This window comes from Emys orbicularis, chromosome 5, assembly GCF_028017835.1.
Source record: "Emys orbicularis isolate rEmyOrb1 chromosome 5, rEmyOrb1.hap1, whole genome shotgun sequence".
In the NCBI taxonomy this organism is placed as follows: Eukaryota; Metazoa; Chordata; order Testudines; family Emydidae; genus Emys; species Emys orbicularis.
In genome coordinates, this window is record NC_088687.1 from 39703189 (window position 1) to 39775277 (window position 72089).

Here is a 72089-nt window from a genome sequence, read left to right on the forward strand (position 1 = left end):
CTGCCGGAGCCCGGGGGTAGCGGTGGCAGGCTCCAGCAGTGATTTAAAGAGCTCCGGGCTCCAGCCACTGCGGGGAGCTTCAGGACCTTTGACGCGCCGCCCAAGCCCCACTGCCAGAGCCCCGGGGTAGCGGCAGCAGGGCTCCAGCGGTGATTTAAAGAGCCCCGGGCTCCGGCCACTGCGGGGAGCCCCAGGCCCTTTAAATCACCGGCCGAGCCCCGCTGCCGGAGCCCCAGGGTAGCAGCGGCAGGGCTCCGACGGTGATTTAAAGAGCCCTGAGCTCCGGCTGCTGAGGGGAGCCCCGGGCCCTTTAAATCTCTGCCCAAGCCCCGCTGCTGGATATAACGCGGTAAAGCAGCCCCACCTCCCAGAACGCTCCCGTGTTATAGCCGAATTCTTGTTATATCGGGTCGCGTTATATTGGGGTAGAGGTGTATTTAAAAAACCCTAACGCAAAACCCCAACTTCTATTAGTCCCCATTTAAACATAATAAAGAAGAATACAAGCTCAGTCTGTCCCCTTTAAAATTTTGTATTTTTACAAAAATTCCTACTATTTCTAACATAGTTTCAGCAATATGGGTGTTAGGTAGGTGGCTCTCTAACTCATGCAGCTAATTTCAGTATGTGTCAATTGGACTAGCTATGAGCAGGTTTTGAACTGGCTGCTGAACCCAAAAAGGCTTGATTGCTACTAGAGTTCCCATTGTCACTAGCCATAGCATAGCTGAAAAGTGGGAGACTTCTTGTCCCCACTGTTGTAATCAGTGTTATCTACAGTGGGGACTGGTAAAATAAAACCCTATTGTAGACAAGGCTCTAGTTAGACCTCTTAGACGAGAGACCATATGCCCCTAATAAGATCTGCACTTGCATTCCTTACAACATGTATGTTCTAACATGCCAATTTCTTTAGGCATTAAGTTGTGGTTATGACATAATTACAGTACTATATTGAGTAGATGGGTAAATAAAATAAATAAATAAATGCAAGATAGTAATTCTTGTTGTATTTCAATCTCACTTTCTCACACCAGAATCTGCATGGTGTGCAAGGTTGGAGGCTAGTCAGTATCCCAGTAGGGAGAACAGCCCCTGATTCTTCCTGTCATCCTTGGGAATGATAAGTGACTGAAAGTGGACTGGGTGCATGACTAAAATTACCACGTAGGATGTTCAAGGATGGTGCAGCAAGTGCACCGGCGTTTGTTGCCTGGGAGAACACCTGGCTATGATTTCACCTTTCAGCTCTAACTATGTGTGTAATGGCAGTTAAGTGTGTAATAGCTTTTGCCCTAAAAGCTAACTTTCAATATGAATCACTAGGCATTAGAACAACAGTTACAACCCTAATTTTCCTGAGTGGAAATTAAAATGACAAAAGCTGGAAAATTACATTCATGTCATATATCTCTCTATATCTACCCTTTCAACATAGAATACCTTGTAAATCTATTGTGTTTTTCTCCTCATTAGACATTTTTAGGGAGATGGAATAACTTTTATTATGGATCCAGTGATTTATATAATTTTGAAGTGAGCAGCCACTGCTGCTATTCCACAACATATCATAAAAGAAAACTAAACTGTCTGGAGACAGGAAAAAATAACTTTTTTCCATTCATATGCTTAACCATAAGTGTATAATCTCTTCTTAATGCCTGAAGATTAATACACAGATTTTCAGTTAATGTTCATGGAACTTGCAAATATAAATCTCTGAGTAGGAAGGTAAGAGCATATCCATTTATGGAAGTACGCTGTTTCCTCTTCAGGCCACTACAACAGAGATATTCAGGACCTCTAAGCTTCAAATAGAGAGGGGAAGCATAATCTGCAATTTGCACATCCATATGAGGCACCATTTCTGGACTTGGGCCTGTAGATATAAGAGGTATTTGAACATGAAAGTGGAATTGGGTACCATAACTTAGCCATCAAGTTTTAAAAAGTCAGCCTCCAGTCTACTTTTATCATCTACGCCTGTATTCCTCACCTGAAGGGGGCGAGAAAGTAAGTTAGCCATATTTCTGTATGTGTACTGTACCACCCAGGTTCAAGATCTCTCTTCTACAGAATCCTTAATTCTAGAGGGACTTGGGATCCATCTGTGATCATTTTATAGAAACTGAACTTCAGTGCAGCTGGCTCCTCAAGCACACACTGGTGCTGCAGGAAAATAATTTGAATTTTAAAGACTTAATGCAGTGGTTTACAAACATGATAGTATGGCATTGGCAGTGCTAAATATATTTCATTAATAAAATTGATTTGCTTCAGATTAGACATAGTAAGGAGTTAAATTAGTATATTTTACTGCAGTTACATTACACTTCTTCAATAGTTCATTAAAGAAAAAGCCACCATGTGAACAAGAGGATGCTCTGTTATACCTGATACCAGGAGTATGGCTGATCCAATGGGAATGGTGATGATCTTAGCCTTTGGGACCAGGAAAGCCAATCATTTGGGAGCATCCTCTGAATGAAAGTGTTGTCTTCTCAAACAAAAAGTGACTACTTGCATTGACAGGGATGCGAAAGAAATCCATGTACCTGGAAAAGAAAAAAGAAAAATATATATTAAAAATACACTCCAATGATTAATTTTACATATACATATTTTTACTTAGCTTTCAGGTCTGAAGATCTCAACACTTAGTCCATATTTATGAAGTCGGCCTCAAAACATGAGATAGACAAGTAGTATTATCCCCATTTTAAAGCTGGGCAAGGTCAGGGGGTGATAGCCTGGCTCCCCTATCCCTGGACTATAAACACCAGACTTTGCTTCCTCCCACCACATGACAAGTGCATCAACATACTGATCACAGTAGAAATTAATATTACACTGTGGTAAACAATACAAGATTTGAAATTTTACTTTTTTGTAAAACTGTTTCCTGTTTTTTGTCTCAGCATATGACAGTTTCCTGCAATATTTTATGTAGTTGTAGCCATGTTGGTCCCAGGCTATTAAAGAGAGAAGGTGGGTGAGGTAATATTTATTGGTGAGAGTGACATGCTCTTGAGCCACACAGAGCTTTTCAGACCTGAAGAAGAATCAATTACACCTTATTGACCTAAGTTTAAGTATCTTGGTTCATTGTATAAAAAATGCAAGCATTCGTGTGTTATTGTGAGATTGTACATACCTTCTTTTAGAGGGAGACAGGATGAACATAAACTCTGGGAAGTATTATGAGCTTTGAAGGACTCTTAGAACAATAGCCCAGCCAAGACTGAACTTTTAGTTGAGTGAGCTTCCTAGAACATACTTGGCAGGAGGGAAATGCAAATTACTCACCTCTGGACCCATTCATTTGAACCTGCACCTGAGGAGAAACCATTTGCTTTCTGATCACCTGTTACATTAGGACCAGACCAGAGGCCCAAACTGGATAAAAGAGTGACTCTCAGATTCATGGCTGTGCTTGTTCTGAGCTAAAAGCGGTTAAGAACTTGTGACCACAGGAAAAAAACCTTGAGGAGGTCACAGACCTAAACACCATGCCATACTTCCACTTCCCCTTTTTGTCATAGAAATCGATCTCAACTCAGGATTTACTTCTACCAATCCCCTGTTCAGGGGAGACATCATTTATCAACAGCCATTAAATCAACATAAAGAACCTTCCTACTCCCTTCCCTGGAAGCAAGGCTTGGCATACAATTCTTCCTGCTCTAGCGACAGACAGCAGCCCTCCCCCCCCCAAGCTTATTGACAGAAACGCCTCAATTATCCCCCTTCCCCCAGGCACTCTGGGAGTAGTGGCTCTAACCATCAACCCTAACTTGGGTGACCAGATGTCTCGATTTTATAGGGACAGTCCTGATATTTGGGGCTCTCTCTTTTATAGGCACCTATTACCCCCGACCCCCTGTCCCTATTTTTCACACTTGCTATCTGGTCACCCTAACCCTACTTCAGGGTTTGTTCCCCACCACAGAGATCTATTTCCCCACCTATGAGTGCCTACAGAAACCACAGACCTTGACCAGAGAGAGCTCTATTTATTTAGGATAACTTCCTCTTTATACTATTCTCCTCCTAACTCAGCTGCTCCAATTGTAATTAGCTAAAGCGGCACCACCTGGATCATCTGATCATTCCCAGAGGTAGCCTATGGAGTTGGCATGGGCCAATTAGGCCCTAATTCTCCTAAAGGGCCACTGGCCCCATGACAGTGGAATCGGAAGGGCTGTTACTGGCCAGAGCCTTTGCTGGAGTTGGACTGATCTCTAGTAAGTTTATTAGCATGTGCGTAAGTTCTTTTATTGTTTTAATGTGTTATTTGTAATGTTTTACTTCAAGAATATATATAGTTGCTTGGAAAGAGCTGTGTGGTAACTTCTAACTGTGGCAATTACACTGTTTATAGCCTCTGAGGAGAAAAGCAAAGCAGGCCTGCTACAGCAGTCTGATTTTACTGGGGAACTCACAGAATAGGCAGGGAACTATGCAGCCTGGAAATTCCCCAGTCAGGAGGAAGACAGACATGTGTCTCCGCCCAAAGGAGGTGCTGGCTGGGGAGCCAGAAACCTGAGAACAGGTGCGCTTGCTGGACCATGGAAAGGGAGTAAAGATGCAGTTGCCCTGAACTGTGACAGCACCAAAGGACACACCCTGGTTTGAGACAGTAGTGGTTTCATGTAGGACTGTATGTAACTTACTATCTTTGATTTGCACAAGTTTCAGCAAACCTTATCAGCATATCTAGAGTCAGATCTGTGCTCAGTAGTAGCGTACTGCTTATTACATACTGACATCAGTGAGACTACTTGTGAAGCACTGTAAGCAAGGGTGGGCAAATCTGGTCAGTTTGCATGCTACTGGAATTCCTGTGCTTCATTTTGTCAAACCTGAAAACTCAGCTGAAGGTTCAAATGACAGATGGGCCCCGGGCTCTGCTTGTTACTTTCAGTTGTCTTCTGGAGGACAGGTCATCAGGTAGTGGCTGGTTGGCCTGCTCCCTACCTTTCCTGTTCAATATCCTCAGGGTTGGATAGATTCAGCTGACTTCTCCACAGCTCCTGCTTCCTATCCTGCAGCACTGGAGCAAATGGCATCAAGTCTCCTTACTATGGACAATCAAACAACTTCTCTATGGATGCTGCTTTGAAACAATGTTTTTGGATTTCAAAAGATAACATCGGAGCGACTCTTCATTCTTCTTTGCCTGCAAAAATCATGTTTTGACAGTCAGGTCCAAGTGTTGTTGCTACTCTATTTAATGTGTGTGCAGAGGCAGGAGCCGTCTGTTCCTTCCTATTTAGTACCCATGGCTTCCATTCCACGTGAAACAGCTCATCGGGTTGATCTGTTTATTAGAATCTTCAAACTAATCCCAGCAGCTTCATTATGTCTTATGTTAGTCATGAAATAAACATTATTGGTAACTGAAGCTGAGCCATGAATAGCTGTGACAATCATACCAAGCCAGCACCTTTATTTAATCACCCGTTTTATCATTATTAACTAACTAGTAAATGGAGTATTTACACAAAACATTAAAAATGCAGTCTATGCACATATCAAAAGAATCAGATTGTTTAGAAATATTATTACTCATGGATTGCACAGCTTATCATGCAATAAAAGTAGCACCTAACCTTGTGTAAAGTGCCTGATAAGCATTCCCTCTCCAGCACTTTTTGCTTTCCTTTAATTTCCAGAATAATTATAGCTGCTATTGGGACATTTGTACCTGCAACTTCATTGGTGTACAATACAATATAGTACAGTGTATCTTTATATCTTAAGTAATCATGTTCTGATTTAAAAACATAGAAATTATTCTTCTTCTCCTCCCCTATTCCCCTTCATTACATTAAGTAATTCTGAGGTCCTGTTTCACTAATAAATGAAAGTCTTTACTATATTGCTTTATTCTATACAATTTCTTGGACTTCCAAAGAGAATTGAAAGCATTCCACACCTTTCAGGATACAGCTCCCAATTTTTTTACATGATAGTTTTGGTATAAGTAGTGAATCCGCATGTATGAATCATTAGTGATTTTTTGAATATATTTAACACATTTCATGATTGCTATGAAATGTGCTCAACTAACAGGAAATAGTCACTAGCATGGTTTCTGGTTCATGGGAAATCTGAGTCCTTGGGGTGGAAAAGAACACTCAGAATGTGTGACCTGGAAGTCAGGCAGGGACAAACAGAAGGGAGCCACATGGAACAGGATATAACTGGGAGCAAGAGGTGCAGAATTCACGAAAGGACTAGATATTTATATGGACAATAAGACTATCCAGAATTCCAAAAGTAAATATTTTTTTAAAAAGTAACAAGAGTATTGGAGGGGATACAAACCTCCATACTACAGAGCATATGCTGATGCCTAATTACTAGCAGATAGGAAGAAACTTTTCCTGAGGGCAGGTTATCTCATAACTGCATATTCCATGATTCTTTGCCGCTTCATCTGAAACACTGAGTACTGGCTGCTGCTGCTGCTGGTATACTTGCTAGATGGACTACTGGTCTCATCTATTATGGAAATTCTTATGTTCATATATATATGATCATGCAATCAGAAGATTAATTGCACACAAAAACAGGGGGTCTGGGGGTGTCCATGAAGGAGGAATTCAATAATGGGAGGGGAAAAATAACCCTCTTTCCAAAGCAGATTTCTGATTGGGTTGATATAGTTTGTTTAATGAAAATTTGAATTTTCATACACAAACTGTAATAACCACTTTGATAACAATTTCAGTGCTAAAATTGATAAACTCACAACAAATTGTTGGGGGGAAGAAAAATTGGTCCACTTTGACCCTACAAAATAGGAACAACTTCAAGAATTTATTGTTGTTGCATTTTCAAAAAATGTTTAGACCACCTCTAGCTAATATATTTGGGCAAGTGTAATCCCAAACACATGCAATGTTTAATGGGAAGGAGGAGGTTAGAAAGCAGTAACGATTTTTGTGAAAATTGCATTAAGACAGTTAAACATACACATTTTCTTCATGTTACAGGGTCGTTATGGGAGGGCAGGTCACCAACAAGACAGTCTTCATTACATTGTGGTTCATGGTGTGGAAGTTTGAGAACCCCTGTGATGACTAATTTAGATATGAATCTGAACTGAGATATGTTGACCAAAAAAATAATATACTGGACTTCATACGTAAGGGCTGAATACCAAGGACTTTCTGTAGCCTTGTTTGTTAGTAGAGGTTTTCCAAGCTCTCATTCCTCTGTTTAGAATTCTATATTTGTTTAAAAGTACAGTTGCAGCTAGAAAGAGCTAGTCCTGCAATACCTGCCAGGGAGGATCCTTCTGCGCCGTGAAGAGCTCAAAGTATTTGTGAGTCAGCTGAACTGAGGCAAAGTTTGCAGTTTCAGGTTGGTCCAGCTCTGAAGAACATTGACCAGATTCACAAAGATGTACAAACCCAGGTGTTCATTCCCATAGTTGGACAAATGGGTCATGAAGATTCTGATTTGCATAACAAATACAAATTTGAACTAGATTTTTTGTCTTAATTTCTGCATTTTTTAACATCAACTTTCTGGAAAAAATAATTAGATTCTTAACACAAATATAATTCAAGTACATTGTCGTAAAATAAATGTTACAATATTGCATTGATCGCATCAGTGAGACATCACTCAAAGTCTTATACTTATGATTTAGCTAACATTTCTGCCTTTCGCTGGCAGTGTTGTTCACGCCACTAATTACAATATGTGAAATCATCTCATTGAAACAGCTAATGAAATTACCTGAAAGAGCTTTTATTTTCTAACACATGAATCTGGAGGCAGCAGAGGTACTGTATGCATGGGTTTCGATACTGAGTTTCTTTTCATAAAGTTCTCTCTGCAAAACTATTTAACATTCCTTATCCATACACTGCAAGTTGTTATTACTCTGACCAGAAAAAAATACTTCCTAAACCCCCCTTTGCATTTTTGGGCGAGAAGCAGAACAATTTTGATTTTATCACCACCCAAACATAACCAACTAATATCCACTGTGGGCACATCACTGAGGCCAGCCTGAGGATGTTGGCAGCACTCAGTGTGATAATTATTTAAGATGCATCATAAACTGAGGTACTCAGATACCTCAATTATGAGAATGATATAAACACAGAGATAGATAGATAGATGGATAAATAAAATTTAACTGATGCACTTGATCTGAAGAGTGCGTGTAGATGTTCATTTCCCCTATTTCCTAGCCTCCGTAGAACTTAGGAAACAATGAAGAAAAGAGATTGTAAATAGTTTGACTTTATTACAAAAATATATATAAATAATTCATGAGTATTGTTACCCTCTTCTTCCAACAATAGCATCCCTCTTCTGACACCGCTATCACCTGTTGTAATAATTGGGCCTACAAATTTACCTTAATAGTGAGCTCAACTATGGACAGTGATTAAACATTCATAAAATGTTACAACAACTTATAACAAGAAATGTTGCTGGGGAAATGTGCAAAAAAGAGAGGGATTGGATTAGTCCAAACCAAATGGCCTATTAATAGCATTCAAGGACTGTACTAAGATCATGCCTGGTAAACCAGAAAGTTAACTACTCAAAATTGGTGTGTCCAAAATTAGGCCTAATTGATGGAAAAAATGAGGGGATGGGCTATTCCACCTATCACTCCTTTTGGGGGTTCTTAAGAAAAGTCTCGGGGCGGGAAAGCTGACTACCATGACACGGGCGGACTGAAAGACAAAAGAAAGGGAAGGAGTTAGCTTCACCATCATGGCTGCTGCCACACCACCATCTCCAGACCCCAAACCTTCTTCAGTCTAGTTCTGAGAGATGTCCTGACCAGACCAGGCCAGAGAGAGGGAGTCCGATGACACTACCACCTCCACTGGCTCTGATTAAATCCTGACCACCACCTGGGACATGAAACTTTATCTCCCTTTGCCCATGAGTCCTTTCCTTTCCCTGCCTTATTTCTTCTGTTTCCTATTCTTCTCTTTTTTCTCTCTGTCTAATAAGAGTCTGGCATAGCTGGTCATGGTTGCATATTTTGCGACACTCCTGTAAGCCTGTGACCAGAGCGCCAACTAAAAACAATGCCCTAAACAACCTGCTGGTGGTAAAGGTTTGTCAAGTCTTGGGGAGGGTGGTATGACCACATATTGTGACTGAGTTTTTTTTCCAGTAGCAAGGTTGCAAGTGAAAGTCAATGCCAGAGACAGAAGCTGCATTTTCTATCTTTGCTGTTCTTTTCTTTCCCCTTTTGTGGGTGTTTGTTTTGTCTTGTCTTTTAGGAAATGGGATTGAAATTTAAAAACAACTACTCCAGCCCATTGCAACTAACTTTTTCCTCTTTTTACCATCTAAGAAGAGTGTCAGGCAAGGTTTCTTTCTTTCTTTCTTTCTACAGCTAAAGAGAAAGGCGATAAGGGATGTTGTTAAAATGAAAGCTTCTCTTAATACCTTACACTTCAAAGGCGTTAACTGTTTTTCCTTTTCCCCCCAGTATCTTAAAAGGATTTTTAATTATATGTTTGCCATGATACTAAGCAGGCTGCGGGCTCTGTATACCAAGCCCTGAACCTTGTTTAAGCTTGGACAGTTGCAGGGTCATATTAACACTTTTGACTCTTTAGGTCCATATAGGACAAATTAATACAAACCACCCCTTTGTCACATGGTAGCAAATGTTGGGAGAAGTCTGCTTCCCAGTAAAAGAGAAATCAGTGATGCAGAGTCTGGGTATATTTTAAGTGAAACTTGCTGTATTTACACATAGACTCCTGGACAAATTCTGAATTTTTTCATCTGGCCACAATATTTCAGTTTTTAATTAAAAATCAGAACTTTCCATGGAAATATTCAATGAAACAACCAAAAAATTGTTTTTGTCAAAATGTTCTGTGGAAACAACCCCCAATTTTATGACCAACTCTACTTATTCATTTTCTATTCTGCTTTTCTTTATTTTTTCCAGTAAAGACATATCAAGGAACAATTTAGGAGCTTGTAGCTTTTAGGGATATTTGTTGATTTGAGGTAATGTTTTCAAAAATGCCCGAGTGACTTAGAAGTCCAAGTCATATTTGAAAGTGATTTACCCACTTAGGAGCCATTGAATTTCACTGAGATGCATGCTTCTGATTGCCGAAATTACTTCTGAAAATGGAATTCAGGCTGCTTAGTCACTTACGTGCTTTTAAAATACTTACACTTTTTCTCCCTCCTTATTTATTAATGAGACTACTTGCCCTGGTGTTTTCTCCTTCCTCTCTTCCACTATCCCCAATATATCTGTTAAAGTCCTTATTCTTCTGACTCTCATTAGGCCCTGATTCTGCAAAGATGTTTGCAGCACTGAGGCCTTAGCATTAATCACTGAGAACAGCTGCATTTAGTGAGTTAGAACAGAAGGAAATAAATAAAACTTGTATGTCAGTAGAGTACCTAATGTAACATTTTGTATGTCAAGTGGAAAAGTAAAAACAACCTTTCTCCATCTATCTCAAAGTAGACTTATTTTGTGTGTGTGTAATATTTTCCACTTTATTAAAGCTTACTAACACATACTAAGATACATAGCATTTATATATCCATTTACAGGCTTAACACATTTCATAAATAATGACTCATTCCTGTTGGATGATATAGGATCGGATAGTCCCACTTTTCCCTTTGATATGTGCTTTGCCCACTTTAATGGCATAACCATGACCCCAGTTCCAACCAGCAACTCTTCTATCACAAGATATTCCTTCCTGTGTTTCTGCCTGTACAAAACCAAGCTGAATCTCACCCAACATATTTTCAATGGGATTTCATAACTGTAACAGTATTCACAATTTTTTTTTCTAAGCCCTCTGACCCAGATAATTTTGCCTTCCACTGAAGACTTGAGAAGTATGCAAAATTACTTGCAAAATCAGGATTACAGTGGAAAACAGTTGCTGTCTCAGTTGACCTTTTATGATGAATACATTACAAACAAACATCTTACCAAACATCCAGTCTCCTGAGGCATTTTTTCAGTCATTACTCTAGGCCCTTGTAAAAAAAATTTTGTGCACAACGAAAATGAAGAGGCAACATTATTCAACCCCTTTTAAATAAAGCTAGTCTTCCTCATAGAGACCATTTAAAAAAAAATCTTGCAAAAGTGGAGGCATTGAGAATGTACAAAATGGGAAAAGGGAGGAGAAAGGAGAGATAGGAAAATGCCTTAACTCCAGACAGACTTCTTCTCAAAAAACTTTTGTAATCTTGGGACCGGGGATGGGATTGACTATATTGGGTTCCATCAGCATTTACCATTTGCAGGAGAGAATTCTACTTCTCATTGATTTTTTTTTTATGGTATTACCAGTCATAATTTCATAGAGATGAGCTGTTCCTGAAAAGTGTTCCCCAAAGCACCAGATCTCAAGAGGCTTTTCCTCAAGTTGAAGAATGATCATCTTTTTTTCTGTCTTTTTTCCTCCCAGCCATTGCAATAGAAATTCTCTCTGAATTCTCATGTTTGAATTCTCCTGTGGCTCTCTTTGGTTTCTTGATATAATGTCTATAATGGTAAGTAGGTACATGATTTGATCACATTTATAATGTCTAAGCAGAATACAGTCCAGACCAGTAATACATATACTTGGTGCTTTAAAAGGCTCCAACTTCACAATGCTGAAAACAATTATGAGCCAAATTGGGCTTATTAAACTGAAAAATGTTAATGATAATTGGGAATTGCTTAAGAGCACTTGTCTAGATGCCAAAAAAACAAAAAACTATCAAGAGATAGGGCCATATTAAAACTCAACCTGGTTTAGAGTGGAAGTGAAGACAGCTATAAAAATAATTTATAACAAATGAAAGAAAGAGGAAGTTGATAGTAATGAATATAATCAGAATCTAAGAACTGTAGTAAAGTGATAAGGGAGCTAAGGGACACAAGGATAAATCTGTTACCAGCAGAATTAAGGACAGTAAGAAGGAGATTTTTAAGTATGTTAGGAACAAAAAGAATCCTGATAATAATATTTGCCCATTACTTGATGGAAATGGTAGTATTATAAATCAGGATGCAGGAAAGGCAGAAGTGTTCAACATATATTTCTACATATGTTCTCTATTGGGGAGTGGGAGAATAGATGAGGTAGTCTCATCATATAACCTCTTTTGATTCAACTAATATCCCATGAGGATGTTAAATGGAAGTCACTAGACATTTTTAAATCAGTAAGTCCAGATAACTACCATCCAAGAATTTGAAAAGAGCTGGCTGATGAGATCTCCGGACCATTAATGTTGATTTTTCAGTAAGTCTTGGAACATGAGGGAGCTTCTAGAAGACTGTAAAAAAGCTAGTTTTGTGCCAATATTTAAAAAATGTAAAAGAAATGACTCAGGCCTGTCAGTCTGACAATGATCCCAAGCATGAGAATGGAGCAGTTGATATGGGAATAGATTAATTTTAATAAAGAATTAAAGGAGGATAATTAATACCAAGCAACACGGGTTTATGGAAAAAAAAGCTTGTCAAATTGACTTGATACCTTTTTTGATGTAAGGAAAACTTTGGTTGATAAACGTAATACTGTTGATATAATATACTTAGACTGTTGTAAAGAATTTAATTTGGTATCTTAATCTATCTCTGACTAGAACAGTATAAAATTAATATTGCACACATTAAATGGATTAAAAGCTGGCTAACTGATAGGTCTTAAAATATAACTGTAAACAGGGAATCATGGTTCTAGTGGGGTCCTGCAGGGCAAAGTTCTTGGCTCTACGCTACTTAACATGTTTTTCAATAACCTGGAAGAAAACAATAATCACTGATAAAGTATGCAGATGGCACAAAAATTGGGAAAGCGGTAAATAATGATGAGGACAGATCACTAATACAGTGCGATCTTTTGAATTACTTGAGTACAAGCAAAAAAAAATGGGTTTAATATGGCTAAATGTAAATGTATACATCTAGAAACAAAGCATATAGGCCATATTCTCAGGATGGCGGACTCTGTCCTGGGTAGCAGTGACTCTGAAAAACATTTGAAGCTCATCGGGGATACTCAGCTGAATAGGAGTATCCAGTACGCCTTATTTCCAGTCTGAATTTGTCTAGCTTTAGCTTCAGTCCCTGGATCATGATATAACTTTTTCACCTAGATTGAAAGGCCCATTATCAAATATTTGTTCCCCATGTAGGTACTTATAGATTCTAATCACATCACCCCTTATCCTTCTCTTTGTTAAGATAAATAGATTGAGCTTTTTATGTCCATCACTATAAGGCACATTTTCTAATCCTTTAATCGTTCTTAAGGCTCTTATCTCAACCCTCTCCAGTTTATCAACATCCTTCTTGAATTGAGGGCATCAGAACTGGACGCAGTATTCTAGCATTGGTTGCACCAGTGCCAAATATAGAGGTAAAATATCCTTTCTACTCCTATATGAGATTTCCCTGTTTATGCAGCCCAGGATCACATTAGCTATTTTGCCCAAAACATCACACTAGGAGCTCATGTTCAGCTAATTATCCACAACAACCCTCAAATCTTTTTCAGAATCTTACTAAAAGTGAATGAGACCCTTTAGGGTTTTTTTGTTTTGTTTTTTGTTTTTGAAAGTCTTCCCTTGCATTGCTAATTTCCCCAAACCCTTCTCAGAAAACAGTGTATGGGGGGGGGGGGGGGAGGGAAGAGGGATGTTTAAAAAAATGAAGAATATAGTAATCAGCATTTAATGAAAGTCAACAATTGCCCAAGGACACCAAAGAATTATTTGAAATATCAGTTATCTCCCGATTCTAGGTAAAGTGAAGTAACTTAGAATGGCATTGGGGAAGATTGGCGTGCGTGTGTGTGTGTGTGTGTGTGTGTGTGTGTGTGTGTGTGTGTGTGTGTGTAAAATAACATTTTGGATGACAATTTATTATGGAGAAATAAACACCTAAGCTAGGTCATAATTCAGAAAATCATTGAAGCATGTGCTTAAACATCTTTCCTCAATGGGGATGCTTACCTTAATCAGGGCCTTAGGGCCACAAAATTTGCAGGCAAAAACAATGGCAGTGGCAGTACATAATTGTTTGCAATTGTGATTTTTCATGAATGCTTGTCTTCCCCATGCAACAGCTTATTTGAGAAACTCAGATAATCTCCCTCATCTATATATGCACTTTTTGTAGGTACAATAAAGCACCTCTTTAAAAAAAAAATGTGCCTGTAGGTGTATAACAATAATTGTATGATAAAATATTGCCTAAACTGATTAGTTAAATTGTAGCTCTCAAGTAACTGAGTCTGGTGCCTCTTACTCTCCATACTACTCAGCCTGCAGGAATAAAAATACATTCACTTTACATTATTAAGAAGTTTTATTAAACTAATTAATCTCTGAACAAAGGCACATGTGAATCAAAAATATCCCTAGTTTCTGTACCCAGTCCTACCACCTTGTGGCACCTTAGAGACTAACAAATTTATTTGGGCATAAGCTTTCGTGGGCTAGAACCCACTTCATCAGATGTATGAAGTAAAAGAGACAGGAGCAGGTATAAATACATGACAGGATGTGGGGTGCTTTACCAAGTGTTATATCTACCAATGTGATATATGCCATCATGTGCCAGCAATGCCCCTCTACCATGTACATTGGCCAAACTGGACAGTCTCTATGCAAAAGAATAAATGGACACAAATCTGACATCAGGAATCATAACATTCAAAAACCAGTAGGAGAATACTTCAATCTCTCTGGTCACTCAATAACAGACCTCAAAGTGGCAATTCTTCAAGAAAAACATTTCAAAAGCAGACTCCAATGTGAAGCTGCAGAACTGGAATTAATTTGCAAACTAGATACCATCAGATTAGGCCTGACTAAAGACTGAGGCTACGTCTTCACTACGGGGGGGGGGCTCGATTTAAGATATGCAAATTCAGCTACGCGAATAGCGTAGCTGAATTCGACGTATCGCAGCCGACTTACCCCGCTGTAGGGACGGTGGCAAAATCGACCTCTGCGGCTTCCCGTCGACGGCGCTTACTCCCACCTTCGCTGGTGGAGTAAGAGCGTTGATTCGGGGATCGATTGTCGCGTCTCAACGGGACACGATAAATCGATCCCTGAGAGGTCGATTTCTACCCGCCGATTCAGGCGGGTAGTGTAGACCTAGCCTGAGAGTGGCTGGGTCATTACAAAACCTAAACTTAATTTCCGCAATACTAATTTCTCCCTACTGTTACTCACACCTTCTTGTCAACTGTCTGTAATGGGCCACTCTCTTACCACTTCAAAAGTTATTTCTCCTCCCTTGGTATCCTGCTATTAATTGATTTATCTCATTAGACTGACTTAACACTTGGTAAAGCACCCCACATTCTTTCATGTATTTATACTCCTGTATACTCCTGTGCTCCTGTATCTTTTACTTCATACATTTGATGAACTGGGTTCTAGCCCACAAAAGCTTATGCCCAAATAAATTTGTTAGTCTCTAAGGTGCCACAAGGACTCCTAGTTTTTTATGCCATAACAGCCAGTCTCTGGAAAACAAACAAAGTCAAAGACTTTATAAAAAAGATTAAAGCAACTCACTGATTATGTAAAACTGTCACCAAAGGACCTAGTTGTAACTGAATACATTTGACATCAGGCACTCTCCCTTGGGTAAATTTGCTACAAAGAATCATAGCAGAACTTCAAAAAACACATCAACCAAAAGTCAGTTACAAATTCCCAAAGTAGTGATTAACCAAAAATTGTTACTTGAGATTGAAAGAAGTAGTTACTGTGTACACTGACCTTTACCCTGGCATACATTTTAAAGAAGGTACCACTTACTGTATGAAGTATGTGACACATGGCCAGAAAGGTGTAAGCATCCTGCAGGATAATTGACCCAGATTCAACCTTTAGGGACATATTGGTAGATAACGTTTGTATTTTTTTTATGTTTACATATATATTGTTAGAGGTTAACAATGTAATCAAACAGTCCCTGTCTATGCTGTATTTTGTTAATTCAGAGATCAAAAGGAAATCTTAACATTTAAATGAACTGTAAACATAGTAATATTACTGTATTCATCTCTCTTTGAAACTTATAGCAAATCACCTGTGAATGATGGAAAAAACAGGTAATTGCCAAATCCCTGTAGCTAATTACTGGTGATGCTTAGGAAATAGGTCTACTTCAAAGTCTCCACGATTGCCTATTGTTCGCCAAAGGACTCCAAGCTATCAAGAGAAGGCCTGGAACTGTATAAAAAACACCTGGGTCCTGATCCTTTTTATCTCAGATCTGCTTGATGCTTCATGCAGGGGAAGCTTAAGTCTTAAAACTGAGATCTCCAGTCCCACCTGGATCACCCTGAATATGGACATTGGACTATAATCTATGTACTAATTCTGAAAGAACTCCTTGCAACTACAAAGCTCACCATCTCTACTATGAATCTGATCTCGGAACTGTATTCATGTCTGTATGTATATTGATCTTTTAACCAATTCTCTCTCTTTTCTTTTCTTAATAAATTTTAGTTTAGTTAATAAGAATTGGCTGTAACCGTGTATTTGGGTAAGATCTGGAATATTCATTATCCTGGGAATAATCCTTTGGGATTGGTAGAACTTTCTTAAATGATGAATAAGATTTTCAGTAATCCTCATCATATTTGACTTGTCTGGGTGTCTGGGTGGAGGCCTACAGCTAGGTTACTTTAAGGGAACTGTGTTATTGGCTTCTGGGTAACCAGTAAAGTATTATAGAAGCTGTTTTGTGCTGTCTTGGTAAATCTAAGTATTGGAATATCCACCAGCTTTGGGGATTGTCTACCCCATCCTTTGCAGTTCACCCTAATTGAGTAAATTTAGTGTGGCTCCTTCTGACCCCAGTCACAACATCATAAGTATATGAAGCTTTATAATTGTAATAATCCATAACAGCCACTTCACAGTGGAACAGCATTGAGTGGTAAGGCATCAAGAATAAAAGAAAGGCCAGATCCTCAGTTGGTATACAGAGAATCTCCTGTTTACACCAACTGAAGTGTTAATAAAGGATTAGATAAACACATGCAAAGGAATAAGGCAAGGGAAAATTTAAGTGAAATGTAGGGGGATTATTTTAATCATCTATGAAGTGTCTTCTAGCCCTAATCTCTCATATATACTGGCTTGATTTTTAAAGTCATTTTGCCTTAACAAATTCAAAAAATCACTGATTATATTAATTGCAGATATTTTTCCCCACAGTATTAGGGATGTGGGTGAGATCCTTGGCTGCTTTAGTGAAGTAATAAAGATATGCCCGTTTATACCTGCTGAGGATCTGGGACTCTTCATAAGTGATTTTACTTAACTTGGTTTCTGAAAATCTCTGTTTATGTTAATATACCGCAATGAGTATATACTAAAATACTAGGAGGAAGTACAAAACAGTGAGCCTGATTCTGTGCTCTCTTATAACAATTTTATAAGAGAGCACTGGGGTAACTTAACTGACTTCATTAGGTTACTCCTGATTTAGGGCCAGGTATGACACATCCTGCATGACCACACATGGGAATAAGCAGACATTAGGCATTCTCTTGCTCCCCTACATCATGGCAGAGGAAAGTAGCTTCCCCAGGGATGCTACTCCCCCCCTCCTGCATAGGTGGGTGGGTGGAGAACTGGAAGAGCCTTGATTCCACTCCTCCCAACTCCAATATACCAGTCACCAGAGATGAGCTGGAACCCAGGGGAAATAATATGTATCAGGTGATATAGGTGTAGGGAAGACCACCTTCCCTCTTCCCCACTCCCCAGAGCAAGGGCTGGAACCCCTTTGAGTTGGCATCTGGTTCTCCACTTGCTTCTGTGGCAACGTAGCTACCCACTGTGCCTTGCTCAGAGCTGGTGGCAAAGCTGTAAACCAGTGTAACAGAGCAGAATCAGACCCACTGATTTGGCACCTATATATGGTAAAATAGCAAACTTCAAAATGCCTTTATAAGTGGGTGTTGTTTAAAAAAAACCACATGCTCCTATTATGATATTTCTCTGGAAAAAATTATTTTAATTTAAACAAAATGAGCAATTTTGAGGATAATTAAGTAATATAGCTAATAAAAATCAAATGCAATTTTAAGCTACAGTGAGCTGAATAAAATATTGCACAGGAGCTTGCATTTTTATTAAATTAATCAATCTTTTGTAATGACTTATTGAATATCTTGGGTATTCTGCACATGATAAAAATGGATCCCATGGTTATATTGTTATATGCTTTAGCAACCTCTTCTAATAGAAGTACTTCACTGACAAAGAATTATTCTTTCACCTCCCTCCTTAACCACTTCTTGAATATTGCAGCACATGTGATTTATGGCTGGAAACTATTTAACTGATTTAACACATTGCTCTGAAGAGAATATCAACATTTATATTTTTCCTTACATACAATACTACCCACCAATAGAACAACTTCTCTATGCACATAAACAATTTGCTTTGTATGAGCTTTTTCCTGGTATCATGATGCAGACAATATTCCCATTTTAAATAGGTACCCTAAAAGTACATCTTGTTTCATACATTAAGACAATAAGACAAATTCTGCTCTCACGTACATAAGTACAACTTTCCCTTAAAGATTAATGTGGCCAAGTATATGCATTACACAGGGGTCAATTCTCATTTTGGTAACAAGCCAGAAAAATATTTTCCTCCTTGTTCATTGTTAAGCATAGGAATTGAGTTACTTGAAGTTTTTGTATGCATGTATCAGTTACTACAATGTAATTTCATTGCCTTCAAGTTCTTCAAACCCATTGGGCACCACAAGTGAAACTAGGAGCAGAATTTGAAAATGACGCTGTGTGTATAGTGTAACTGAGGGCATGATTTTGCCTGCAGCAGTTATATTACCACCATGAGTAGAGAGAGGCAAGAATGAGTCCTAGTCACCACTGATAAGAGAGATATTGGGGGCCTCTCTTACAGACCTCTCCATTTTTTCCCCCTCCTGGAACAGGCCACTGGAATCCCCTTCCCTCTCACAGTGGGCCTGCCATCAGAGGAGTGAGCATAGTAGTGCCTCTGTGACAGCAGCATTAAGTAGGAGATGGCATGTTCATGACAAATAATCCTCTCACCAGTTTAAGTCACTGTCAGGGAAAGACCAGTTATATACTGCTCTCCCATTTGCCCACAGGGAGCCTGAAGTCAAGGAACTGGCTCTGCCTGGTCCTGCCCCAAATATCTGCTATAGCACTTCACTGATTGCTGCTTCACTAAACTAGAGGACTTGAAAATTTTCTGTCAATGTGGATTTGCATGTGTATGGTTTAGTGACATATAAATTAGTCATGCTCTACCCTATATATATACACCAATAGCCATGCCATAATGGAGATTAAGGACATCTTGACCCATACTCTTCCAATAAAATTGTATTAATATTGTGCAAAATTAGACAGATCAATGACAATGTATTGCATTGGTATATTTCATACATATAATGTCAAAGTATTTAATGTGCTACAATATAAAAAGGAGAAAGATTACATTATAATTCATACTCTCCTGTTTTATTGACACTTAAAATATAATATGACAGTAAGTAAAAGCTTGCAAGAAGCAATGTGTCTAATGTAAACACAAACGCTGGCGGGAGGAGACTATTATGCAGTCAGAGTTTTAAATTAACTTAAACCACTCAGAAATGAGACTGACACGATAAAAAGCCCAAAAAGCTGGGGCAATATTGTTGAGTTTCAATATTTCTCTTTTCCCAAACTGTCACATATATTTTTTCTTATGAATAAAGGTTACTGTCACATTTTTTTTTCTCTTATGAGTACAAGCTAAACAATTGAAAGGCTAAATATCTGTGCATTTAGTTGCTTGCTTATACTAAACTGAAATAAATTTGGGTATATCTTGCTATTTTGGGCAAACCAATAACTTTGACTTTCATTACCCCAAGAAATAAAAGTAGTTAGTAACACCATTAGCTAATAATTTAACTTGAAAACTTACCATTTCCAAGAAAACAAAAAGGAAGGGATATGAGAGGTTTCCTAATCTAAAACAAGGATATAAAATGCATTTACACTGAAGACCATTAGGCACTGCACCATGACAAACTGCACTGCAGGAAATAGGATACTAGTTTATATCATAATGCATTTCATTCCAGCAATATACTGAGAAAATTCCACAGCTGCTTAGTACTCCAATAGGGAACATTCATTATAACGGTATTCCACCTCCTGCAAAATGCAATTATTTTTCTATTGGTGCACTGACCTTTACAAGCCTGTCCTACTATGTGAGAAGGACCCTTTTAATCTATAGGATCTAGATTTTGTTCTTAAACTCTCTGGGCCTGATTCCCCTTTGACTTCAGTCAAGTCTCCCCTGATCTGTGTTGATGTAAATGAAAACAGAAATCAGGCTATATGTAATATGTCTCTCTTACCCTTCTATCCATCAGTCTCTCCTGTATGGTATTACTAGATCACCTCACATAAAAATGTCCAGGTGTTTGGTTTTTTTGTTCTGTGTTTGTGCAGCTCCTAGCACAGTGGTCCATGACTGGAGGTCCTAGGTGCTATGGTTTGATACAAGTATAACAATGCATGCGGGTTCTTGCTTTCTGCCCCCAAGCTTTGTACCTTTCATGTGCTGTTTTTATTTGGGGTTTTGTTGTTACTGTATCTGCTTATGAAAGTGGGGAAGCTGACCTAAAATGTCTGAAATTATCCTCTTTTCAGTGTCACATATGCAAACTAAATTAGTTCATCAGAAAGCAAGGCAGTCTGAGTTATTTGTAAATGCTTGAACCAACTGAACTAGAATGTACTGACCAATTTAACAAACCTTTGAAGATGTAATTCATAGTTTAACCCTTTCAGACTGCCACTGGATTAAAACATGATTTATCTAACCTTTAAACAATACATTACTGAATGTACAAATCTGAAGGTGTGTTCACAGCCAGGGTTGGCGCAACCCATTAGGCGACCAAGGCGGTAGCCTAGGGCGCTACAATTTGGGGGGCGGCGACCGTGGCGGTATTTCGATGGTGGGACCTTCCACTGCCTCTGTGCGGGGTGGCATTTTGGGGTGGGACCTTCCACCGCCTAGGGCAGCAGAAAAGCTGGCGGCGCTCCTGTTCACAGCCCTTACTCAGCTGCATAGGGAAGTAAGAAGGCAAAAGTTCCCCTTTAATTCCTCTGCTCAGTCCTGTTCAAATTGTGACTGGCTTTGGGGAGGAGAACAGGCACAACTCATCTGACATTCCCCAAATATGAGTAAGTGGGCAGGGAGAGAGGGGAGCAGGGTGTAGAATGGGAACTGCCCTGGCTGGGTGCACAGAGAAGTGGACAGCTGCAGAGAGGAAGCAGAGGAATAAACTAAGCTACTAAAAGGACTGATGGAATTTACTGTTCTAGCAGGACAATAAGAAAGCAGGGAGGAACTGTGACTCTGAGTCACAATTTGTTTTCTAGCCTGCTCCTGGGGCAGCACAGCTAATTGCTGCCTGTTACTTTGAATTATGATTTATCATGTGGCCTTGTGCTTAATCCTATTTCTCCTAAATTGGACTCTTGATAATGGTCCTCTCTGGTAGACACCATACCTAATAAAACATTTGTGCAGCGCATTTAAGGGGAGATGTCCTTTCTGTGCATATGCTATAGTGCCCATCATACAATAGGTGGAAACTCTGGTTTGGATCATTAATAAAGTGTGCTCCAGAATGAGACTCCCCCTTCCTCCTCCTAGTCCCCCATGGCCTTCTTAAACTATTGTGCCCTGAACTGGCAGAATGGCTACAAAACTCACTGTGTGACAGGCTTTTCCCATGTATGTGGCTTCTAGTAGGAAGGCCAGCATATTGCCATAATGGATTAGCTCATTTGGTTTAGATTATTACACTTGACGAGCACTGTATAAATCCTTTAAGTTACTGCTTTAATCTTTGATATTTCAGGTGGCATTTAATCGCCTTCAGAAAAAAATGAAAACTGTTGCAGCTCTGTTTCCTTCATTCTTTGTTAACACAAGCCTGGTTGTCATAATGGCTTAGCAGTATTGTCATTCAGGAGATCCTGCATTTTGTCTTTCAGTCCCTTCTCTGGCGGGAAATGGGTGTGTTATGGAAGTTTATAAAGCACTTTGGGAACCTCTAAGTTGAATATAAATACAAACTAATATTTGTATTTTGTATTTGTAATGTTTGTACTTTTTGCTGAAACTATGTGACCTTATTGAATTCCTCCTCTCCTTTCCCCTGTGCAACCCTAATTGCTGGTTTATCCCCTATTACTGAATGTACACAGATCCACTTGTATTTCTGCAGCGGCTAGCAGATTTCATCATCTCACCTGAGTGTTCCTGAGTAAATATCAAGTTTCCCTCAGCTCCCAGTTTAAATAACACCCCTAAATATACTTGATTCACTGCCCTTGAAAAGCAATTTGCTTGCCATTGTATCATCCTCACATTCTGAGAGATGCTTGGGCCAGGTGCACAGATGACTTAACTTTGATATCATTCACTGGTACGCTACACCATATGTGGCATTTTTAACTGCCATTAATAATTATTACTGAGATAAATAAATTTGAAATACTTACTGGGTTAAGAACAATTGGAAAGAAAAGTTCCCCTCCCTGAATGCTTCTGTCTAGTTCTTTTGGACCACCAATTCTTTGTGGATATTGTATGTGTGAACAGATCACAAGTTTGTTAGGGAAGTACCTGAAGAAATACCAATGAAAATCTATAAATGCATGTAAATTTAGGACTGAATCAGTCTACAAACAACACCTCTAATTTCCCCAGGAGTCTCCCCTGGAGTTTTTAAAAAATGGATAATCAGGATTTAAAAGTCATTATGGGTAGTTCAATAGTTAAGCACATTTGGACTGGATTCACCTTTTGAGGTACAAAAGTATAAATTGCAACCTCCTGAACCCACAAGGGCAGCTGTACCAGTGGGGACTCCCAAATGTGGAGAACAGGTTGCAGTGCTGCCAACTTCATGGGGGTCCAACCAGGGTGCAGCATTTTTAATTTATGTCTGAGCCACCACATGAGGCTACCTAGAGTATGTACTAATCACTATCACTTGTGCATACCCATCTCCATACCATGCCAGGCAGCTTGCACTAACTGTCAATGGAAGGCAGACTTAGTTTCCTTCAGTGGAATGAATCATGTCCATTTGTATATAACAAGGTTAGTTTAAAAATGGCTATTTCCCATACTGTATGTGAACGGAATTAGTGGCAAAGATAGAGCAAAGGGAGAAGAACTGCACAACCATCCCATAATATTAATGATTCAGGAAAATGCTGAAGAGGTAATGAAAACGTTCTAATTAAGAAAAAAATGGCAACATGTGAAAAAACTATATACATATGTAGAGATAATTAACCATGATGCCATTGTGGATAAAACCTTGTCTGTGCTGTTCTGGTTTCAGATACGGATACTCCTCTGTACTGGTGACTTTGATACCCCAAACTTTCTTCCAGGTCTTGTAAAGCTGAACGTGTACAGGGTAGACTCAAAGTCATGTGGAGCAACTGTATAGCAAATGTCAGTCAGAATACCATGTTCCTGAAATATACAGCAAACTAACATTCAGTTAGCTGAACTCTTTCAAGCTCCCTTGTTTGCTTCCATTATCAGCTGGCTCTGGGAAAATCTTTGCTCAACAGTTACAGTTCTTGACAGAACCAAGGGCTCCAGGAATCCCTGAGAGCTATAAGATCCACATGTCAGCCCTCTATACAACCCCAGACTTCTTCACTCTTTCTAAGTCAGCCTCAAAATGTCCATTTCCTCTCCTCTGGGTTTATATATATATTTTTTATTTGTGCCACACTCTAACTGCAATGTTCCCAAGTGCTGTTTTGCAAAGGTCAGATAATGATTAGAACTAATCAAAACATTAGCTGTGTTGTCATTGGAATTTGTGAGCTATAGAATTTTCTAGATGACAAGCCAGAACAAGAGACTATAGTTTGATATATAAAACCAAACTCCCAGCAACCCCACAGCAGGGCCAGATTCTCAGCTGCTTCCAGACTCTCCTGGGTGCTGCAGCCTAAATGAGCTTTTAAGACAGGTGATGATTCCCCAATTCTCTGTTGGCTCCAGCTTTGGATGTAAGGCCTGGTCTACACTATGAGTTTAGGTCGAATTTAGCAGTGTTAAATCGAATTAACCCTGCACCCGCCACACAACGAAGCCATTTACTCCGATATAAAGGGCTCTTAAAATCGATTTCTGTACTCCTCCCCGACGAGGGGAGTAGCGCCGAAATCGACATTGCCATTTCGAATTAGGGTTAGTGTGGCTGCAATTCAACGGTATTGGCCTCCGGGAGCTATCCCACAGTGCACCAGTGTGACCACTCTGGACAGCAATCTGAAGTCGGATGCACTGGCCAGGTAGACAGGAAAAGCCCGGCAAACTTTTGAATTTCATTTCCTGTTTGCCCAGCGTGGATAGTGCAGGTGACCACGCAGAGCTCATCAGCACAGGTAACCATGCAGGCTGAGAATGGAAAAAGAGCACCAGCATGGACAGTACGGGAGGAACTGGATCTGATCGCTATATGGGGAGAGGATTCTGTGCTAGCAGAACTACGTTCCAAAAGACGAAATGCCAAAACATTTGAAAAAAATCTCCAAGGGCATGATGGAGAGAGGCCACAATAGGAACTCACTACAGTGCCGCGTGAAAGTTAAGGAGCTCAGACAAGCCTACCAGAAAACCAAAGAAGCAAATGGAAGGTCTGGGTCAGAGCCGCAGACATGCCGCTTCTACGCTGATCTGCATGCAATTCTAGGGGAGGCCGCCACCACTACCCCACCTCTGACCGTGAATTCTGAGGAGGGGGTAATCTCAGCCATGCCTGAGGATTCTACAGATGGGGAAGATGAGGAGGAGCTTGCGAAGAGCACACAGCTCTCCGTTCTCCCCAACAGCCAGGATCTTTTTCTCAGCCTGACTAAAGTACCCTCCCAACCCTCCCAAGGCAGTATCCCAGACAATGAGGCCATGGAAGGGACCTCTGGTGAGCGTACCTTTGTAAATATAAAACATGGTTTAGAAGCAAGCGTTTTTTAATGATTAATTTGCACTGAGGACGTGGGATGCATTCACGGACAGTACAGCTACTGGAAAACTCTGTTAACGTGTCTGGGGATGGAGCAGAAATCCTCCAGGGACATCTCCATGAAGCTCTCCTGGAGGTACTCCAAAAGCCTTTCCAGAAGGTTTCTAGGCAGTGCAGCCTTATTCCGTCCTCCATGGTAGGACACTTGACCACGCCATGCTAGTATCAAGTAATCTGGTATCATTGCATGACAAAGCCTGGCAGCGTATGGTCCTGGTGTTTGCTGGCATTCAAGCAACATCCGTTCTTTATCTCGCTGTGTTATCCTCAGGAGAGTGATATCATTCATGGTAACCTGGTTGAAATACGTGAATTTAATTAAGGGGACAGAGGTGGCTGTTCCTACTGGGCTGTTTGCCTGTGGCTGAAAAGAAATCCTTCCCTGCACTTAGCCAAGCGGGGGTGGGGGAGTTGGAGATCATTGGTGCTGAGCTTTTCGCACTTGGCTGGCAGGGATCTTCCCTGATACCAGCCACGTGGTGGGGGGAGGGATAAAGCGATCATCCCAGAGAATTAGATGGGAGGGGGGTTAGTTTGGTTTCTGCTGCTGCACGTTAACAGGAAAACCACAGCACTCAATGGGCTTTGCTTGGTATGTGGGAAAGGAGGGAGCTGCTTTTACGAAGGCTGCAGAAGCCGAAAGAATGGCTTACCATGGCCGCATGCAAGCCAAATTCTGTTGCCCGGACCTGCGTCTGTGATCTCTAACACCAAAGCCGCATGCACTCAATATTAAGATGCAAAATGCGACCTTGTACCGAAATCACATGTGCTATGTAATGTGAATAGTGTTGTTCACTGTGAAAGAGTATAAGCATTGTTCTGTAAAATGTATCTTTTTAAATACTTCTCTCCCTTTTTTTCCCCTCCCTCCCGCAGCTGCAAATTTTTCAAGTCTCCCTCCTCCATCCCAAAGGCTATCTCAGATAAGGCGGCGAAAAAAACGGACACGAGATTAAATGTTCTCTGAAATCATGGAATCGACCCACAATGAAAGAGCTCATCTGAATGAGTGGAAGGACACGGTATCAAAGTACAGGAAAGATGCCAGTGAACGTGAGGACAGGAGGGACCAACGTGAGGACATGAGGGACCAACGTGAGGAGAGGAGAGACGCTCGAGATGAGAGGTGGCGGGATGCAACACTGGGGCTGCTGCGTGAGCAAACGGACATGCTCCGGCATCTGGTGGAGCTTCAGGAATGGCAGCAGGATCACAGAGTGCCGCTACAGCCCCTGTATAACTGCCCTCCCCCCACCCCAAGTTCCATAGCCTCCTCACCCAGATGTGTAAGAACGCGGGAGGGAAGGGGGGGCTCCGTGCACCCTCCCACTCCACTCCAGTGGACAGCCCAAGCAAAAGGCTGTCATTATTTTGAACTTTTTTAGTGGCTTTTTCCTTCCTCCTCCCAAACCCCACCCGGGCTACCTTGTCAGTTCTCTCCCTCTTTTTATAATCAATTAATAAAGAATACATGATTTTTAAATGATAGTGACTTTATTTCCTTTGAAAGCAAGCTGTGATCGAAGGGTGAGGGTGGGTTGCTTACAGAGAATGAGTCAATTAAGGGGGGGAGGGGTTCATCAAGGAGAAACAAACAGAACTTTCACACCATAGCCTGGCCAGTCACAAAACTGGTTTTCAAAGCTTCTCTGATGCGCAGCGCTTCCTGGTGTGCTCTTCTAATCGCCCTGGTGTCTGGCTGCACGTAATCAGCGGCCAGGCAATTTGCCTCAGCCTCCCACTCCGCCATAAAGGTCTCCCCCTTACTCTCACAGAGATTGTGGAGCACACAGCAAGCAGCAATAACAATGGGAATATTGGTTTGGCTGAGGTCTGAGCGAGTCAGTAAAGTGCACCAGCGACCCTTTAAACATCCAAATGCACATTCTACCACCATTCTGCACTTGCTCAGCCTGTAGTTGAACAGCTCCTGACTACTGTCCAGGCTGCCTGTGTATGGCTTCATGAGCCATGGCATTAAGGGGTAGGCTGGGTCCCCAAGGATAACTATAGGCATTTCAACATCCCCAACGGTTATTTTCTGGTCTGGGAAGTAAATCCCTTGCTGCAGCCGTTTAAACAGATTAGTGTTCCTGAAGACGCGAGCGTCATGAACCCTTCCCGGCCATCCCACGTTAATGTTGGTGAAACGTCCCTTGTCATCCACCAGTGCTTGCAGCATCATTGAAAAGTACCCCTTGCGGTTTATGTACTGGCTGCCCTGGTGCTCCGGTGCCAAGATAGGGATATGGGTTCAATCTATTGCCCCATCACAGTTAGGGATCCCATTGCAGCAAAGCCATCCACTATGACCTGCACATTTCCCAGAGTCACTACCTTTCGTAGCAGCAGCTCAGTGATTGCTTTGGCTACTTGCATCACAGCAGCCCCCACAGTAGATTTGCCCACTCCAAATTGATTCCCGACTGACCGGTAGCTGTCTGGCATTGCAAGCTTCCACAGGGCTATCACCACTCGCTTCTCAACTGTGAGGGCTGCTCTCATCTTGGTATTCTGGCACTTCAGGGCAGGGGAAAGCAAGTCACAAAGTTCCATGAAAATGCCCTTACACATGCGAAAGTTTCGCAGCCACTGGGAATCGTCCCACACCTGGAATACTATGCGGTCCCACCAGTCTGTGCTTGTTTCCTGGGCCCAGAATTGGCGTTCCACGGCTAGAACCTGCCCCATTAACAACATGATCTCCAAAGTGCCGGGGCCCGCGGTTTGAGAGAATTCTGTGTCCATGTCCTCATCACTCTCGTCGCCGCGCTGCCGTTGCCCCCTCCTCCTCGCCTTGTTTTTCAGGTACTGGTTCAGCATAAACTGCACGATAATGCGCGAGGTGTTTACAATGCTCATGACTGCTGTCTTGAGCTGAGCGGGCTCCATGCTTGCCGTGGTATGGCGTCTGCAGTGTTCACCCAGGAAAAAAGGCGCGAAACGGTTGTCTGCCGTTGCTTTCATGGAGGGAGGGGTGAGGCTGTACCCAGAACCACCAGCGACAATGTTTTTTGCCCCCATCACGCATTGGGATCTCAACCCAGAATTCCAATGGGCGGGGGAGACTGCAGGAGCTATGGGATAGCTACCCACAGTGCAATGCTCCGGAAATCGACACTAGCCTCGGTACATGGACGCACACTGCCAAATTAATGTGCTTTGTGTGGCCGCATGCACTCGACTTTATACAATCGGTTGCCAAAAATCGAATTCTGTAAATTCGGAGTAATCCCGTAGTGTAGACATACCCTAAATTAGGAAAGCCTTGGGATTGCTCCCAATTGTGGCAGCTTGCTATTATCCCAAGGGACCATCAGCACCACATCCCCCCGACCCCCCAGCTCTGACACACCCCTTCTTCAGGCAGCTGTGAGGAGGAAAATATAGAGCCTGCTCTACACTCATTGGAGACTCCCCTATATCCGGGTGGATCATATGTATAGTATGGCAGACACATCTGGTGCTGTCCAATGTAGCTAATACTTTATACTCATAAGAACTGCCAAAGTGCTGTCACCCACAAAAGGCTTCAGCAGAGAATAACAGTGAAGAAGTTAATCTGATAATAAAAATAAAAATACATAATGGAGCTGATTCTGAGGTGTAAACTGAAAAACACACCTCTTCAAAAACCTGGATATTACAAATGCATCTCTTCATTAGGAGCTATAAAAGAAGTAAAGCATTCTAAGCACACACACACTTCCCTCAAAAATGTGGTTAGAAATAAAGTTCCCTAAAATCAATTCTGAAAAACTAGTTACTCAGAGAATTCTTTGACTTTTGGCATGATTACACTTCAGTATGTCATTCACTTGTAAAATAAGACAAATAACTGATTTATTGTTATGGACCTGGGGATAGCCGACACAACAATGTGTAATACTGTCATGCAAAGACCAAAAATGCTAGCTATTTCTAAAAAGAATTGAAAAATATAAATAAAAAGATTGTGAAAACAGCTTTCCTGAAGCACTGGAAAAATACTTGCTGCCAATAATTAATACCACTTTCCCTCTCCTGTTGTTTTCAGCCTCTGCCTCATTTCCCATTCCATTCACTCATTACTGGGATCCTCAGAGCTAAGTAAACTTGATACACTAAGCATCCCTAGTCTACAGGACCTGTTCACACCAGAGTATACCTGAATCCTTATATGAAAACGATATAAATTTTGTATGACTGGTTTGAAAGCAACAAATGCTTTCTGAATGCTTTGTATTCAGTGCTCTGAGGGCTGTGTGTTTCTCCTTCTTTAAAAGAAAAGGATAACAGAACTGAGTCATAGTAATCTGAACCAACAGCTGCAATCAGATACTGAGCACCTGAATCTTCTTTAAACTAAGGATCTAGTAATGTAAGCAGGTATTCACATGGGCCTAGTGTGGCTGTTTGGCATCCATCACACTGTTCACTCTGCTTGTTTGTTATGTTTCTTTCCCGCACCCTTTGCCTGTCTTTTTTGGAAACTCTTCAGGGTCTACTTCTGTGTTTGTACAGTGCCTAGCACAACAAAGCTCCAATCTTGTCTGGTCTTTGTACTCTACTATAATAAGTAGAATTAATAATAATAACAATGCACATCTTGATATCAAAAGGTACTATTTGAAACCTGACTTTTTCTCAGGATCCACCATGTTGGAATCCTAAAAAGAGAGAAGACACTGTACATTTCAAATGAACTTCAGTTAATTTACTAATATGGGCCAGACCCTCACATGATATATAAAGGGGTTAAATGGCTTTAATGGAGCTACACTGACTTAAAACAGCTGAGAATCTTTAAGCAAAGACTGAAAACTTTGAGAAACAGTGGCGAGAATAGTTCCATGTCCCCACTGCACAGATTGAAAGAGAGGGACTGGGTGTAGTGGGACTCCAATCTGCAGTTGGTGGACACACACACACAATAATTGGTTTAAGGCAATTCTTGTACCTCCAAGGCAGTTCTATGAAGGAACACTTACAATTGTTGTGTCATTATTATGTATACAGCAGCTTCGGTGTGTATGGCACGTCTGTGTTAGAGAGGATAATACAAGTAAAACTCAATTTTCTTCAAGTTCCTTTTTAATCAAAACTTATGAATGATTACTTGTGAACTATTGAATAATACCACCAAAACCCAAGTTACTGAAGCCACCTAGAAAACTACCTAGTTTGTCACTTTTGTGGAAGAACAGTTACACAGTTCTAACTGATTTTTCGTCTGATTCATATTCAAAACCTAGAATTTTTTTCTAGAATAATACGGCCATTAGTAATAGAAGGTCTGATTAACATTACAAAAGTGATTTTTCCTCCTGTTGATAATAGCCCACTTCCACTTTAATTGAATTGTCTCATTAGAACTGACCCCCAACTTGGTAAGGCAACTCCCATCTTTTCATGTACTGTGTATATATATCTGTCTAGTTCTGTATTTTCCACTCCATGCATCTGATGAAGTGGTTTTAGCCCATGAAAGCTGATGCCCAAATAAATTTGTTAGTAATATTACAGATGCTCTAAATTTCTGAGTAATTTATTGCAACATCTTCATCCTGCTTCTGCTCTTATTTATACCATTTTTACACTGGTGTAAAATGGTGTAAAACCATTACAGTCAGTGGAGTTATTCCTGATTTTAACTGGTGTGAGAACAGAATCAATCCAGTCTTGTTCAGTTCGGGAGCTTCTGACAACAGGAATGGTCATTGTGAAGCTGAACATATAGACTATGGATTCTTTATTCCTTTGATGTATTTAATGCTAACATGAATATATTAGTGTTCACAATAAAATGTGGATATTGCCATCATATTATTACATCCAGGTAAAGAAAATAGATCAGTTCATGAAACTGCTCTGTCCCCTTTACCTCTTCTGTATAAACTCCGTTTCACCACCCAAAAAAGATCTCCAACTACGTCTCCATTAGATGAACCTAGCTAGTCAGATTCTTCCCTTGAAATAATTTCATATATTTCATTAAATTTTTTCTAATGTTACAGTCACAGCTAAATCATTGGGGACACAGGAATCCAAGAGTAGAAATAAATGTCTTTCCATCTTTAATAACGACATCACATGTGGCTTACTTCAGAGATTAGCAGTGAGGTCAATGTTATTCAATATATTTATTAATAACCTGAAGGATAAACTTGGTGGTGAGGAGAGGAAATGTGCTGGTGACAATACTTTATTCGAGTTAGTGCACATTTCAGGATTATGAGGAATCTTAAAAGGATTTCATAAAAAGGGCTCTCTGTATTAAATCTGCTCTAATTTTGTCCAGTGACAATAAGAGCAAATTAATTCATATTGAAAAAAACAATTTGAACTTTTCACACACATTAGGTGAAACTTCTAGGTTACGGATCTAGGAGTCACTGCTGAAAACTCAGTGAGGTCACTGCTCCATTGTAGGGAAGCAGGCTAATAGTGTGTTTCTGTGGGTTAATAAAGGGTGAGATAGTATAAATCAATGGTGCCTGCTCACCTTTGAAACAGCATTCAATTTTGGTCATCACACCTGAAAGATCATTTTATTTTTCCATCTTTTAGCTTTTTCTATTTCACCTATGTCTATAATGGGATATGAGCAAACAGTAGCTGAAATAGAAAAGTTCCAGAGATGGAAAAATAAAATGATTAGCAGCATGGAGTAGGGGAGACATATATAAGGAGAGATGAAAAAATGCTCCCATGAGTTACCCTGCTGCAAAGAGAAAGCAGGAACATGAAAAGGATATACAAAACAATAAATGGCATAGGGAAAGGCAACTGAGCTCCCATACGCACCCTGTCCCAAAGCAAGAATGAGTGGGGAAAATAATATGACTATAATGGAACATGTATTTTACACAGTGTCCAATTAACCTGTGGAATTCATTTACTTGGGAAATTATTTAGGCAAATACTTGAACACCACTTTTAAAAGGATGAGACATTTATAAGAACCTAACAATTGTTGCTTCACTGGGCAAGTCAGAAAGTTATTTATCTAAAGATAAGTGACATGTCTCCCTCTCAAAGTATCAGTTACACATGACAATTTTCAGACCTAAAACTCCCATTCGCCTTTTGTATTTTGAAATCTTTTCTCCAGTTCAGGAAGGTAGAGGCTGAGACTCCAGTGAATTTATTTTTTAAATTTGCAGCTTGACATTCTATATGGCTCACAAGTGAAGATGATTTGAATATTTTGTTATAGATTTGGAAGAAATGAGACCAATAGAATAGTACAAGGTCTCCTGGACTGAGTGAGGAAAGCTGGGTGAAAGGAGTTTGCAAACAGAGCTGGCTGAAAAAATGACACACAAAAATTAATCCAGCTCTATCAAGGTACTATAATTTGATGGTGTCTTCTCCAACTATAGTTGGATCAAAACAACACACCAACCTCAGGTCCTCTTTAGAATCCATTTGCCTGATCTTGCAAAGTCTATTAGATTTACTATTATGATATTTGCCCCATTTTACAGATAAGGCAACCAAGTATGAGAAGGGATAAGTGTCATGGTTAAAATTCTAGAGCAAGTCAGTAAAAGATCTAAGATCAGAACCTGGATCTCCTGACTCCCAGACCTATGCCTAACCAACTAGAAGAATGCAGCACTGAAAAGTACTTACTCTCCATGATCTTTAGTTTTCCCCATCTGTAAAATGGGGCTTACAATAACTATTTACTAGGAATAATACCACTCTTCTGAATAAAGTGACTGTAGTTATGATTGGCATTTTTAACTTGGGGAATCCTTCCCCACTCCTTGACTGGTACATTCATGCAATTGCCAGTCACAATTTGGCCTTAATGTCAGAGTAGATGAACATAGAAGTAAGGGCATCAGGAGGCATTACTTGAGCTAAGGGTCAAACATTTAGTACATGGCAAAAAAACAAAACAAAAAACCAACAACCTGTAGTTCCATTAAAATAGTTTCCATAATTTACAGAGTGAAACCTGTTACCTGTTGCTTTGGTGAGTGTGTTTCAATGTATTTTTCTTGTATAATATTTGTTACATGATGCTTTATCATTATTAGCCAACTACCATATATATGGGCTAGACCCTGGCTGATTTGTGACACTCTTGAAATACAAAGCAGATGTAAAGTCATTTTAACCATCTCCTTGTGGATTCCCTTGGCATTGGTGATGTGAACAATTGAGAACGTCCTCCCAAAATGTCACACAGTGTTCAGGAGTTGTTGTTGGTTGGTGTGTGTGGTTTTTATTTGTTTGGTTTTGGTTGGTTTGGGGGAGGGGTGCTTTTGTTGCTTTTGTTTATCTGTTAATGTGCTGGATTTCAGTTTAAGAACTGATTATTGTAACATAACTTTAAGAGAAAATTCTCAGATGAAGCAATCAATGAAAAAGTATGAACTCCTCAGAAAAAGAAAGCACTACTTGAAGATCATATAAAACTGTGTGATCATTCTTGCTTTTTGTCATAGTATTAATATGCTAAATATAGAAAGCAAATATGGTAGATGTGAAATCTTGGCTGAAAGGTAAATAAGGGTATACATGATTTCATGATATTTTACCAGTGTGATAGAACTTATCTTAAAATCCCAGATTGAAAGTGAAGTTGAGTTTCAAGCAATGCTATGACATAAGAAATAAAGTTTACAACAGAATCCAAGTGAAAATGTTATACTGTCCATGTAAAAATCTCCCTGTAATAATATTTTAATTTAAATTCTTAAGGTACTTACATTCATACCTTTATTTATTACAAAAGAGAGGCTATATGGTGTACATTTTATTCATCTGAGCCCCTTCTCATGTGAATAGTTCTATTAACTTCAGTTAAGCTACACAAGGCCCAGATTAGTAAGCATACTTTAACAAATTTCCAAGCATAAAAAATCCATCTCTTGATCAATATAGTTTTATTTTAGCTTTTCATGAAATCAACACTGATAACAGAAAATTAAAGAAATAGGTAGGTTCATATTTGCTGCTGAAAATTTACCAGTACCTGTATCTGCTTCACAGAGAATAACTGGGATATACTGGGGTCATGTGATCAAACTTCCAATTTAAATGAACTGTTCTGAGTGGGCAGAGGTCAAGAGTTCTAGTTTTCCCAGTCGTTGTCATCATCTTGGACCAGGGACCATACCACCACCCCGGTGCCTGCCTGGCTTTGCCCCATGCATAACTTGTGTGCAGCTGCAGCTGCTACGGGTCTTACACTGCTGAGACAGACCTTGTTCTACTCAATCCATTTCATGACAATAAAACAGAAGCATATTTTCTTAATAAATAAATGACAATGAAGAAATCACAAGGAAAGGACTTTGAGCTTCATCCTGGCTAAGATTTTCTATGAAGATTAGATTTGCACCATCACATTACAATCACCCAGAGCATTTTTATCCATAACTGTTTGCATCAAGATTAATGCCAATTCCATCGCTGGTCTCCAAATAGAATATACAAAGTAATTTATATTAATAAACCACAACCAGACCATTAAACAGACTTTCTACTCAGTAATGAAAGCAGGAAAATATCAAATGTTGCCTTTCTGTTCAAAACTTCAGCAGAAATTATCAAACTGTTTCCAAAACATCCAATTTAAAAAGCTGTAAAAATAACTTAACTGCACAGGTTTCGAAATGTGCAAGCTACCTAACTGGTACCATGGTATTCTACAACAAGGCTAAGGGAGATTGCAAGAAAAATAATAATAATAATTAAAAAAAAATCACAGAATTTCATTCCCCAAGCCACACAACTGGGAAGTGTGTGGAGAATTCTTTGAATTGGTGGAACAAGACAACTAAGGGTATATTTAATCACTTTCCAATTTTGGCTGCTACATCATTTGTATCTTGAGACACTGCCTTGGAGCCAGATTGTTAGTGGCCCTAATGAAGGTGTGGGAATGGAGAGCACATAAGGACCAAAGCATGATAGGACACCCTCAGACTGCCCCTCCTTGTGTTCCCCACGAGTACACATTATCCCATGGTCATGCTTCCCTTTCACACTGCCACAAGTTAGTGCTTAGCATTGATACAGTAAACTAGAAAAGGGATTCCAAAAGAATACATTCTTATGCAGAGTCAGATCAGTGGTTCTCAACCAGGGGTACGTGTACCTCTCAGGGTATGCAGAGGTCTTCCAGGTGGGATATCAACTCATCTAGATGTTTGCCTAGTTTTACAACAGTCTACATCAAAAGCACTAGCGAAGTCAGTACAAACTAAAATTTCAGTCAGACAATGACTTGTTTATACGGGCTAGTTCGTTTTAATGGGGTCACAAGGGCCAGAGTTAGAGTTGCTATGGCCAAGGGCAGAAAGTCAAAGCCCGAGCCCTGCCGTGCAGGGCTGAAGCCAAAGTCTGAGTTTTTAAGTGAGGTGAAACTTGTGGTACGCATGACAAGTCAGACTCTTGAAAGGAGTACAGTAGTCTGGAAAGGTTGCGAACCATTGCATTAGATCACCTAGGCTGACCTGTATAGCACCGGACATAAATTATTGGATTCAAAAATTCTGTGTTTAACTAAAAAGCGTATCTTCCAGAAAGGCTTTATCTGAAGACAAAAACCTGATCAATGTTACAACATTTCAAATAGAAAGTCTCTCTCATATCATCAAAAATCACATATCCTCACCTCTTTTATAGATTCATAGATTCTAGGGCTGGAAGGGACCTCGAGAGGTCATCGAGTCCAGTCCCCTGCCCTCATGGCAGGACCAAATACTGTCTAGACCATCCCTGACAGACATTTATCTAATTTACTCTTAAATATCTCCAGAGATGGAGATTCCACAACCTCCCTCGGCAGTTTATTCCAGTGTTTAACCACCCTGACAGTGAGGAACTTTTTCCTAATGTCCAACCTAAACCTCCCTTGCTGCAGTTTAAGCCCATTGCTTCTTGTTCTATCCTTAGAGGCTAAGATGAACAAGTTTTCTCCCTCCTCCTTATGACACCCTCTTAGATACCTGAAAACTTGTATCATGTCCCCTCTCAGTCTTCTCTTTTCCAAACTAAACAACCCAATTCTTTCAGCCTTCCTTCATAGGTCATGTTCTCTAGACCTTTAATCATTCTTGTTGCTCTTCTCTGGACCCTCTCCAATTTCTCCACATCTTTCTTGAAATGCAGTGCCCAGAACTGGACACAATACTCCAGTTGAGGCCTAACCAGCGCAGAGTAGAGCGGAAGAATGACTTCTCGTGTCTTGCTCACAACACACCTGTTAATGCATCCCAGAATCATGTTTGCTTTTTTTGCAACAGCATCACACTGTTGACTCATATTTAGCTTGTGGTCCACTATAACCCCTAGATCCCTTTCTGCCGTACTCCTTCCTAGACAGTCTCTTCCCATCCTGTATGTGTGAAACTGATTGTTCCTTCCTAAATGGAGCACTTTGCATTTGTCTTTATTAAACTTCATCCTGTTTACCTCAGACCATTTCTCCAATTTGTCCAGATCATTTTGAATTATGACCCTATCCTCCAAAGCAGTTGCAATCCCTCCCAAACTAACTGGTCTGTAGTTTCCTGGGTTGTTTTTATTTCCCTTTTTATAGATGGGTACTATATTTGCCCTTTTCCAGTCTTCTGGAATCTCTCCCGTCTCCCATGATTTTCCGAAGATAATAGCTAGAGGCTCAGATATCTCCTCTATTAGCTCCTTGAGTATTCTAGGATGCATTTCATCAGGCCCTGGTGACTTGCAGGCATCTAACTTTTCTAAGTGATTTTTAACTTTTTCTTTTTTTATTTTAGCTTCTAAACCTACCCCCTTCCCATTAGCATTCACTATGTTAGGCATTCCTTCAGACTTCTCGGTGAAGACCGAAACAAAGAAGTCATTAAGCATCTCTGCCATTTCCAAGTTTCCTGTTACTGCTTCTCCCTCCTCACTGAGCAGTGGGCCTACCCTGTCCTTGGTCTTCCTCTTGCTTCTAATGTATTGATAAAAAGTCTTCTTGTTTCCCTTTATTCCTGTAGCTAGTTTGAGCTCATTTTGTGGCTTTGCCTTTCTAATCTTGCCCTGCATTCCTGTGTTGTTTGCCTATATTCATCCTTTGTAATTTGTCCTAGTTTCCATTTTTTATATGACTCCTTTTTATTTTTTAGATCATGCAAGTTCTCGTGGTTAAGCCAAGGTGGTCTTTTGCCACATTTTCTATCTTTCCTACCCAGCAGAATAGTTTGCTTTTGGGCCCTTAATAGTGTCCCTTTGAAATACTGCCAGCTCTCCTCAGTTGTTTTTCCCCTCAGTCTTGATTCCCATGGGAACTTACCTATCAGCTCTCTGAGCTTACCAAAATCCGCCTTCCTGAAATCCATTGTCACTATTTTGCTGTACTCCCTTCTACCCTTCCTTAGAATTGTAAACTCTATGATTTCATGATCACTTTCACCCAAGCTGCCTTCCACTTTCAAATTCTCAACGAGTTCCTCCCTATTTGTTAAAATCAAATCTAGAACAGCTTCCCCCTAGTAACTTTTTCAAACTTCTGAAATAAAAAGTTGTCTGCAATGCAGTCCAAGAACTTATTGGATAGTCTGTGCCCCACTGTGTTATTTTCCCAACATTTGTCTGGATAGTTGAAGTCCCCCATCACCATCAAATCTTGGGCTTTGGATGATTTTGTTAGTTTTTAAAAAAAGCCTCATCCACCTCTTCCACCTGGTTAGATGGCCTGAAGTAGATTCCTAGCATGACATCACCCTTGTTTTTTACCCCTTTTAGCCTAACCCAGAGACTCTCAACACTTCAGTCTCCTAAGTCCATCTCCACCTCAGTCCAAGTGTGTACTTTATTAATATATAAGGCAACACCTCCTCTCTTTTCCCCCTGTCTATCCTTCCTGAGCAAGCTGTACCCATCCATACCAACATTCCAATCATGTGTATTATCCCACCAAGTTTCGATGATGCCAACAATGTCATAGTTGTATTTATTTATTAGCACTTCCAGTTCTTCCTGCTTATTACCCATACTTCTCGCATTTGTATATAGGCATCTAAGATACTGATTTGATCTTGCCTCCCAGTTTTGTCCTGACCCTCCTTTCTCTCTGCCATTATAGCCCACGCTCCCTCCTATTTCTGACCCATCTCCCAGGTCTCCATGTTCTCCACTTACCTGTGGGCTTTGCTCACCTGTCCCCGTCAAACCTAGTTTAAAGCCCTCCTCACTAGGTTAGCCAGTCTGTTTCCAAATAAGGTCTTTCCCCTCCTCGAAACGTGAACGCCATCTCTGCCTAGCAGTCCTTCCTGGAATAGCATCCTGTGGTCAAGGAAGCCAAAGCCCTCCTGGCGACACCATCTTCGCAGCCAGGCATTCACCTCCACAATGCACCTGTCTCTGCCCAGTCCCCTACCTTTGACAGGGAGGATTGAAGAGAATACCACCTGCGCTCCAAACTCCTTCACTTGTACTCCCAGAGCCCTGTAGTCACTCTTGATGTGCTCAGTGTCCCACCTCGCAGTATCATTTGTGACCACATGGATGAGTAGCATGGGGTAGTAGTCAGAGGGCTGGATAATCCTCGACAATGCCTCCGTAACTTCTCAGATACAGGCCCCCGGGAGGCAGCATACCTCCTGAGATGAAATGTCAGGGCAACAGATGGGCACCTCCGTCCCCCTCAGCAGAGAGTCTCCAACCACCAATACCCTACGTTTCCTATTCACAGTGGCAGCAGGCCTCCCAGCCTTAGGGGTACAAGGCTTCTCCTCCTCTGCTGTAGGGGGTATTCCTTCTCTCCTGTATCAAGAAGAGCATAGAGGTCTTTATAGACCAACAGTCCTTGAATAAAACAAAATATTCCATAATACTTCCAACGATTCCCCATCCTATATGTACCCTAACTCTCCTTTAAATCCAGAAAAAAACAGATGGGGCATACAATGCAATTTGTTCAGTATTGTTAGAAGCTGTATATGCAATCTTTATTTGGAGTTAACATAAGTGTCCAAAATATGAGTTACTACTATATAGATAACACCTACATTCAGCCCCTTATGCTTGCTCTGAAGTGAATTGCACAGACAATATTTCAGTGACTTAAACTAATGAACCAAGAAATTGGATACAATCAAAACATCACACTTACCAGAAGATCATGTCATAGATTAAGGGCTGGACTGCAGCAGGGCTGAGAGGCACCAGGCCTCAGTAATGGAACATGTTCTCTCCCCAGCACACAGGGGGAATGTGTATAATGTGTCATCATCACCAGGAGAAGGTATGGAGATTGTCTCGCTCTATGTTGCTGCATCCTTCTTCCCAAACCCCTTCTGAATGTTTTCCAGCTATGAAGGAGTTAGGAGGGTCAGTCCCACAGACACTGAAATTGTTCATGTTCATTGTTGTCATAACTATAAAGGGAAGGGTAACAGCTCTCCTGTGTACAGTACTATAAAATCCCTCCTGGCCAGAGACTCCAAAATCCTTTTACCTGTAAAGGGTTAAGAAGCTCGGGTAACCTGGCTGACACCTGACCCAAAGGACCAATAAGGGGACAAGATACTTTCAAATCTTGGGGGGTGGAAAGGCTTTTGTTTGTGCTCTTTGTTTAGGGGGTTGTTCGCTCTTGGGACTGAGAGGGACCAGACATCAATCCAAGTTCTCCACATCTTTCTAAACAAGTCTCTCCTATTTCAAACTTGTAAGTAAATAGCCAGGCAAGGTGTCTTAGTTTTACTTTGTTTTCTCAACTTGTAAATGTACCTTTTACTAGAGTGTTTATCTTTGTTTGCTGTACTTTGAACCTGAGACTAGAGGGGAGTCCTCTGAGCTCTTTAAGTTTGATTACCCTGTAAAGTTATTTTCCATACTGATTTTACAGAGATGATTTTTACCTTTTTCTTTAATTAAAAGCCTTCTTTTTAAGAACCTGATTGATTTTTCCTTGTTTTAGATCCAAGGGGTTTGGATCTGTATTCACCAGGAGTTGGTGGGAGAAAGGAGGGGGATGGTTAATTTCTCCTTGTCTTAAGATCCAAGGGGTTTGGATCTGTATTCACCAGGGAATTGGTGAAAGGTTTCTCAAGGCTTCCCAGGGAAGGGAATTAACTTTGGGAATGGTGGCAGCGGACCAGATCTAAGCTGGTAGTTAAGCTTAGAAGTCTTCATGCAGGCCCCCACAGTTGTACCCTAAAGTTCAAAGTGGGGATACAGCCTTGACACTTGTACAGAGGATGGAAAGAATATGTGGGGGAATAATTCCTTGCTTCTTCCCTCTGTTCACCCACCCATGGGCCAAGGCCAATCTAGCCCTAAATGTATGATCTTGAAGCCCTTACCTAAGCAGGAATATTTAAACCAATAGTGATACTCCCATAAACAAGAACTGCAGGACTGGGCTCTTTAAAAGAAAATCTAATTATTGGATGCAAAGCAAAAATATAGAAGGAAAAAAACAGTGGATTCATTCAGGGAAACTTTCAACATAAAAGAAACAAGATTAAAAACATTTTTTTAAAAGTATGAGCTAATTAGAATGCTAGTGGATTAATTTAACTAAAGAACATCTGTTTGTACATGTCTCTCTGATGAGATCTAATGTGAAGACTTTGTGTTGGTTAACTTTGAAGTTGTAGATTTTTATCTAAGTAGTTGTATGTACATATCCCAATAGGGATTGTACATATCCTAATAAGAGAGACACCCTTGGGCCCATTGTACCCACTCTTCTTAGTTTCCTCATTTCCATTTGACTTGTACTTAGTGACACTGCATTCTTATTGCTTTGTTGCAAGATTCTCCACTGTGCACATTTTCCCTCCATATTGAATGTTTTAAGAACTTTAAATGGTCTATATTGTAATCTGTTTTCTCCACAAACTAAGAAGGTTGGGATTTTTTCCCCTCCCTCTACTTTATTTTATGAGACAGCCAATTAGTAGTGATAACTCTGAAAAGCCTGGCAGAAATTTATCAATCAGTTTTGTGTCTGTGGCTTGCATATTACAAATGAGTGTAAATATTCTAATCTGTCACTGTACTGAATTAAAAAAAAAATAAACTGTATGTCCTGGTATATGTCAGTCTGGTTTAATGCTTATACTTCCTTGGATTTGAGGGACTTTATAATTGCTAAATCGTCTTCCTGGCCAGGATACTACAGCACATTTCTCTTTAGCAGATAGCATATCTTTAATTCCTTGATCTAAGAGGACTCACTATTCAACATTTATCTTTGTTTATCCGATAGTTAGCCATTTTCACTCTATTAATCCAGATACTTAAATGATCTAAATCTTTCTGCATGCCTTCTTCTTCTGGTTTGCTATCCTCATTTACTATTGTCTTCAAACTGAAATATCTTGCCTTCTAGCACCATCTTCCATATCAGCCATAAACAATAAAAATTTAGTATTCTAACATCAATCCTTATAATACCAGTCTGTGTATTTTTCCCATTTAGAACATTTTCTAGTTATCTGGCTGCCTTTTGTTCTCTACCTCTTCCTGATTCTCACGTTCTGCCTTTTACTTTTGCATAGTTAGAATTAATATATTAATGAACCTGTTGTCTCTTTAGTGGGCATTGTGTTAACTCCCACTGCAACATCCAGCTAGCAGAGGGCTGAAGACCATAATGCCTCCAGCCAAGGTCAGGGGGACTTGGTTCAGGAGGGAGACAAAGGCTGCAGTTGAGTAGGATGTGGAGGCAGAAGCATGGAATCTGGCTGTGGAGAGAAGCCCAAGCAACTTGGAGGTAGGATTGAAGGGCTGAGAGCCAGACTGGGAAGCAGCTGGTTGCTGGCAAAGGGGGCCAGTAGTAGCTGCGACTGGTGGACAGCCAGCAGTGGCCCGTAATAGGGGGACTGTATGGATGGGCCTGAACAACACTGCAGGTTATGGACAAAGGGCTGCAGGCCAATGTATTGTTGCCTCCGGGAAAGGGGTGTCTTAAAGTGAGAATCCCAGGCACTAAATGAGGATCCCCACCTCCAGACCCCTGTACTGGATTGTGATACTATATATAAGTGCTACTAAAATAGTAACATAAATTACAATAATTAATAATGCAGGTACTCATAATCAAGGAATGCTGTGAGATTATTTCTGTTTTTAAAATTGTTCATTAAAACTCATTTGTACCACATTGGACTCTGTTGCTTTCTCAACACTAGAAGTGTATAGGATTAAGCCCAATATATTGTTAATGAGACAGGGAACCTTTTTAGTGAAGCCTTTGTGCATATTAGATTAATATACTTTTAAAGTGTATTAAGCTAAACAGCCTGATGGCATTCTTAGTGCAGTCAGAGCGTCCACACAGGATGTTAGGGTAAACTAGCTAGCATGCTTTAAATCCACACTCTAGCATACTACGCACTAACTTCCCTGCACATCTACCAATGCGATATATGCCATCATGTGCCAGCAATGCCCCTCTGCCTTGTACATTGGCCAAACCGGACAGTCTCTACACAAAAGAATAAATGGACACAAATCAGACGTCAAGAATTATAACATTCAAAAACCAGTTGGAGAACACTTCTACCTCCCGGGTCACTCAATTACAGACCTCAAAGTCACAATACTCCAACAAAAAAACTTCAAAAACAGACTCCAACGAGAAACTACAGAATTGGAGCTAATTTGCAAACTGGACATCATTAAATTAGGCTTGAATAAAGACTGGGAGTCGATGGGTCATTACACAAAGTAAAACCTATTTCCCCAAGCTAATTCCCCCCCCTACTGTTACTCACGCCTTCTTGTCAACTGTTTGAAATGGCCCATCCTGATTATCACTACAAAAGTTTTTTTCTCCTGCTGATAATAACCCACCTTAATTGATTACTCTCGTTATAGTTAGTATGGCAACACCCATTTTTTCATGTTCTCTGTGTATATATATCTTCCTATGTATTTTCCACTGCATGCAGCTGATAAAGTGGGTTTTAGCCCACAAAAACTTATGCTCAAATAAATTTGTTAGTCTCTAAGGTGCCACAAGTACTCCTCGTCTTTTTGCTGAACAGACTAACACAGCTACCACTCTGAAACCTAACTTCCCTGGGTAGGCCAGCTCTAAATTGCCTGTTGCGTACTGAAGAATCACACAGCACCTACCTGGAATTCCGTAGCCAATCCTTAACTTTTATTTAAAAACACAGAAGCTCCAAGGTTTTGATTAGATAAAAAGCAACAGTCTAACCAGCTTGTTGTTCAGCAAGAATATCTCCAGATTTTGACAGAGGCAGAGAAGAATATTACGTGCAAAAATGTACATATTTTGTCCATTTTAGACAACATGAATACAAAGCACAAATTATGTTTGAACTAACTCATCTGTAACCCACTCAGACATAGTTAGCCCTTTGGGGGCAGATTACAATATTGTGCAGAGCACATATCTAACAGTGTTCATATCACAGAAAACCCTTTCTAGAAATAGCCTATAGATAATATTTTGGACCATTTGTGGAGGGTTGGGGATCCCTCATACCTTCTGCTGACCCCACTGTCAGTCATTTATGCTGTCCTTTCCCCCCCAGTTCATAGCACATGTGGGGTTCCCCGAGTCAAATAAACAGACACAAAAAAGATCCTCTCTCCTCTCTTTCCCTTATGAGAGAGGGGAATCAGAAGGAAACAAAGAAAGGAAAAGGTGGCCTGTCTCCTAGGCAGTCTTTCTGGAATCAGCTGTATGAGCTTGTTCTATCAGGGTCTTAGTGAGGTCTACCTCCAGCCCCTCCTCTGGGGACATACTGTCTCCTTCTCAGCTGACCTATCTCTGTTGTTAGCAGTCTCTGAGGTGGAGCAGCCCTCCTCCTTTTGTTGTTGTTGTTGTGCTTGCTTACCGCTTCCCTGCACACGGCAGATTTTCACTTTTTAAGCTCCTCCACCTCTAGGCAGAACAAGCTTTGCAGGTATACCTTGTTAACAGGCCCAGAAGGGCACGCTAGTCTCTTCTCCACCAAAGTGAGGGCATGTCCCTTCACACCATCCCACAGAATTTAATATCAATTCTGCTGGAGAATGCCATAGGATATAGCATAAAAATATGACACCTTACTGATCAGCAAGAGTGATCTTAAGTTCCTAATAAAGCATTTATCTTATGTACAGAAACAAGGTAACAAAACTTCTACTATTTCCTAGCTGTAGCCTACAACTGAGGCTGTCCTGGTCTCCTTTTTATTTATCCAGCATGCAGTGCTTCTCAGAAAAATAAATGGACGCAATAAAGAATGGCAGACTTACTCTGTGGCACAAAAAATGCCTATAGACAAGACAACCAAATGTTACAGGTGAAAAATAAAATACAGAACAGCTAAAAAGCAGTTCAGTTTACGTACCCATAACAAGACATTCATTTTGCTTCACCAAAAACAATTTTCTGGAACAGGCTCTGAGCTTGTTGACTCTGAACAAATTGAGCAAGGAAATAGCTCTTTTTTGTATTTTTAAACATCTAATTGATTCTGTGGTTCCTAGTCAATATAATGGTAATTGGAATCATCATGACTAACTGTCAAGTCATTTTACAGGCCTTTTCTATTTGCATAAACCTCTCATCTCCCTTCTCACCCTCTTCCCCCCCCCCCAATATTTTCCCTACTTATATCCAAATTAACTATGATGTGCTAGACCAACTCCGCATTCAGTATATTATTTGTTTCCATACCTCCACTACTACTGAGACTGTTTTTCATTGTACTATATCTATGTCCTCATATTTTAATATTGTAGTTTATATCCTTAATCTTAGTGGGACTTCCATAATCTTGTTTCTTCATAATTATTATTATTATTAGGTCTCCCACTCATCTGCTTGGCAGTGAAAAAAAAAATCCTTAGTTTTTGTTTTACCAAGGATGTTGTTGAACCCGCTATGAAACCATTGTTTCAACTATATCTTCCTCAAGCATCTGTGTGCCTTTGTAATTTAATAATTACCTTTAACAACTTTGTGTTTTGTGTACATTTCAGTCTTGGTTGTGTACACTTTTATGGCCATTTATATCTACTGAACCACTTTTTTTTCTAAGTCACATGTGGGCAAGATTTTCAAAAATAACTAGTGATTTTGGGTGCCAAACTTGAGACACCTGGGCTTGGTTTTCAGAGGATGGATGCTCAGTACTTTCAGACAATCAGGACCTTTTAAGATATATCAACTTGGACCCAAAAATAGTATCATGGGCTAGATTCACTCAGCATTGAAACACCTAATTTCTAGGCACTGTACCACCTCGTGGAATCCACAGCCTTAAGTTAGGTTGCTAGGCTCATGATACAATGCATGGGGAGAATTAGGTGCCCTCTCCGGGTATAGAGGCACCTTACCATTTGTTGGAAGAACAATGCAGGTACCTGCCTAACTCAAAATGGCTGAGGAGGACGACAATGACAACTCCTCCCTGATAACCTTTAGCCCAGTGGTTAGAACATTATGGAGATATACCTATCTCATAGAGCTGGAAGAGACCTTGAAGGTCATTGAGTCCAGTCCCCTGCCTTCACTAGCAGGACCCTGACAGTTCTCTCCACCCCCCCACCCCCGATCGCTAAATGGCCCCCTCAAGGATTGAACTCACAACCCTGGGTTTAGCAGGCCAATGCTCAAACCACCCTGGTCTAATTTCCCCCTCTGCCTATTGAGGAGAAAAGATTTGAACTGGGGTTTTCCACCTCCCAGGTGAGTGTCCTAACCAATGGACTATGGGATATTTTAATGTGGGGCTCTCTCAATCTGTTCTGTTGAGGCCATTCCACTTTGAATAAATAAATAATTAAATATGCATTAAAGCAGAGACAGAGAGAGAATGATTCTATAGTCCTGTTGGAGATGAGTTCAAATCCCTGCTTCCCATCAGCCAGAGGGGGGAACAGATACTCAGGATGTGGGAGACGCAGTGAGTGCTCTAACCACTGGGCTAAAAGTTATAAGGTGGAATGGGTACCACCAACACTTCGTCCTTCAGCATTGGTGGCATTTTGTATGGAGCCCAGTCTGTTAGGTGGTCTCAGTAGATTGGCTACTGGATTGGACCCTACAGGCAAAATGGGCAGGGCAACACCTAGTTTGAGGATCCTGCCTGGGCTTAGTCTTAGGCCTGGGTGTGAGGACTGTGTGCATGTCCAGTGGCAGATTTTTAGGTAACTAATTTTCCACTGATGAAATCCCTTAGGAGGCTTGGGAAGGTTAGGCGACACATGAGTGGGGCTTTTGAGGATTTAAATTTTGAACTTATATGCCTAAAGTGGCAAAACGCACCTAACTCCCTCTGTAGATCTAGCTCCAAAGTCACTTTTGAAAATCTTGGCTATAATACCAAATGTTAAACTCTGCCCTATTCAGAAATTGACTGTATCTCATCTTTTGCAGCTATCCATAAAACATACATGTTCCTCCTAAGATTTCTGAGATTGTCATACTGACCACAGAACCAGTAACTATAGTTTGTGTTTATGTTTCCTTACCTTCAAGCTTGTACCTGTAAAGCAATTGTGATTCAAGCTGTGTTACTGTTAAATATGTCATTAATAATTTCAGTAAGACGTTATATCTTACCAATACAGACTGTAAACATTTTATGTCATTAGGTAATGCACTGAGGCTTTTTTACACCATAACAGCTTTATTTATCTACTGTGTTTTGCATAATTAGCTGCTAATGAGCCTCTAACTTTCACTGCTGTAAGGTCTAGATATCCATTCCTCTCTCAATGAATTCATTTTTGCTGTCTCATTAATGCACTAAAAAAACTGAAAATTGTATTTTAATTAAAGGCTAAACTACCTCTAGCTGGAGTCATTAAATAGGCTGATAAGCTCCAAGGAAAATACAAGAACTTTCTTTGTCAGTCAAGGGGAGAACATGAAAACTAAAATGGCCCACTCTCATATGGTGAAAGAAAGGATGGTATATTATTATTCTCGTTTGTTTTTCCTTCTTAAATTATTTATTTTGCAACTGCCTTGCAGCCTGGAAAGGAACAGCCATGAGAAGAGTGCTTTTTCTAAGAAGTTTTTAAAATTGCTTTTGTATCTATTTGAAATAATTTCATTCAATGCCTTCCACTTATAAGAACACATTTGGCGGCAATGAGAAAATGTCCTTTTATCCAGGAAGTGCCAAAGAAACATCTCCAACTTCAGACTCCTTAAACTTCTCTTTGTGTCCTCAGCAGTGTTGACAACCCCAAGAGTTAAGAAATTGGGTGATGCCCAAAAAATCATGAGATTAGCTTAAAATCATAAGATTTTTAAAAATAATAGAGTTTGGGTCTTTTTATTTGCCTTCTGTTTTTTTGAGTCTTTAAGATTCACATTTCCCAGCCTTTCTTCACAACAAAGAGGGCTAGAAGCATACTTTAGATCAGGGTTCGGCCACCTTTCAGAAGTGTTGTGCCGAGTCTTCATTTATTCACTCTAATTTAAGGTTTCGCATGCCAGTAATACATTTTAACATTTTTAGAAGGTCTCTTTCTATAAGTCTATAATATATAACAAAACTATTCTTGTATGTAAAGTAAATAAGGTTTTTAAAATGTTTAAGAAGCTTCATTTAAAATTAAATTAAAATGCAGAGCCCCCCCGGACCGGTAGCCAGGACCCGGGAAGTGTGAGTGCCACTGAAAATCAGCTTGTGTACCGCCTTTGGCACGCATGCCATAGGTTGCCTACCCCTGCTTTAGATGATTCACATTTTTTTTTTTAATACATAACTTCAAGACACACGCAATAAAATCATAAAAGTTGGCAGGACTGCCCCAGTTCCTGATCTCTGCAAACTCTTTAAGAAATTAATCATGTTACACACTTAATTTTATAAATTTGTGGTCTAGAGAGAGATGAGAGAGCAAGCTGTTTTGCAACACATACAGAAGAAGTACAAGACTTCTACCTTAGTTTTACATGAAAAAGATAAAGAATAGTTTTTGCATTGTTTTCTATGGGGAAAAATGATTACTTTGGCTGACTTACTTTAAAACTAAGTCTCATAATAGGATAGTCACCAAAAGGAAGTGAGAAACTGACCATGAAGCCAAAATAAATAATGCATTTAAACAATCAAAACAAAACATACCAACAATAAATATTATTTAATATCAAATGTGCTTTTCATAGGTGAAATAATCTATTTGTTTAGGGCTTGTCTACATAGTAATCCCACTAATGCAGTCTACAGGCATGTGATTTCAAGCACACTAATGTGTTATGCACTAACTGGTCCATGTAGATCTTGCTGTTGCATGCTACAGGTTCCCTACTGCTCTTTAATGTACTGTGCACTATATTAAAACACAAGGGACCTTTAGTGCACACCAGCAGAGTCTAAATGGACCAATTAACACAGACTACTTTGCACTTTAGAAGTTGCACCCCCACAATGTACATTGTCACACCGTGTAGCACTTACTTTACTTCAACCCCTGCTAACATGATTTGGGACCTGCCCTTTTGAGAGATCAGCTCTCTCTCTCTCCCTCTTGCTATGCTGTAGGAGCTGTAATCAGCATAGCACCCAAGCGAGACTCCTCCCCCCATACTTTAAAAGAAAAGAAGATGGTGGTAGGATGCTCTTTTGTAAGGTTTCCTAGATTATACTTACCTTTTTTCCAAAATGACCCACATCTTTTACTTTCAGGACACTCTCCATGGCCCATTTCTTTTGCCTGAGATGTATGATTGATGAGATGTATCATGATCAGTGGAACTGGAATCAGAAGGCCCAAGTTCCCTGGAGGGACTGTTATTGAGGGAACGCTAGTGGAACAGGGAACAGGGATTTAGGCTGGAAGCAATTCAGCCACACGGACAGAGAAGTCCACAGGGTTTAATAAAGTTCCACTTTCATAGTTTCATTGACTCCAAGGGATCATTACGATAATCTAATCTGATCTCCTGTATAACACAGACCATAAAAACTTGCTCCAAAACAATCCCTAGAGCAGATAGTTTAGAAAAAAAAATCCAATCTTGATTTAAAAAATTGCCAGTGATGGAGAATCCACCATGACCCTTGATAAATTGTTCTGAAGATTAATCATCATCACCTTTCAAAATTTACACCTTACTTCCTGTCTGAATTTGTCTAACTTCAACTTCCAGCCATTGGATCACTGAAGAGCCCATTATTAAATATTTGTTTCCCATATAGGTATGTGTTGATTTTAATCAAGTCACCCCTTAACCTTCTCTTTGTTAAACTAAATAGATTGATCTTAACTATAAGGTATGTGTTCTAATCCTTTAATCATTCTCGTGGCTCTTCTCTGAATCATCTTGAATTGTGGACACCAGAACTGGACACAGTGTTCCAGCAATTGTCACACCTGGGCCAAAAACAGAGGTAAAGATAATCTCTCAACTCCTACTCAATATTATCCTATTTATGCATCCCAGGATTCCAGTAGCTTTCCTGTCAACAGTGTTCCACTGGGAGCTCATGGTCAACTGATTATTCAGCCTAACTCCCAAATCTTTTTCAGAGTCACTGCTTCCTAGAATAAAGTCCCCCACCATGTAAGTGTGGCCTACACTCTTTGATTCTAGTTGTACATATTTACACATTAGCCATTTTAAAACACATATTGTTTGCTGAGCCCTGTTTAACAAGTAATCCAGATTGCTCTGTATTAGTGACCTTTCCTCTTCATTATTTACCACTTCCACAGTTTGTGTCATCTACAAACAATATCAGTGATAATTTTATGTTAAATAGCATAGAGCCAAGAACTGATCCCTGAAGGACCCCAGAAGAACCACCCCTAATTGATGATGATTCCCATTTACAATTACATTTTGGGACCTATCAATTAGCCAGCTTTTAATCCACTTGTGCAACTTAATCTGCTTTCAGATTCACTCTTCTGAAATTAAACATGGTGACAGCGTCTGAGCGGGTGAGTCCTCTGCTGTGCAGCAGCTGGCTGAGTGAGCCACAGAACTCTGTCTAAGCCACCTGGAGCCCTGGACTCTGCAGACACAAATCTAGTCCCATAGTGGAGCCAATGGAAAGAGGAATTCCAGCTATGCACAGGCCATGCAGGAAGATGACCACAGCAGGAAAGTATTTTACGTTATTGTGGAACAAGGCAGACAGATCTGCACCACTCTGACACTCAGCACTGCTTGAAGCCTCACGTATTCCTAGGAGCTGTGGGGACCTATCATTTCTCAAAGAAGAATGAAACTGTGGAACAACAACGTTTTTTCACTATAGCCCAATCTGAAGGGGAGGAATTGGATTCGTACGTTACTGCCTTATGCACAGTGACTGCTACACGACTATGTTGCATCCAACTGCTCCTTTGGTATTTTTATTCCCCTTCAGACAGGTTTATTTTAAAGGTGAATAGAAATTCTATTTTTTTTCTATTTTATGAGAACTAAATGTAAGATCCCAAACATTAACTAGAAGTGTGTAGTGTATTAAGCTAAACAGCCTGATGGCATTCTTAGTGCACAATAAGTGTGTCCACACGGGGAGTTAGTACAGAGTAGCTAGTGTGCTTTAAATCTACACTCTAGCATACTGTTCCTGAGACAGCAGCAAAGGAGAAAGAGGGGGGAGGGGGGGAATCCATTCCCTTAGTGAGATGCACTAACTGTGGGAGACAGCATGAACAGGTCAAGGAGAAGCGCCCCACATTAGGACGGCATTGCAAGGAATGTAGCAAGTTGAGCCATTTTAGCAGTTTGTGCAAGAGCAGAGGAAGGTCTCAGAAAGATTCAATCAGACTTGTACTAGAGGGGGAGGGCACATCAGACAGAATCAATGACATCATGACTCTCTCCTTGTGCTGGAGAGTATATCAGGATCAGGCTGTCAGGCCAGAAAAACAACAAGGGACAATACTGACCTCTGTGCATGCAACAATGTTAATATACCTATGCCATTTCAGCTGAATAGTGGGGACTTCTGCAAAGGGATTCCTCAGGGTGGAAGGTAAACACCATGGACACTCGGCCATATCTACACTTGCCGGGGATCGACACTGCTGCGATTGATGCAGTGGGAGTCGATTTAGCGAGTCTATCTAAATTTTTAGGAACCTATATACATTTAAAAATATGGCCCATAATTACACATTAAAACCTGTGTAAATCAGTTAATGTACTTCTCTTTTTCACCTTGGCTGATGCTACTAGATTTTTAGAGATCTATGTATTTATGACTTTTAAAAAATTCTGAAATGTATCATTATAAAATGCTGCAATCACTTGAAATACATATCTAAACCTCCCTTCATATTCATTTTTAGATAGACTTTTTCCATGTTTCTGGTTGGGTTAAACCTCTTTGAAACAGGGATAGAACCACCACCTTCCATTTAAAATAGTTGTAAGAAGCCATTAAGCTCCTTTACATAACTAGATAGCTGAAATAATAGGAACCTCCACCCCAGAACCTGGGCACTTCACCTCCCAAAACAATGGCCCATGCAAGGCACATATGGGTGAAGGGGTTTTGCTGGCTATTGTCCTGTAAAGGTTTGTGTGTCTGTGAGAGAAATGTCAGGAAGACCAGAGAAGCTGAGAAAGAATGCAGCATGGAGGCACCAGACACAGCCTGAATAAGTGCTGGAACACAGACACCAGCTTCTAATTTTCCCCAGGGGTGCTCAACCCCCACTCAGCCCCAGGCCCCATCCCCACTCTACCCCTTCCCCCACGGACTCACCCCCGCCCTGCCTCTTCCTGGCCCTGCTCCACCCTCGCCCTACCTCATTCCGCCCCCTGACCTGAGTGTGCCCCATCCCTGCTCCTCCCCCTGCATATCGCTGAACAACTGTTCTGCAGTGCTCAGGAGGTGCTGGGAGGGTGGGGGAGAAGTTGATCAGCGGGGGCTGCCAGTGGGCAGGAGTGGGGGGAGGGAGAGGAGCTTGGCTGCTGGTGGGTGCTAAGCACCCACTAATTTTTCTCGGAGTCGGCGCCTATTTTTGGGAGCAGGCAGAAGTGGCGCCAGGGTTTTTGGCGCCCTAGTCAGGGGTCCTTCCGCGCTCCTGGTCGTCGTCGGCAATTCTGCAGCCGGGGGTCCTTCTGCGCTCCCGGTCTTCGGGGCACTTCGGCGGCAATTCTGTGGCGGGTCCTTCACTCGCTCCGGGATCTGCTGCCGAAGTGCCCCGAAGACCAGGGGCGCAGAAGGACCCCCCGCCGCCAAATTGCCGCCGAGGGCAGCAAAATGCCACCCCCCGAAATCCTGGTGCCCTAGGCAACCGCCTAGGTCGCCTAAATGGAAGCGCCGGCCCTGGGAGCAGGGCCCAGAGAAAAGCCTAGAAACAGAACTTTTAGGGCTGAGTTCTGCCTAAAAATGGCTTGGAGCTTGGAGCAAAGAAACTGTCTCTGGCTGTTTGATTCCTCTTGTGTTCAGGGAAACAGCGTCTTGTACATTTTTTGTAAATAAAAGGATTGCATCAGAGATACCCAACTCCATCATTAACTTCCCTAACAGAAACAACCTGCAAGACTCCGATCTGGCCAAAGGGATGCCACTGTGTTGTAAAGTAGGTCTGAAAATTAGCACAAAAATCCATTTGTTAACAAGTGACAGTGAATGAGTATAAGGCTGAATACAGAATTTAAGGAAGTAAAACTTATCTGAGCAATGTCTAAAGTGCCAGTAAAAAAAAATAAAAAATAGATAGCTGCATATTGTATTTGAAAGATGAAAATTTATTTACACTTTCTGGAAATTCTTAATAGAAATATCTAAGGAAAACACCAAAGAGCAGTTCTTCACACACAAAAATCTCTTTTGGACTAATTCATGTCTTCCTTTACAAACACAGACTTCTGGACTTCCCAGCTCTACCTCACTCCTTGGCATAAATTGAGATCGACCCAATCCAGTGGTGATTCTGTAATATTGAAAAGTGTAATATACTACACCCCTAAATGTCAACATGAATTCTGTTCCTGACCTTTGATTCAGGTACTTCATCCTGAATTACTTAATGTGCAAAGTGCCTTAAATCCCTCATGAAAGCTTTTCCTAATATTAAATTAAGTGAAGATATCTCAAATGCTTAGCAGCTGATTTTCCCTAAAGATGAAAATCCAAAGTAAGCCAACTTAATTAAGAATTAATTCCCTTTAAACCACAGCCTGAATTGTTCATTTCTACTTCAGTCCCTGATCAATTATTTGTGGCATGAAATTATCTACCAGACATGGGTGCAAATTAATTAAAATGACAAAAAGTAATTTCACATATCTTGTCAGATTCCATCCTGTTTTTTTTAATGTCTACGTGTTAATAAAATGTGTTAGCCTCTTTATAAGGCTATCTGTTATGACTTCTCTATTTCTCTACATAGACCAATATTACCAACTTCTTTATTATAGCACTATCTATTTCTCACTACCTGGCTCCAAAGGGTGAGGTTTTAAAGGGCATCATATGGAACTCCTTCCACAGGAGGCTGCTTAGCTAGCTGCTGAACAGGTGCAGAGAACCTTATAGGATTCAACAACAACACGGTTAAAAAAAAAAAATCTCCAATCAAGCAATCTGATTGCCCTTGAACAAAAAGAAGGAACTTCTTCAACCAACTACTGGTTGTTTTCATTTTGGAAAACTAACAGTATTTTGGCAGCTGAATACACCAGGAAAGCTAGCAAACCATCTTGGAAAATATTCACCACAGAAGGCTCTGGAACTAAACTTCTAGCTCCACAAGTGGGAGTAGGGAAAGATCACAACAGTGATATGCTGCTCGTATTTTAACAAATGTTTTCCTCCGTAGCTTGTTACAAACCAATGTAATCTGATGCACGTATTTGTAGAGGAGAGGAGAACCAAGAAAGGAGGCAATATTACTGGGCAAACAAACATATGAAGCTGCTCTTTTTTTAGAGTGCTTTTGCTGAAAAACATGCTGAAAAAACTGACAATATGGCAGAGCATTCAACAGATGTAACTTAAAGAAAAGGAAACGACCTTTTAGGAGGATCTGGGGCTTTTCTCCTTCAGCAATGTTTTTTAAAGTTTCTACCATCTGGCACAATCTGGTCCACTATAAAGGCAACAAAACTGCTTTTTTGGACGGGAGGGGGAGAATATTTTTCTCTGTGTGTATATTTATAATCTCCAGGATAATTTAACAGTCCACAGAGTAGGGTCAATTACATCACAGGCAAGAAAAACATCCCAAACTTCTCTTCAGCATGGTGGCAGATTTTTAACAAGAGATCTATGGAAACCCAAAGATTCCCTTTCATGATTTTTCCATTCTTGAGTGGCTCTCTCTGACGAACATATGCATCTAGTAACTAGTAATGAGAAACTACAGCACAGTCAAGATATTAGGGCATGAGTCATACAGGTTTGAAGAAAAGGGCCACGATTTTCAAAAGCCGGAGCCTTAAGCTAGGCACCTAAATCCATATTTAAGCCGCTAAAAATGACATTTTTAAAAGTGCCTAAATTATTTAGTAGCACAAGTCCTATTGAAGTCAATGTGTGCTCCTAAATCACTTAAGCATTTTGAATAATCCTGTCTTTAGATGCTTGAATATAGACTTAGGCTCCTAATTTTAGGCTCCTATTCTTGAACATTTAGTCTGTTATCTGTAATTTTTGCAGCTCATACGAATGCAGAGCTTATGTATAAATTGAGTTTTTAGGACTAGATCATCAGTCTGGGAGCCCTAGCGAGTTCAGCATTTAGACAACCTGGCCATCGGTGCTATAGTGTAACCAGTGCTAGTGCACAATGCAGATAAGGCCAAACATGCACACAAACATGGAAGGCTAATTAGAGGAACTCGTGCTCACAAAACAAACAGATAGTAAAAGTATTGATACAGAGAGCCTTTAATATTGTTTTGTTCACATCATTAAATTCATTTTCGTAGTTCAAATATTAGATTTTTGCTGTACATATCTCTATGTGGTATAGAAACAACACTACTTTAAAATAATACTGTTTGAGGAGACATCCAAAGCAAAGAATATCTTTACTGAATATGAAGGTTGACATCCTGGACCCCTACTGGAGTTTTGCCATTGACTTCAGTGGAAAATTTCACCCCAGATGTCCAAACCTAACAAGCTATACCTGCGCGTGGCTCATGACAAGAGGTTCTGCTAGGACATGTCACGTTCTAAGGCCCCAAGACTGCAAGTTGGACCTTACCCTTGCATGCAGCCTTAATAGAGTCAAAGAGGCCCTGAAATGGTGCAGGGTCCTGCCCATTCAAGATAAGGTCCTTGGTCCCCAAACCCACATGCAGCAATGAGGTACTCAGTATCAGCAGGCTTCTTATTTTTGTCTGGCAGAGGGAAAACTGATTTGCTGAAAATACTTTATAAAATTCTTCAAAAGCTGACACTTCTACTCACAGGAATTGGTTCTGTTGAAATAGTCAGTGTTTGACCTGCTTTATAATCTTAAAAATAACTATCAATGTTTTTGGCAGTTATCTCCAAAGGACCAAAAAGAGGAAAGACAGATAGGACAAGGCCTTTCTGAGGAGATTTTCTTAATAGCCAGGGCTTGGAAAATGTACCTGACGCATGCTAACACAAGGACTGAGTCTACTTCTCAAGGTGGAAAAATAACTGTGCCTCTCTGATCTTTTCCAACTCACACTTCTTCCTGTCCCTAGTCACATGATTTGATTCATATTAAGTTTTGGGGAATAAACTGATCACCTAGGAAGGAATCTGCCCACTGTTGAGCACTGCACAAATAACCAGCTGTGTTAATAAAATGGTTGTCAGAAAACAAATTAACAAAGAAGGATGAAGTTGATATTTTTCACAAGTAATTCTTACCCATGTAAGAAGTCCCATTGTCACATGATTAATCCTTGAAAAGTCCCATTATTTATTGTTTGAGTAAGGATTACTTACATGGGTAAAGGCTGAAGGACTGGTTCCTGAGTAATGTTAATTTTGTTAAAATTAACTAATGTGAGAATTTCAAGCTGCATATATATGATCTTAATCTAAATAAAATTGAAAATGTTACCTCATCGTTATTTTTAGCAAACTACTGTAAAATGTGCACATCTTTTTACATAAGTGAAGCTGTCATTAGCTTATGAGAACTCGGCACAACAAATGTTCTTATATTTTCACTGATTTTTTTTTTTAAACCTAATAGCCATGCTTCAATTATATTACCTCTAGGCTCTATGCGATCTTTATATTGAATGAATATCAACCTGAGTACAATGTTTATCTATTTATGCTGAACATTTTTAGTTTATGTAATTTATTAAATGTATGTCACATTAATATGGACAGTTCCAATCTTGCTTTTATTGAAGTCAGAGGGGAAAAAAAACATTTATTTCAACAGGATTTAAATTGCATAGATTAATGTATTCTGGTTATAGTAAGAATGCAGAACATTGAACATTACAATTAATCAGAAACTTAACTGTATGTACATAAACAGAAAGTAAGTAAAGACGTATGGCTTCTTAAATTCTAGATACAGTTAGGTAAGCAAGGGCCAGATCCTCAGCTGACCTAAATAGACAAACATGCAGCTGAGGAGCTGTGCCTTTGGCATTACTGCTAGAGGTAGTCATTGTATGTATAGTTCATAGTTCACAATCACTAACACAATTTATATTTTTGCTTGGCACTATAATTTTTGCAGTAAAATGTAATTACCCTATAAGCCATGGCAATTAAGGTTATACTCTTTAATAAATTCTCTCTCTTACCATCACATCCTTGACATATATCCTCATACCCTCCTTCCCAAAAAAGATGTCATCTATGTTCTCAAGGATGTACCTATCCAAGGACAATGTGAGCTTTTTCCCTGACAGGAAAGAGATGGCATCTATAAAGATCAGCTTGTGTAGCCAAAAGTTCAAGTTGTTGCCAAATACAATTCGCTGAGTCTCAAATCTCAAACAACAGTAGCATTTAAAATAACTCTGGAAATGCCTTGTGGGACTTGTCCCAGTGATTTTATTTGAGCTAATAAGATTGATTAATGTGAAACGGTTAATCTGGAAAATTGTCCAGTCTTTTCCAGCCAGTGGACCCGTTACAATTTCTGAAGCTTTGGTAATATGAAGTAAAGGAGAATGGTGGTTTACACAACAGTACTTATGGCTTAAATTGTTATACAGGTGCAATGGAAAGCCTTTTACTTGGTCACTAAGGAAACTGTCCTCATTGGCTTTATGAAAACCAGCCATGCCAACACTGTAATCCAACACTATCTGTCCAAAATGTCTCAGTGCCATAGATCCATATTTACATATTTTAAAATATTTTCCATAAATAGTGCATATTGCCCCCTTCCTTTACTGATAAGACTTGGAATGTTACCTTTGCCAGTTGCAGTCTCCATGTTATACTGAAATCTACTGGATTCTAGGATTGCAATAATGTCCTGTCCCAGCTGTGAATACTGGTTGCCCACCAACACCAGGACCACAGGATCAGTTTTAGATCCACCAATGGGTTGATCTCTTTTCATTTCAGGTAGACAGTTAAATAAAAATCTTGATGTTTCCACATTCCATTTTTGGGAAAGTCTTAGAAACTTCTATTTCTTGCTTGTATCCATTGCACAAATACTAAACAGAAATAACAATGCTTGCCATACAAAATAAGGTCAAAAGACCAATCACTCTTCAAACATGTCTAGGACAGTGATTTCCAACCTGTGGTATGTGGACCCCTACAGTCTGCAGACTATGCCTAATATTTCCAAAGGGGTCCGCACCTCCATTCAAAAAAATTTAAGGGTCCGTAAATGAAAAATTTTGAAAACCACCGGTCTAGGAAATCTGACCACAGAGTTCATGGTTTAGGACTTTCACCCTGCCTGTCTTGATAATTAACTGTGTTTTGCGGGAGGAAGGACATCTTTTGAAACCAATCCTTAACAACTCATGTAACCACTGCAGTAAGTAACTGATGTTTGTTAAAGTGAATTTGATATATTATCCATAAGTCCCCATTTTCAGTTAGCTGTATGCTAACTATGCATGGCATAGTACAATCTCTAAACTCACTATATGATGTTGTGATCAGTCTCTCCATTACTAGATCAGGTAGAAATTAAACAGATAACTTAGAAGAATCCAGATTTCCAATGGCAATATCTGAAAAGAAAAACACAACTGTATTTATATTGCAAATAGATTAAAATAACCAATAAAGTTTGCACACATACTGAAAATCAAGAGTAATGGCTAAGGTACAAAATAGTTAGCTATAATGAGACAAAACAAATTACAAGCAGTTTGAAGTTTCATTACTGAATAGGAGTATACAAAAGATACTGTAGCAAATCTGCAGCCACCTAATTCTTAATGGAGGTCACTATTCAGCACACTAAAGCCCTGATCCAAAATCTAATGATGTCAATGTGACCCTTTATATTGACTTTAATCAGGCCCTATGGCCATTTGGAACTTCAAGGCAGTAGCAGTGATAAAACCCTGGTCCCTCTGCTCCAGAAACATAGGGCTTGTGATACAGGGGAAATCTCCATTAGCTGTTGGCATTAGGGACCTATGACTAAAAGTTTAGTAGTTTTGAATCCATCCAATCGAAAGGAGTGGTACATACACATTTACACTAACTTACAGCAGGTTTTAAAATGGTGAAAGAAATATGAAACATTTGAATTTAAAATAAAAGTGGCCAGCTCTGTACGCAGTTCAAAAAATGGAAGAAATTTTAACTACTCCCTACCCCAAAACCATGAAAAAAATTGTTGACATTTGAAAAATTCAAACCATGTTGACCAGCTCTACACTTAATCAGCTCAAAAATTTATTATAGGGGCTACCACAGTAGAAATAATAAAGTAGTTAATAATAATTTGTTAATACAATCCCACTAAAATATACAAGGTGTATCTTTGGGACTGCTTAGTAAATGAATAATGATATTGAATTCACCTAATGCAGCTCAAATTTAACACGTGCACATCCTTCCACTCCAGAAGAAGGAATCTGTTGGCTGGAGCAAGCAGGGCCTGTGCTAGGACTTTTCTTCTCAAGTCTATTTCACCTCAGCTGTTTCACGCCATGCTCATGCCCCTCCAGGTGCATCTGGATATAATCAATTGTACAGCACCTGTCATCACTCTGCACAGTCCAACAGCCACAGGCACCCGTCCTACAACAGCAAACTTCCCAACACTGAGGAGTTCAGAGAGTGAGATGCAGGCGTGGCTGAATCCAAGCCTCCAACCTTCCCCCAGCCTTGTGCCTGGGAGTGATTGGACCTGCATGAAAAGGGAGAGCACATAGATGCAATTTAAACACTACTCCAATGTCACCCTTAACTCTGCTTAGCCTCTTCCTCCTCCAGCAGGTGCAGAGCTCAAACATCCTGGCCATGGTGGGGAGAGAACCTGTGGAAAATTTACAACTCTGTCCTGGCTCCCTCCATGTCCTTGGGCTCCTGCTGTTCCCAAGAGTCTAGTTGCTTTTCAAAAGTTTCCATAAGCTGCTGATTTCACTGCTGCTTCCCTGCCACCCTTGCCACCGTGAAACGTAGCAGCCCTCACCTCCCTCAGTTCACACAGCAGGCATCTCGCCCTCCTCCCCAGCATTGGTCCTACACTGCAGCACCGTGTCCCCGACTCCATCTCCCCATTCACAGCCAATCTTACACTTCAGGAAAGTAACGTGAGCCCCCAAAAGTGCTAGAGCGGAGTATGAATCTCTGAGGCAAACTACTTAGAGAGTGAAATGAAGAGAAGAAGAAAATAACCCTCCACCAGAAAGCAATACACTCTAGGCAAGGCTCCTTGTCACCAGCTAGACAGGAACTGCTCCCCTCTGCAGTGTCCCTAATTTTTGTACCAGATACTTTTGCATGCAGCAGCTATGGTAACTGCACCCTTCCTAGTATAAACCCTTTCTTCATGGAGCACATTTAAAAGACTCAGCCAGCTTGAATGATTCACAGTTTTCTATTGAACGTGATTTGCAACGCATCTCACCCTGACCCAACAATTACACCAGGACACATTGATGGGGAGAGAGAGAAAAACTATTTCTCTGCTCTCAAACCCTACAGCAGCAGCTCGATACAGTGCCCCCCAGCCCAACCTTTTCAGACTGTTGTTTCTGTCAGCATGTCTGTGTTTTAGGCAAAGACAATTCATGTAACTTTTGAAATTGCTGAAAAGCACCAACTGAAAAGGAAGTGGGACCAACGTTTTTAAAAGACGTTTTTATGCATGCACCCACACATACAACATTATTCAGTGCCTTTAGACAGATAGATCCATCAGACTGGAAGGGTAATTCCTTCTAGCTGTTTATATGAGCCCTGCGAATGACAGAATGTAGACTACCATGTTCAGAAACTGGCCATAGTCTGATACCATTTATACCAGTGTAAATCTGGACTAACTTCATCAAATTAAATTGAGTTATATCTGTGGTGCAAGTAACATCAAAATTTGGCCTATGAGGATGTTACATATGAATATATTTTGTTGGAAGCAAATTCAGAGATCATGCATTCTTCTCACACCCATGTGATTGATTAGGAACTTCCCAAGGATCTTATGGGTCTGTCATGGTGCTGTTGCACCATTTGCTTTCAGATTTAGACATCTTCTTAGCAGAGACCTATAAATGTCACTTACTGCTACCAAGAGAGACAGCTAAAGATGTCCACTGAATAATGGAGAGCCTTCAGTCATCTGGAAGAGTGAAGCAGTGATTCAAAACTGATGTGTAACTAAGTGAAATAGGGCCTGCAATTAATCTAACACTTTTCCAATTCATGAAGGCTTTTTCTTTGTTTCTGCGCTACTCATAAATATGTAAATACTCTAAAATTACACATACTTTTCTTTAAATTACAGGTAAAACAGCAACAAAATGGGACATATATTTGTAAGGAAAAATACAAATGGAGTATTAAAGCTTTGGCAATATCAGCTGCAGTTCTACTATTTTGCTGGATGTTATTTGTTGATACTGTAGATGCCCCTGATAGATTTTAGCAGAAAATAAGTCTAGCATGCATGGTTTTCATCACTAGTTATGTTTCAACAGACCTGTCTTACATAGTTGTCAGTTTTTTGAACTGGTGGCAGGACTTGAGGAGTAAGATTTTTTTTTTTTAAGTGGAATGCATGCTTATTTCAGGGGCAGAGTGCTCTTGAGAGTATAATGATAGAAAGAGAGTTAGCAACAAAAGTACCTTAGCCACAAGCATCATGATGCTCAGGAGAAAAAGGCAGAATTTAAATCAGAAAGGAAACTCTAGAAGCTGGAAAAATGCTCATTGTATTATATCAGAAAGTTAGTGGGAACACTGTGTGATTCATTAACCTAATGAATGATACAAATTTATCTATTGGAGGAGCAAGGGATTAATCCAAAACACAGATATACAATGGGAGGGTGGATAACAGAATGCAGTAATGCTGATACAGAATTAGGGGTGACACTGGACTAGTAATGAGATAGAGAAGAAGGCAGAAAAGCAATTGTGATATCTCCTAGATTTATATATATCTTTCTTCAAAGCAACGTTAAACCTGGGAATATCATTGAGAATGCTCTGGTCTCATTCATCAATGATCTCCTCCTGCCCCTGGACCAGAATCAAGACCCCATGGGCTCTGCAGCAAGCTGGACCTAAGTTTTGCACCACGACTTAACTTTCTGCAGTAGTTTCAGATTTTTTTTTAAACATTTCCATTAAATTAAAGATGACTCTGAATAATGTAAGGATAGTATTCTTTGTGCTATTCAAATTGGAATTAAATAGTTTGTTACTCCTAAATTTGTAATTTTCAATGTGCTGCAGTGATTAGTATTGAAAATACTTAAATAAATAATATAAATTATTGAGGGAAGCAGGAGGTTTTGGCATCTGGATATGAGACAGTTGAGCATTTTGCAAAGGTATGAGAGGCAGTTTGCATTTGTGGAACAAGCACCTTAATTGGATATTAAAATGACAGCATTGAAATAGTTAATGCAACAATGACATTTGCATCTTTAAGTCTCAGAGCCAATACCACATAAGTAAGACAGTTCACACTTCTCAGATATATTGTTTCAGGTTCTAAGAAAGACATCACTGCACTGGTTTATACTCAGTTTATTCATAAACTTTGATTCTATAACACTGTTCTGGGAAAAGCTAGATACTTCAGTAAATTCTACAAGCACAGAATGGCAGCATGGGTGGGCTCTTCATCACTCCTTGCTGATTGTAGACTACAGGTGTTTTTGACATAAGTACAGAGATTAGTAGAGGTACAAGGACACACCCTTCATTGTTCAATTAATTTCCTCTCAGGCCCCATCTACACTGGCAGGTTTCTGCACAGTAAAGCAGCTTTCTGTGCTGTAACTCCCAAGGTATACACACTGCCAAGCCACTTACTCCACAGAAACTATGCAGTTGTAGCGCTCTAAAAAAACCCACCCCGGCGAGAGGTGTAGAGCTTTCTGCGCTGGGGCTACAGTGCTGTGGTGCCAGTGTAGACACCGTGGCGATTACAGCGCTGCGATTGGCCTCCAGGAAGTGTCCCACAATGCCTGTTCTCACCTCTCTGGTCATTGGTTTGAACTCTACTCCCGTGACCAACTATCATCCCCCAATACATTCCTTTGAAAATTTGAAAGTCCCCTTCCTGTTTGCTCGGTGATGTGTGCAGTTGCCTCAGCACATCTTTCCTGGTGTCCATGCCTGCTCCAAGCACCAGGCGATCCCCTGATTGGAGCAATGCCGAGCTGCTGGACCTCATCAGCATTTGGGGAGAGGAGGCAGTGCAGTCCCAGCTGCGCTCCAGCCACAGGAATTATGATACCTATGGACAGATTTAATGACGCATGATAGAAAGGGGCCATGACCTGGACAAATTGCAGTATAGGGTAAAAGTGAAGGAGCTGCGGAACGCCTACCACAAGGCACGGGAGGCAAACCACCACTCTGGTGCTGCGCCCATGAGTTGCCGGTTCTACAAGGAGCTGGACGCCATACTTGGTGGTGACCCCACCTCCACTGCAAAGGCCCCTGTGGATACTTCATTGGCTCGCGTGCCAGTCGAGAGTGGACCAAGCCAGGAGGAGGGAATCTTGGACGAAGAGGGAGAGGGGGACCCAGAGGCAGAGGATGACTTGGAGGCCAGAGATGCATGCAGTGAGGAGCTCTTTTCTACCCCAGAGGAGCCTAGTCACTCACAGCAGTTGGATCTTGGTGAAGCGCAAACAGGAAAGGAGGCCCCTGGTAAGTGGACCTGATTTTGTGAATTGCTGAAGCGAGTTGTTGGAGGCAGGAGGGTTGCAGAAAGCTGGTTTGTCTCCCACCGCATGCCTAGTCTGAGCAGCGGAACAGGCTATTGATAGACTCCCTCACTTCACAGGAATCTCCCTCAGAGATCTCCAGGAAACTCTCATGGAGATATTGGGTAATCCACTGCTGCAGGGTCCTCGGCAGAGCCGCTTTGTTTCATGCCCCATTAATGGTAACTTTCCCACGCCACTGTGCCGTCACGGGGGGTTGGGAGGACGACCATTGCTGCACACAGGTGGGCCGCATAGGGGCCAGAGCAGAAGCTGCAGGCTTGGAGAAGACCATCCCTTGATTCCCTGCTCACCCTCAGCAATGAGATATCTTCCATAATGAACACCTCCTGTGGAAAGTGTGGCGACAGGAATTATTATCAGGCTCCACCCTACAGTGCTGGCTGTCTCCAAGAGCCACATGCCCAGTGTACAGCAGGGTCCAGGAAGAGTGATTCACCCTACCCCGGCGGGTACTCACCATTTGCGGGGGTCTTGTGGCTCATGTGTGCTTGCCTGGGGTCAGCCAGTTAGTGATAGGTGTGTGAATACTGGCTGTGTTTTAAAGCACTGAATCAGTATTGTCTGTGTTGCAAACAATACTGCTTCTGTAAAATGTTGCATTTTAGTACAAATCTGTAGCCATCCCGGGACCCCTCCTCCTCTGTAGACCTTCTCTTCCCCCATCCCCCTCCCTGCTGATGAATTTTTTCATTTGACACTCTTCTCAGATTGTTGTCTTTTAATAAAAGAATTGTGTTTGTTTGAAAGCAATCTTTATTCTATTATGTGAAAGAAAAAAAGAGCACTGCAAAGCAACATACAATTATGTTAAGGCCCCTTCTTGCATCATGTGCACCAATCACCTCCTAGTATTACAAGTACTGCAATACTGAGCATAGCAACAAATATTAGTGGCTTCCAGCTTCAAATTGCTGCCTCAAGGCATCCCTGATCCTCATGGTCCCACGCTGTGCCCCTCTAATAGCTCTGGTCTCTGGCTGTTCAAACTCAGTCTCCAGGCGCTGAGCCTCTGTAGTCCAGCCCTGAATGAAGCTTTCACCCTTCCCTTCACAAATATTATGGAGCGTACAGCACACGGCTATAAGCATAGGAATACTGTCATCAGCCATGTCCAGCTTCCCATACAGGCATCACCAGCAGGCTTTTAAACGGCCAAATGCACATTCAACAGTTATTCTGCACTTGCTCAGCTCGTTGTTGAACCGCTCCTTGCTGCTGTCAAGTTGCCCCATGTATGGCTTCATAAGCCACGGCATTAAGGGGTTGGCGGGGTCTCCCAGGATCTCAATGGTCATTTCAACTTCCCCTATGGTGATCTTCTGGTCAGGGAAAAAAGTCCCTGTTTGCAGCTTCTTGAACAGGACAGTGTTCCGAAAGATGCGTACATCATGCACCTTTCTGGACCAGCCTGTGTTAAATGTCTGTGAAATGTGATCCACAAGAACCTGAAAACCATTGAGAAATACCTCTAGCAATTAATGTACTCTCTGGGTAGGTGGTCCGGTGCCAGAATTGGAATGTGTGTGCCATCTAACACCCCCCCTCCCCCCCCCCCCGCAGTTAGGGAAGCCCATTTGTGCAAAGCCATGTACAATATCATGCAAGTTGCCCAAAGTTACGGTCTTTCGGAGCAGGATGCGATTAATGGCCCTGCACACTTCCATCAACACGTCTCCAACAGTCAACTTTCCCACTTTGAAATGGTTAGTGACTGATCAGTAGCAGTCTGGAGTAGCCAACTTCCACAGTGCAATCGCCACATGCTTCTCCAGCAACAGGGCAGCTTTCATTCTCGTGTCCTTGTGCCGCAGGGCTGGGGCGAGCTCATCACACAGTCCCATTAATGTGGCTTTCCTCTTCCAAAAGTTCTGCAGCCACAGCTCATCATCCCAGACGTGCATCATGATGTGATCCCACCACTCAATGCTTGTTTCCCGAGCCCAAAAGTGGCGTTCCACTGTGGTCAACACCTCCATGAATGCCACAAGCAATCTCATGTCACAGCTATTTCGTGTGGCGAGATCAATGTCACACTCCTCTTGCCTTTGCAGTTTAAGGAACAATTCCACTGCCACTCGTGACGTGTTGGTCAGAGCCAGCAGCATACTGGTCAGTGGTTCAGGAGCCATTCCTGCAGCCCGAAAGAGGGAGAGCACACAGTACACAAACCATTGAAAGATGGCGCCAAATGCGGACGGAAGCACAGGGATTGCTGGGATGCAAAGCAATGCATCATGGGGCATTGGGACTGGACCCAGGATGCGCAGCGAACTGCTCTGCATTCCCACAAGTCTTAGGGGCAAAAAGAGAAAGAGGTGCTCTGTGGTATAGCTGCTCAGAGTGCACCGCTCCAAATAGCGCTGCAAGTGCTGCAAGCGTGAACACGCTATTGCTCATGCAGTGTCAGTGTGAACACACAACAGCAGTTTTCCTTCTGCGCTCTCTGAGCGGTGCTGTAACTGCCGGTGCTGTAACTATGCCAGTGTAGACGTGCCCCTAGTCCTGGTCTACAGACACAGTTGTATCATCTTGACTAAAATGTGTGAGACTGCATTGATTAAATTAAACTGGTTCAGCTTTGCATGTGGACACTCATACATCAACTTAAACCTAGTATAGAGGAGCTTAGCTTCTCAAACAGCTAACAGGGGCAAGCCAAACTGATGGAAGCCAGATTTAAACATATACACACACGTTGCAACAATTGAAGTAGCTCAGTGCAACACCACTCCTTTAGTTAAGCTAGTGCAACTGCTGTATGTCTGTTAAGCCCCAAGAGAAAACCCCAAATGTGATATTTGATTATTGCCCTGAGAGAGCTCTCCTGTAGGCTGCCACCAAGTTGTCTTCAACATCTAACACTCCTTGTGGTTTTGTTACTGCCATGGAAGCAGCAGTGCATATTTGGAAGAACGAATCCCTAAAATCTGAAATTTGGTCTAAGATGCCAGATTGTCTTGAGTGGCCTCTGATCCTAGCATGGAGTTTGACAAAAGATGTTTGTATACAGTATTTTTTACCTGGCTCTTGGCTAAAACAAATTTTGAGCAGTGGAGCTGTTTTAGTCAGGCTACAAAGTAACCATTCCGAAAAATAGTGTCACATGCCTCAAATCTTTGACAGGACAAGTTTTTGGATGGCACACCCTGAAGTGGGCTAGGAGCACACAGGGCATCCTAGGAAACTAGACAGGCTAGAATAAAATGTCTGCTCCATGGAGTAGTTTTTGCAGGCTGGAAGCACTGTATAGACACCTCCTGAGGAGCTGCAGCATATCCCTTGGTGAACATAATCTTCATATACTCCTAAAGCTTAGATCATCCTACATTACCTTGAGCTGTGAAAAATTTCACACCTTTGCATCTTAGTTAGGTCAACCTAATCTCCACAGTAGATGCAGCTAGGTTGATAGAAGAATTCTTGCATTGATTTACTTATCACCTCTCAAAGGGGAGGATTTACTACAGCAATGGAAAAAAAACCCTCTCTGTTGCTATAGTGTCTAAACTACAGTGCTACAGCAGTGTAGTTGAAGTGCTGCAACTGTGCCACTATAGCACTTGTAGTGTAGACATACCTTTAGGTTAAGATACTAGGCAGTAATTCAAGGGATCTGAGTTTGATGTCTGTGTCTACTACAGACTTCCTGTGTGACCTTAGCTAAAGCCCATTGGAGCCTGCTCCAAAGCCCATTGAAGTCAATGGCAGATTTTCTATTGGACTTCAATGGGCTGCAGAGCAGGCCCCCAAATTTCTCTTTGCCTCAGTTCTGCAACTGTAAAATGGGGATAATAGTAGTTCATCCCTATTTCGCAGAGGAGTAGTGAAAATAATTCACTAATAACTGTGAAGTGTTCATATCTGTGGTGAGAAATGCTACAGAAAAGCCTATAAATAAAACATTCTGGCATAAAATTGAGTCCCATAATTTCTCTCCTCAGGACAGGTAGCAGATAACATGCTCATATTGACCTTCAAGCAGAAGAATTTCAAGTGCTGAGAGAGAGAGAAAGCAAAAAGCATAACTAATTTCTGGAGATTATATATACTCTTTCATGTGAGAAACGCAATTCTTTCTTAATTGAGTTTCTTCTCTCTCTAGCTGCAGAAGTAGGAAAAGAGGAATTTCATACCATTCCCACTGGGGATCTAGAAACTTTTGCTTCATATCCTATCACCATCTCAAACCCATTTCCTCATTCAAAGTCTTACTATGCAATTACAGTCCCTTAAAAATGGAATTAAGATTGACAACATGTTTATGATCAAACTCATTATAGGTTTAATTGGAGTTTTCAATAGGAGATTAGTGAACAACATTAATTTTTTCCTACTATGTTATCAGTCTACTGTCTTATTTGAGTACATAAAATGTACTGCAATAAATAAGTAGTTCTATAAGAAACAAACACATACAAATTAGGTCAGATCATCATCTGATATAAATCAGTATAGTCACACTAAAGTCAAGAATCTAGAACAATTTGCACCAGCTGAATTATTCATGTCAGTTCTGCTTAAGGGTTTTGTACGGCCATCCATAATGTTTGAAAACCTTCCAGGAAAGATGGGGGGGGGGGGAGGATTATCATAGCAACACCCCGGCTGTACTTCATAGAATGTTTAGTCATAACTAATGCTGTGCAACATTCTTTCAGAGATACTCATTATTGGTAGTACAAATAATGTTAAATATAATTAACTGGTAACTGTGTCTATAGGTGCAAAGCTTATAGTGGAACCAAATGAATACAAGCTGACAAGAAACATGTATTAATTATTCATATAAATAATTGTTAATGTAAAGTGTTCAGCAGTATATAAAACAAAGATGGAGATAATTCCTTCCTCAAAGAGCTTACGTCTTAACAGGTAGCACTGCTAATTATTGGTATATTTATACTTGTTTATCTAGTTGTTGTTGGATTTTGTTTTTACAGGCATTGTGGCAGAAGTAGGTCTTAGCGCTCTTTACTAAAGATTTAGGATTTGTCTACACAGCCTCACAGCGTGCACTAAAGTGTTGTGCTGTAACTGCACCATATAGACTCTGCTAGCACGAACTAGGTACCTTTCTAAATCTCAATGATAATGGACTCCTAAATATTTTGGGCAGTGGGCCTTATTATGCAGTCACTATATCGTAACAATTCTCATTGAAGTATATAGAATTTGTTTATATGTAGTGGTTGCCTAATCAACCTCTTGCAGTTTCCATTCAATATTGAATCCATGAAACATAGATTTAATACACAAAAAGAACAAAGCAGCCTCTTTGGTTTTTCTCCTCTTTATGCTATGTACTGAAGAGGACTTAAGTTGTTTCATTAGTTAAGAGATGGTTGATATTTTCAGTCAGCTTAGTGATACACAGACTCATCAGTAGGGCCTTACCAAATTTACGGCCATCAAAAATGCATCACGAACCATTAAATGTAGTCTCCCCCTGTGAAATCTGGTGTTTTGTGTGCTTTTACTCTATACTATAGAGATTTCATGGGGGAGATCAGCATTTCTCAAATTGTAGGTCCTGACCTAAAAGGGAGTTGCAGGGGGGTCACAAGGTTATTTGGGGGTGGGGGGTGTCACTGTACTGCCAACCTTACTTCTACACCTTCTGAGCTGGGCGGCCGGAGAGCAGCAACTGTTGGCCAGGTATCCAGCTCTGAAGGCGGTGCCCTGCCAGCAGCAGCACAGAAGTAAGAGTGGCAATACCATACTGTGCCATCCTTACTTCTGCACTGCTGCCTTCATAGCTGGGTGGCTGGAAAGTGGCTGACTGAGGGACTAGCTCTGCAAGCAGCAGTGCAGAAGTAAGGATGGCAATAACATATTCTGCCATCCTTGCTTCTGTGCTTCTGCTGGTGGTGGCTCTGCCTTCAGAGCTGGGCTCCTGGCCAGCAGCTGCTGCTCTCCAGCTGCCGAGTTCTGAAGGCAGCGCTGCCGCCAGCGGCAGCAGCCCAGATGTAAGGGTGGCAGTATCGCAACCCCCCCCTACAATAACCTTGTGACCCCCCCGCAACTCCTTTTTGGGTCAATACCCCTACAATTACAATACCGTGACATTTCAGATTTAAATAGCTGAAATCATGAAATTTACAATTTTTTAAATCCTATGACCGTGAAATTGATCAAAACGGACCGAGAATTTGGTAGGGCTCTACTCAGCAGATACATACAAAGCTTGTTTAGCTTATCTTTCAAAGTGAGACATCTGATGGTTTCTCTCATTCTAGTTTTAATGCCAAGGGACATGGCAAGAGTAAAGGGACAAAAGCAACCCTTCTCATATCCCTCTTTGAAAGCAGAACATAATTGTTAGCCATCCCATTGATCTGCAAGTAGGCAGAAAGATGGTTATATAATAAGGACATTTGCTTAATAAAAGGAGCCTGCCAACCCAAACCCTTTTTAATTAAATGGCCTCTCATCATGACCCAAACTAAGCATTCTAGCACCCAAGGATAAGTCATGCTACCAGCTCTTCCAACGGACTAATTCAGCCAAAGCTAAATCCAGAGACTCAGTATCCAACCTGATTGGAATGGAATTTTCACAAGGGATACTGGGGGAAAAGAAATCCTGCCCCTCAGGCCATGGAAAGCCTGTAGAGCTTCCCCTTAGAGGCTACTTCAGCTCAATAGCTGAAGTAATTCAATCACTCTCTGTCACAGGCTGGTAGGGTTCTTCTGTTGACTCATCCTTTTAGCAGGTGTTAGTATCCACACACAAAATGTGATTGATTCATGTTGCCTCAGTGTGGTAGCTCATTAAATCCATTGATGTAAGGGAGATGGTAGTGGCTCTTCTGACAAAAGCAACTGGTGTCTAGGATAGGGGAGACTTTATGGAGATTTATGGATTTGTTTTTAAACCAAGTTACTCATATGGCCAAACTGCTGGAAGATCAATAGAGGCCAGAAGGGATCATTTTGACCATCAAGGCTGATCTCCTGTATAATACACAAGCCATACAATTCCCCAGTAATAATTCCTGCTTCATTTCCAAGTCCAAGTCCTGCTTCAAGTTCTGGTTGTGGTTTTCTCTTTTGTCAGGAGAAAATCCTAATTTCAATCTGATTTGCTTGGATTGCAAATACTTGGCTAACATGCAACCTGAGATTTAATTTCTGCAGAGTGTTTGGCTTGCAAATAAGATGTTACCTTCTCTACTGCTAAAGATGAAATTAATGTCATATTTCAATGTATTATTTCCAGAGCTAAAAAAGGTATTCTCTAATTTGTTTCCTCATTTTTGCTTCCTCTAACAATGATTCTGCACTATCAGCTATATATTAAGGTGATGACTCCACAGTATGCTCCTTGCCTCTCTAGAATCATCAGATGCTCCTTTATGGAAATCTGTGGACATAGGTCGGCCTCCAGGGGAATTTGATGATAGGGATGGAAAGGAAGGTGCTGAGCTAGGAAGTAGCTGCTTTCAGCAGTATGTGCTCTTACCTACTTGGATACCTACAGGTTATGCATCTACCCAGTTCTACCACAGACTTCTTGTGTGGCCATGGGTAAGTCATTTAGATCATTTGGGTATGTCTGCACTGAAATTAAAAATCCATGACTGGCCTATGCCAGCTGACTCAGGCTCATAAGCTGTTTAATTACTGTGTAGATGTTCAGACTTGGGCTGGAGGCAGCCTGGTTCTAGGACCCTGTGAGGTGGGAAGGTCCCAGAGCTCAGGCTGCAGCCTGAACCTGAACATCTACACCGCAATTAAACAACTCCTCAGCCCGAGCCCCATGAGTTTGAGTCAGCTGGTACGAGCTGGCCACAAGTTTTTAATTTCATTATAGACACACCCTTAGAGCCTAGTATCCCAATCTTACAAGGCTATTGTGAGGATTAATATATTAAAGGACACGAGACGCTCAGATGCTACAATATCAGGGGACATACAAGTACAATCAATAGATATTTGGGAAGGTGGTGTTGTTTCTTTAAACAGTAGCAACTGTGGTTTGCACAACTGTGGGGGAATTAGCCAATGAGGGAGCCATCCATGCTTTAGGAATGGGAACAACAGGACAGCTATGCAAGATTCACAGGTTTTGGAGATCAAGCTTCTGTGCCTTACCCATTCCCTGGGGAAAAGAGTGCATGCCTTCCCCAAGGAAAGAAGAGATAATAGAATCTCATGGAGTTTCCTGCCCCACTATATATGAATCTCCCATGGAAGATAAAACAAAGCTGAGAATTACTATTTTTTTAAACAAAAATATACCAAATTATTTATATGTCCTACTTTGTGTTCTTAAAAGACACCCAGGCCTAGGCTAAGTGGGGTTTCCTAAATTGAGAATAAATCATGTAGGCATTTTTCTGTTTTCTAAGAGATCCCTTTATACTGTATTAGAGCAGAAATAAATCTCCAGTGCTGACTCATCTCTCTGGTTTCCATTAATTCCAATTTTATATGCACACATGAATAGTCATATGTCATTATAAGATCTATGGCAGTGAATATTATCCACACAAGGATCTTATTTAAAGTTAAAAAAATTAATTTGTTCTGAAATTAGCTCTATGGAGTTCAGAAGAAAAAAAATTCAAGTGCCATGTCAATCTCCAGCTGCGCGAGACTTTTAAAGTATTTTTATAGATAATATTTTGTGCTTTTGAGAGACATATGTAATTTTAGGCAGGTGATTTATTGTTACCTATAATAAAGTAAAATT

At 40.7% G+C, this 72089-nt stretch overlaps 1 pseudogene; it reads right to left on the reverse strand.

Annotated features, from left to right (window-relative positions):
* Window positions 1-2437: 2437 nt before the first annotated feature.
* Window positions 2438-59134, reverse strand: LOC135879646 (bifunctional heparan sulfate N-deacetylase/N-sulfotransferase 4-like; annotated as a pseudogene).
* Between the last annotated feature and the right edge of the window lie 12955 nt (window positions 59135-72089).